This window comes from Urtica dioica, chromosome 4 (assembly GCF_054948205.1).
Source record: "Urtica dioica subsp. dioica isolate 48M chromosome 4, U.dioica_male_clone48M_v1_H2, whole genome shotgun sequence".
Taxonomy (NCBI): domain Eukaryota; kingdom Viridiplantae; phylum Streptophyta; class Magnoliopsida; order Rosales; family Urticaceae; genus Urtica; species Urtica dioica.
The window spans coordinates 23,181,472-23,253,246 of NC_142759.1; the positions used below are offsets into that span (position 1 = coordinate 23,181,472).

General features: G+C 41.5%; 2 protein-coding genes across 3 annotated transcripts; one reads left to right on the forward strand and one right to left on the reverse strand.

The window, feature by feature from the left end:
* The first annotated feature begins 10,007 nt into the window (after positions 1-10,007).
* Positions 10,008-11,050, forward strand: LOC149401284 (uncharacterized). The gene is made up of 4 exons (XM_089610652.1): positions 10,008-10,139; positions 10,224-10,340; positions 10,598-10,678; positions 10,784-11,050. The coding sequence occupies exons 1-4, from the start codon at positions 10,008-10,010 to the stop codon at positions 11,048-11,050; spliced, it is 597 nt and encodes a 198-aa protein (XP_089466778.1).
* A 4,189-nt stretch (positions 11,051-15,239) lies between these two features.
* On the reverse strand, positions 15,240-27,642 carry LOC149401285 (putative LRR receptor-like serine/threonine-protein kinase At1g53440). Of its 2 annotated transcripts, none has more exons than XM_089612358.1 (24): positions 27,482-27,642; positions 26,908-27,085; positions 26,696-26,767; positions 25,966-26,034; positions 25,817-25,888; positions 25,664-25,735; positions 25,262-25,333; positions 25,107-25,178; positions 24,957-25,028; positions 24,781-24,852; positions 24,573-24,644; positions 24,292-24,357; positions 24,121-24,186; positions 23,919-23,981; positions 23,634-23,672; positions 18,434-18,480; positions 18,003-18,349; positions 17,713-17,914; positions 17,479-17,562; positions 17,283-17,401; positions 16,961-17,171; positions 16,636-16,873; positions 16,402-16,552; positions 15,240-15,975 (listed from the first exon to the last, which is right to left on the reverse strand). In XM_089612358.1, exons 1-24 carry the CDS (start codon positions 27,582-27,584, stop codon positions 15,568-15,570), a joined length of 2,967 nt encoding a protein of 988 aa, XP_089468484.1. In that variant the 5' UTR covers positions 27,585-27,642; the 3' UTR covers positions 15,240-15,567. The 2 variants fall into 2 exon arrangements, with proteins under 2 accessions (XP_089468484.1, XP_089468483.1); XM_089612357.1 differs by having other exon boundaries at positions 17,479-17,610; positions 27,482-27,641.
* Positions 27,643-71,775: the final 44,133 nt, after the last annotated feature.

Below are 71,775 nucleotides of genomic sequence, written 5' to 3' on the forward strand. Positions count from 1 at the left end.
TTGGTAGGAAAATAGCTTGGGCATTAGGTGCGACATGTCGCACCTAATGCCTTTAGCGACGGACTTTTAGGTGCGACTTTGTCGCACCTAATAAACTATTAGGTGCGACTTTTGAGGTATTTGGTGCGACAATCGTCGCACCGGATGACTTTTTTTGTCCTAGTGTCTTTTGGCCATTGCAGCTCATTATGAGTATGAGATCTGGCAAATGGACGTAAAGACGGCATTCTTGAATGGCGCTATCTGGAAGAAGAAATCTATATGGCTCAACCAGATGGATTCATACAAAAGGGTCAGGAGCACAAGGTTTGCAAATTATTGAAGTCCGTTTAAGGACTTAAGCAAGCATCTAGATCCTGGAATCAAAAGTTTGATGAAGTTATCAAGACCTAGGGTTTCGAATAAAGTCTTTCCTAGCCTTGTGTGTACGTTGAGTCGATTGACTCGTTTCACCGCTGACGGCAATGTCAGCCGAGATTGGGAGATGTTCCAGAAGGTGATACAATACACGTTCGGGGCCAGGGGAGAGGGACGAATGGGAGGAGCAAGCTTATGGATTCTACGAGCTCAAGTTAGAATCGGTTGTCCGATATGGAAATCGATTTGTTGAAGAGATTGTGGATCGGTGCCCGATGTGCTCGAGGATAGACTCCAGCGAGGTATCTAGTATTGAGAGTTGTGTGTAGAGCTCCAATATCCGACACTGGAATCTGATTGTCCCTCGTTTGCTGTCTTGCAAATGCAGGCTGAGTTCGTCGTCGTGACGCGATGTAGTACCTGGGTACCTCACTACCGATGGTTGTTTCCGGTGGTTGTTCCGCATGATGACGAGATGGTTGATTATGATGAGGGGGATCCCGAGTAGGATCCTTTCGAACCTCCGGCTGACCCAGCTGCGTAGAAGTTTGCTTGGAGACCACGAGAGATGGTGGCATTCTTGTTTTTATGAAGGTAACGAGGGGACTAGTGTTTTATCTTCGAGTTCCTCGTTCGACTAAGCCATCAGGCTGGTATCTTTTCGGTTGGATATACTCATGGATAGGGTTGGTTGTGATGTGTACATAGTAGTTGTATGAATGCAGGTTATATATATCTTTTGACTTGATGTATCATTTTGTATGAGATCTCGTTTTGAATTACGATCGTGTATTGATATGTCCCTTTTCTCTCATTCTCGATGCTGTGAATTGTATATTGACCATGCCCCTCTTCTATGTGTAGAATTGAGAAAACATGGGCCCTAGAGAAGACCCGTCTAATGCCGAGAATGTTACAGCAGCGGATCTCACGGAGATCAGACGCGCGCTAGAGAGACAAGCTACTAATGCGACCCAGAGAGATGAGATGAATCGGAGGTTCGCGAAGCAGCTGGATGAGCAGAACCGCAATATCGCAGAGCTGTTAATGAGATTGAACGTGCCGCCTCAACAACACCCAACGCCTCTAGTCCCGGAAGAACGACGTGAGAATCCACTTCCGGTGCCTATGGATCCTCCCAAAGAGTTCAACTTTCAAATTCCTGACGTCGTTCCTCCACTGGGCAAGTCCGTGTACGAGAGGTTTCGTAAGCATAAGTGTAATGTACAAACTTTTGTAAACGTTCGATTTGTGAATTTGAATAAAATAGACAAGTTTTATTTTAAATCAAATTCTTGTTGTATATGAGACGTCCTTAAATTTTAAATATCTTGAAAAAAAGATAATATTTAAGGTTGACAAAATTTTGGAATAAGAATACTCGAGTAAACTCGATAATATTCTTATTTTTCCTACTCGGAGATTTAAAAATCTCGAGAATAAAATAAATTCCGAAACCCTTAAATATATTCAAGGTAACAGGAATTAAAGAGAATTTTCTCGGTTTATTTTTCAAAAATATTTTTAATTAATTAAGGACAAGGTTGTGAAGTTTTATCTTGGAAGGACTTATGTGCAACAAAATGAGGGACGTGATTGAAAGAAAAAAAATAAAAAGGGGTTGTTTGGATATACACGTGTCTAATGGTTCAACAGCCATTTGTCCCTCGTGTGGCTTAATGAGGAGCCACCACGTGGACATTCTTTCCTCTCATCCTCTCATTTTCCGCCACCTCACTCTCTCTCATTCTCTCTTCCTTTTCTTTCTTCTTCTTCTTCTTCTTCTTCTTCTTTCTTTCTTCCTTTCTCCTTCTCCTCTTCCCGCGCGCATACACCTGCAACAAACAAGAAAACAAAAATTGTTAGCTTAAATCATCATCATCGCCGAGCCTCACCATCACCACCCGACATCACCTCTCTTCCTCTTTCCTTCTCCTTCGCGCGCCATCATCCCACCCGAGCTCTTCCATCGCGCGCGCTCCGACCGGGATGAACAACCCCGCCGTGAACCGCCGAGACGCTGGACCGAAGAGGAACCCTCGGGAAAGGACGAGGAAGCACTGAGAGCGAGAAATTTCACGAAATCAAGACTTAGGCGGACGAACAGGAACCGGCAGAGTCGAAGGCAGCGAAGCCGGGATTTGAAGTTTTCGAGAAAAGAGTTATCGAAGTTAAAGCTCGATTAACTCATGAGTGTATTAATCGCTTGTAGCATTTAAAACTCTTGAAATTAAATCGTGAATTTCATTATGTAGTTTATTACTTTATTTAAATATATAATTTATGATTATTTATTTAAAAACGTTTAAGAATTTAATTTAATTATTCGCTTTGGAAGTTTCGGTTATTTTAATTCGGATTAGTTAATTTATTTAAGACTTATAATTATATTCTTGGATTTTATTTCGTATTATTCTTGATACGAAAGTACGCGAGTCTTAAATAAGTTTGACTTCAAGAAAAACCGGAGAATAATGAACTAAATTCTCGAATCCCTAACTGACTCGAATCTAATCCTGACAACGAACCCTATCTTTTTCAAGTGATTTTGAATCCAATAACTAACAGAATTTTAACTCTGAATTCTAGTTCTTCCGACGTTTCGACAAGTGTCAAGTATCTTGAAGAACGCGAAAAGCAAGACATCGCCGGAAGTCGTCGAGCTTTCTGTTGAAGTATTTCGGGTAAGTGAGGAGACATAAGTCAACTACTTACCATGGGGATAACCCTGTTTGTTTGTGCATTTATTTGTTAGTAAACAAGAGTACGTGAAAGCCCTAAAATGTATAAACTTGAGAATTAAGGCTTCGGCCACTCTTGCTTGAAAACTTAGCTCGGGTATGCCCGTTAGGTTCAAACACTAACTTGAACCAACCACGTTTACTATATGCATAGTTAGATTTCTTGACGAAAGAGCAGTAGACTCTTGAATTCAATCAAGAGTAAAAGAATCAAGAGTCACATCCCGATTCTTCAGTTTAAAACATAACGAGCATCAAATGGAAACAATAAATTCTCTCGGGGTTTATCCCGTTATGCTCTTCCGCATATGAGTTAAGCGTGTACTCTGCTAGCTGCAGAGTACCCAAACCTTAATTAAACTAATGTCAGTGAAACCTACAAGTCAACGACTTGTGTTTGGCGGGCCATGTCGGTCAGTGCACCGAGTAGTCAAAGCAACGAGTGAAGGTCGCGCATCGCGAGCTCGTTGCTGGATGGAGAACTCAATGGGAGCTGCATTGAGTGCCCCGGGGCGTAGTGGGTGAAGCTCGCGGTTCGCGAGCTCACTATGCCAGAGACCAACGGCGCTGATGTCATGATGAAGAAAGTATCACTAGTGGATCCCAAACAAGTATTAAAACTTAGGTCAGTTGATAACTGTTGCCACTACTACAAAACTGGGATCCTACAACGCTTAAAAACAGTTGTAGAATGATTCTACAATGCTTATTAAGCGTTGTAGAATCCAGCGTTGTAGAAGCATCTACAACGCTTAAATATCCGTTGTAGAAGCTTGGCTTCTACAACGCTTACGCATCCGTTGTAGAAGCTTCTACAACGATAGAGTTTCATTGTCCAATTTTCAAAAATTCCAAAATTTCTCACCGCGGCGATGTATATTTCTCGCCGCGGCGAGGTATTCTACAACGGATAAGACATCCGTTGTAGAACTATCTCGCCGCGGCGAAAAATATACACCGCTGTGACGAGAAATATCTGGGTTCTTTCGACCCAAATTCTCGTCGTGGTGATGTACATTTTGAGGTTGTCTTCTAGTTTTTCTTTTACCGCTACCGCTAGAACTAGTAGTAGTTGACGACATGAAATCTAAGAAACACAATTCCAACTAAATATCAAATGAAAACTCAATTCCAACGAAATATCATACAAATATGGTGTTTCAACCTAAATTATACATAATTCTCAATTCCATAAACTAACCCGGAGTGTAGATGAGGAGCATGGAGGCGTGGAAGAAAGAGAGAGTCGGAGTTGTCGCCGGAGATGCCTAGGCTTGTGTGAGTTTGACGTGGCGGTGGAGTTTGTGGGTTTTTGGTTGTGGCTTTTGGTTGGTTTGAGTTTGGGTTTTGTGGGTTTGTGGGGATGGAGAAGAATAGTGAGGGCGAAGAGAGAGTGAGGGAAGAGAAGAAGAGAGCGAGGGCGGAGAGAGAGAAGTGAGGGCGGAGAGAGAAGGAGAAGTGAAGGCGGAGAGTGTTGGAATCGATCTAGGGTTTGAGAAAAAGTTTAACGCTTCGTTAAGCGGCGAAATTTTAAAAATTTTCTTTTTAAGTAAAACTAGTTTTTACTAACCTAGACAAGAGCATATGCATGTAAATAAAAACTAATATGAGCTATGGAAGTTACTAACCTTTCTTGAAGCTTGAACCTTGTAGAAGCTTTTGGAAAGTTGCAACGCTCGTCTCCCCTCGCAGCACGTCTCTCTTTCTTTCCTCGGCACCTCGAGCAACCACGAAAGTTTCTATCACTAAATCACTCGAAAAGAAGGAATCAGTGAGTGGGCACTTTTAAACACTACGACTTAAGAACGAGTCTCAAAGTCGCAGAGCTAAAGACTAGGTCGAGTGAGGACCTAGGTGCCAAGACAAGAGAAAACCGAAAATAAACTAGAGAGAGAGAGAAGAGGACTTCGGCCAAGTTCTAGAGAGAGAGTCTCTCAAATCTCTTAAACTTGGATGAATGAATTGTGAGAAGAATGAGGCTCCTATTTATAGGAGAGGTCTCACCTTCAATAAGGTAGTTTCCTCTTCTATAGAATATCACATATTCATGAGGAAAATAACCCTTATTTCCCATTCCTCTTAGGCGCCCAAGGCAGCCTTCTAGAAGGCTAGGATTTGTTTCCTTTTTTGTTCCTTGGCTTGCCTATTGCTCTCTTGGCCGAAATTCCTATCGATGTGATTCGTGACAGTGACCTCATGGACCCAAATGAACAAAGCTTTAGCTAAACACTTGGACTCAAAAGTTCACAAACCTTTTCCAAGTTTAGCTTAATGCCAACTGACTCCACTAAAGAGCTGACACTGAAAATCTCTCGGTTCAAATGAATTTATTTTCTACTCAAGAATTCGACCTAATTATGATGAGCGGATCCACTGAATATTATCTATGTTTACCCTTCATGAATGTCATCAGCTAGTCGGGATTTACTAAATTACCATTTTACCCTTCTAGCTGTTATTTCCTCAACTCTTTTGTCGCTTGTGAATAAGTTAGAAACAATGTATTGACGAGGAGCTAACAAGTCACATTGTTTCATCCAAAAGAGTCAAGACTCAATTTGGACACTGGCCAGTTTATTTATTCACACTCCAAGGAACAAAGCATGAGGTGACATACATTGCATTTCAGCAATCTTGTACATGAATTCCATATCTATGAGAACTTCACAAAGTTACTCATGACAGACTCACAACTTAGTACTTCACCAATAGGCCTTGTTCGGAATCACATAGTGAGTCCGAACTTTGACTTTCTCAAATGAGAATACTAAGGTGTGAAATGGCATGTCTCATTTCAGGATTAAGGTAAGCATGATGCAATTCATACATAGTGACTTCGAGACATAAGAGGTTAAATGGTTTGTTCTTATACTGTCTCTAGAAGTGCACTGGTCAATTCAGTACCTTCGGAAGATACCTAGAAGAACTATAGAGTCCCCAACTCTCAATGCCTCATAACCAGACATCATAGATTCTTCTAACAATCATACTGAGGTCAATAGTCCTTTGACCCTAAGATTGCGAATATATCGTTTTAAGCAAACTACGAAGAGTTTGTTCATGCAAATCTACATTTGTCTCTTCGTAAGTTGTTAAGTTTGTTTATGGACTAAAAGACTATGGTTTTATCATAAAGCTTCAGACAAGGAAGATTGAATGAACGTTTCAACTTTATTAATGAATAAGCAATTACAAGCAAGAGTCTTCGTAAGACTATATGACATCAAATGTACATAAATAGACACTACTACTCTTCTTGTGGGCACCATTGACAACAGAGAGAGGGTGAGGGCGGAGAAGAGGAGTGAGGGTGGAGAGAGAGAGAGAGAGAGAGAGAGAGAGAGAGAGAGAGAGAGAGAGGGTGGAGAATAAGAATGAAGAACAATGAAGAAGAAGAATAATAATGAAGAAGAAAAATTGACTAAGTTTGAAATTCGGGCGGGCTTTTTGAAAAAATTTAAATTTTTAGGTTATAAAACGCTTCTACAACGCTTAGAGTAAGCGTTGTAGAACTCTCGCCGCGGCGAAGACTATTTCTCGCCGCGGCGAGACTGCTGAAAAGTAAACCCAGAATTGTCTCGCCGCGGCACAAATATCTTCTCCAAAAAAGGGTCTCTGATATCCGTTGTAGAAGGTTCTCGCCACGGCGAAGAAGGATTCTCGCCACGGCGAGGTTCATTAAATTTCACTAATCCTACAACGCTTAGATTATCCGTTGTAGAAAGTTCTCGCCGCGGCGAGAGAAACACGTCGCCGCGGCGAGGCTTATACAACGGATAGTCTAAGCGTTGTGGGAGATCTGAAATATGGTGAAATTTTACAACACTTATAATAAGTGTTATAGAAACACCAAGCTTCTACAACGCTTAGTCATAAGCGTTGTAGAAACACCAAGCTTCTACAATGCTTAGCCATAAGCATTGTAGAAACACCAAGCTTCTACAACGCTTAGCCACAAGCGTTGTAGAAGCACCCAGTTTCTACAACACTTATTTTAAGCGTTGTAGAATCTCCAGTTTCTACAACACTTAGCCGTAAGCGTTGTAGATATGGGTTGTAGAATCCAACATTTGTAGTAGTGTGCTCGAAGTCTGAAGCTGGTCTCTGGTCGGACCGGAGGTTAAAGCAAGTTAGGAGTGTATAACCTTACAGAACGGCAAGTGTTTTACGATGCATGACATTAGTCACTTTTAGGTGATAGCTGCATCCTGCATTCTTGTACGCTTGATCTGCACTAGACTGTTTTTCTTTCCTATGTTAGACTCCCGCTTACTCAGTCATTCAACTCATAGTTCTATGTCCCTTGGTAATGTAGATAAAGGAAAAATGGCAATGTAAGCAGAAGAGAGGCAGAACCGAGACTGAACGAGTATCACTTGACCTACGGGCTATGGATTTTGACTCGGGAAGTGATCTACTATGTAATATTTTGTATAATATCAACTTTTCCTAGAATAATATCCCATGTATATGAGTAAATTCGAGAGCTACTATGTACACACACACACACACACACACACACACACACACACACACACACACACACATATATATATATATATATATATATATATAAGGGTCGATATACGACTTCTAAGTTCTAAACCAAAATCAAAAAAATTTCCGAGATTTTTGGATAATCACTTTTATTTTAAATGTTTCCGCAGTTTAAATAATGTTGTATTTCGTTTATTATATGTTTAATAAATTATATATTTACCTTGAGTATTTTACTTAAATATTATTGCTTATGCGATGACATGCTCATGATACGTGATGTTGGTTCCGACGAATCGCGGCTTGCGGGCAAGGTGACGATGCTCGTGGGATATGATAAGAAGCCTCCGACGTTTGATGGCCATGTTGATCCAACTGCAGCTGAGAATTGGGTCAAGAAGATTCAGTCTTCAATTACATGCAGCTGGCTGATACAAAGAGAGTGGCTTGCGCCGTGAATCAGCTGGAAGATGAGGCTAGGGGCTGGTGGTAGGTGATGGCATCGGTTGAGGATGTCCACTCGATGACGTGGATTCGCTTCCTCAATCTATTCCGTGGGAAGTACATGAGTGAAGCTAACCTATCAAACAAGGTATGCGAGTTTATGAACCTACGAAAAGGTTCAATGTCTGTATTAGAATATACGACGAAGTTCGATGCGTTGGCAAGGTTCGCTCCTTCCTTAGTCCATACTTATCAGGGTCAGAAGATGAAATATATGCATTGTCTCAACTTGGACATCGTGAGCCAAGTGGATAGCGGTGATACTGGACATCGCACCTATGCCAATGATGTGCAGAGAGCCCTACGAATTAAAGGATGGTGCGAGGTGAATTGAACTCATGCTCCAAAGCCAGATGCTGCAATTCCATCGGAGACCCCCAATCTAAATCGGGTCGACACCCGGAAGCGAAGTAGATTTCAGTCGAGACATGAGGATATCGATAAGTCCTTACCAGGATCTACTAATTGATCTCAGTTTACTTCCTGGAATAGATCGCATGAGAGGAAGCTATTCATGAACGGATGGAGTAATAATGGACAAGAGCCATCCAATAAAAAAAGCCAAGACTTCTGCAAACGACCTGTCGTCGTAATGCATTAGGTGTGGTGGAGTACATAAGAGAGATTTCTTTGCACGTACGTTGGTGTGTTTCCGCTGTGGTCAGGAAGGTCATTTGTCTCGGGTCTGTCAGAATCTAGAGATTAACGTACCAGCACCACAAGAGCAATCGAAAGCAAATGCACGGGTCTTCACGATATGTCAGGATGAGGACCGAGCATGGACGTCCATAACCACCACCAGGAACCAGAAGAAAGGTTAGGACGACTCGGAGTTTAAGGTCATGAAGTTTTTGAAAAACACTATCTTTTGTTTCGCTCTCACTAGTGGATGCTGATAAGCGTTTTCTTGTAAGAGTTTGTTTATAGTTTTCTGTTACCTTTGGGGGAATGGAAGGTGTATAACTGTGCATGCACTGTGGGAGGTTTATGACTTTATTAGTGTTTAATAAAGTATGTTTAAGTACCACTAAACTCAAATCCTATCAGCTAAGGGGTCGAGATGAAGGCATCTCAAAAACGGTATTCCGCACCAAATATGGTCATTACGAGTTCTTAGTTATGTCGTTCAGATTGACTAGTGCGTCAGCAACGTTATGAACCTGATGAATCGAGTATTCGAGGACTTCTTAGACAAGTTCATTATCGTATTCATCAACGACATTTTAATCTACTCGAAGACTAACGAAGAGCATGAGCAGCATCTGGAACTAGCGCTAAGTAGGCCGAGGAAAAAAGAAACAATTGTTCGCAAAGTTCTCGAGGTGTGAATTATGGCTAGAACAGGTTGTGTTCCTCGGTCATGCTGCCAGTAGTGATGGTATCATGGTAGATCCTACCAAAGTAGAAGCCGTGAGGCAGTGGAGTCAGCCAAAGACGGTCATTGAAATAAAGAGTTACTTGGGTCTTGCGGGCTACTACAAGGAGTTCGTAGAAGGATTTTCTAAGCTGGCCATGCTGTTAACCCAACTAACTCGTAAAGGACAGAGGTTCCTTTGGACCGAGACGTGTGAAAAGAGCTTCCAAGAGCTGAAGAACAAGTTGACAACCACGCCAGTGCTCACCATTCCACTAGGAATTGACGGATTTGCCAATAACTGCGATGCGTCTAAGCAAGGTTTGGGCGCAGTTTTGATGCAGCACAGGAAAGTCATCGCATACACCGCACGACAGCTGAAAGATTATGAGACTCAGTATCCTACTCATGATCTAGAACTTGCGACAGTAGTGTTTGCGCTAAAGATATGGCAACATTACCTATACAGAGTTCATTGCGACATCTATACAGATCACAAGACGTTAAAGTATCTCTTCATTCAGAAGGAGTTGAACATGCGCCAACGATGTTGAATGGAACTCCTGCACGACTACAACTTTGATTTGCAATATCACCTTGGTAAGGCCAATAAGGCAGCAGATGCTCTCAGTCGCAAGTCTGTAGCGTTCTTAACAAGTAGGTTAGCCGCTCTTAGCATACGTCCAGTATTGCTCGAGCAGATCAAAGATGCTTAGTACGCAGACGAATATCTTCTTGGGAAGATGTTTAAGGCTCAAAACGGTAAATAGGGTAACTTGAAGTTGGATGAGAACGAAATTCTGAGATGCAATGGAATAGTTTATGTGCCATCCAATGAGGAAGTCAGGAAGCAGTTGATGGAAGAAGCTCATGAGACACCATATTCGGTACATCCATGTGTGACAAAGATGTATCAAAACTTGAAAAAGGTGCATTGGTAGCCAAGAATGAAGAAAGATGTAGCTGAGTTCGTCCAGAAGTGCCTAACATGTCAACAAGTTAAGGAAAATCATCATAAACCAGCTGGAATGTTCCAACCACTTGAGATTCCATAGTGGAAGTGGGAGCAAATAACGATGGATTTCGTATCGGGTTTGCCAAAAACCATAGCTGGTCACGACTCAGTTTGGGTCATTGTCGACAGGTTGCCAAGTCAGCTCATTTTCTGTCCATCAAGACTACTCACACCATGGATAAGTTCGCTAAACTCTATATAAAGGATATTGTACGTCTCCATGGAATTCCTAGCTCGATTGTTTTTTATTGTGGTGCTCGCTTCACATCCAAGTTTTGAAATAGTCTACATGAGAACTTGGGGACTTGTTTGAAGCGTAGTACTGCTTTTAAACCCCAAACCGAGGGTCAAAGCGAACGAACGATCCAAGCGTTGGAAGATATGCTTCGAGCTTATGTGTTAGACTTCCAGGTCTCGTGGAGTCGTTACCTTCCGCTAGTTGAGTTCTCGTACAACAACAACTATCAAGCGACGATCGGTATGGCGCCGTACGAAGCTTTGTATGGACGGAAGTGTCGCTCTCTAGTTCACTGGGATGAAGCTGGTGAGAGCAAATTTATTGGACCTGAAATGCTAGAGTAGACCACTGAAGCGATTAAGAAAATCCAAGCTCGAATGAAGACGTCCCAGAGTCATCAGAAGAACTACGCTGACAGGCATATGAGGCCTCTAGAGTTCGAAGCAGGAGAGAAAGTTTTTCTGAAAATCTCACCTATGCAAGGTGTGATGAGGTTTGGAAAGAAAGGAAAGCTCAGTCCGAGGTATGTTGGACCTTTTGAAATCTTTGAGCGTGTAGGTAAGACAACTTATCGCTTGGCGTTACCGCCATCCATGTCCAACCTCAATGATGCGTTTCACGTGTCCATGCTATGGAAGTACGTGTCTGACCCTTCACATATTCTACAAGAGCAAGATGTTTAGATCTCTCCTGAAGTTAGATATGAAGAGCCAACTGTTTCGATTCTTGATCGCAAGGATAAACTTTTGAGAAACAAGACCATCCCTTTGGTCAAGGTATTGTGGAAGAGGCACGCTGTAGAAGAAGACACCTGAGAGCTCGAGAGTGAGATGCAAAAGAAATACCCTGCTCTGTTCTAACTTTCGAGAACGAAACTCTTTTAAGGGGGTAGTGATTGTAAATGATAAATTTTGAATCTCTCGACTTGTAAATTCACGTTTAATAAACGAGCTTCCGTTTGTTACAATTAAAATTCTTGAATGAATTATGGTCATATAAGTTTATTGAATTAATTTTAATTATTTTAAGGTAATGAAAAATCTCAGAATAAATAAAGGATTTATCGAGTTCGTCTCGAATAATAAATTATTTTTCGAAGAAATATTCCGAAATTTAATTTAAGAAATAAATTCTCAAGGACGAGAATTATTTCCGAGAAACCTTAAATATATTTAAATTAATCGAGAACGAATGAGAAAATTCTCGGTTTAATCATATAATTAAAATCCGACCGGTCACAGATTTAATTAAATAATTATGTGATGAAGGATATAATTGTAACAATATTCAGGACTCATTTGAAATGTATTTCGAAAGTGGAGTCAGTTTGAGATAGAGAATGAAAGGAGGGATTTAATGAATAAATTCCGAAAACTTAATCATATATGTAGTTTTTTTTCTTCTTCATTCTCTTCTCCTTATCTTCTTCTTTCTTCTTCTCCCCCTTGCGAGTCTGCAAGAGGAACAAGAAAAGAAAAAAAAAAAAAAACCAAACAACCAAGCTCAACAACATCCGGCCATCATCACCATCACCCATCTTCATCTTCACCCTTGTTCTTCTTTCTTCCCCGTGCGCCACCAAGACCGCGCCTCCAGCTTGTGCGCGCGCTCCGACTGAGATGAGCCACAGCCGGTGCGAGCCACCGAGACGCCGAACCAAGGGAAAAACGCCGGGAAGAGAACAAGGAAGCACCGGGGTCAAGTAATTTCACGAATCAAGGTGAGGAAACCTTTTCCCCCGAATGGATTTTTGGAAATTAGGGTTCTTAGTTTGGAATTGGGGCTTTTGATTTCTGAGCTTGATTCGTGGAATTGAAGTGATATTGGACTTGTTTTGGTGCTCATTTAGGTTGAGAATTGGATTGGTTGTGTTAAGTTCTTGAGTTTGGTCGGAATTTTGAAAAACAATTTGTTGTGAATAGCCTCTGTAAATTGACGTGGGCAGGTCAATACGAGTTAAGTTTGGATTTGTTGATATTTTTCCTGGATAATAGACGTTATGAGGTTTCTGAAACATCCAAGAACGTGTAATTCCGTTAAGAATTGAGTGAGATATAAATTTTTGAAATTTGTAGTTCATAGCTGGAAAACTGGGAATACCGAATTGATGAACTGTTTTTGTGGGATGTTTTTTAGTTGGTTTTATTGAAAAGTTTAATGATTTTGTGACAAGTTTAATGACTTTGTGACATGTTGGTTCGTTGTTTAGGTCGGGAATTTCTCGGATCTCGAAGTGAGACTGAGAATCTAGTTTTTAGGATTCGAGTCGGGAATCGGTATTATGTTTTGACTCGATGCTCATTTTTCTGGATTTCACAGCTTATTCATAGATTGGATCAAGACGAGTGAGAGACGGAGGAATCGAGCGTATCGAAGCCAAGACATAGCGAGTTTCCGTCGAGCTATTCTGGGCAAATGTGGAGACATAGGTCAACTACTTACCTAGGATAACCCCGTTTTACGTGCATCTTATGTGTTAGTAAACAAGAGTAAGTGAAAACCTTAAAACAAACACACTAATAAGATTAAGGCTTCGGCCATCTTTCTTGAAAATGTAGACTCGGGTTTTGCCCGTGAGGTTCAAACGCTAACTTGAACTAGCCACGATGTTATCTTGTTTTTTTAGATCCCTCTGTTAACCGTAGTGGATAGGTTAGATCAAGGGTGACGGGAGAGCATAAATCAAACTATTGGATTCGAACCAAGGGTGGAAGTACCGGGAGTCACATCCCGAGTCTTCTTCCTAAAGCACTTAACGATCACGAAAGAGAAACATTAATTCTTTTGGGGTTTATCCCGAGATGCTCTCTTGTAGTAGTATAGATGTATACTCTGCGTGCTGCAGGGTATCCGAACCTTAATTGAACGGTTGTCGGTGGTACCCACAAGTCAACGACTTGTGTATGTGGCAGACCAAGGTAGTCTGTATGGCGCTGAGTACTCAAAACTGGGAAGAACTCAACAATACGGGAAGACGCCTCGAGCGAACCCGATGGTAAAGGGCAGTCGCCTCAAGCGAACCCAATGATAATGAGCAGTCGCCATGAGCGAACCCGATGGTAATGGACAGTCGCCTAGAGTGAACTCATTCAGCAATGAGCAGCCACCTCGAGTGATCTTGTTGTCATGCCAAGGCGGCACACATGCGCCGACGTTAGATGAAGATGGTACCACTAGTGGATCCCAGACAGTTTTAAAACACCCAAGCCACCGTAAGATCGTTGCTCGAGGTCTGATGCTGATTTCCTGTCGTTCTAGAGATCGTAGCAGGAGAGGATGCACGATCTGGTGGAGCGGCAAGTATGTAGGTAGAGTGTGCTCACGCGTCAGTCATGCTCTAGTCTGAGAATCTAGCTGCATCTAGCGCTCATTCTGCATTCTTGTATGCTTGTTTACACGTCACATGGCATTTAGTTTATTTTCTTTCCTAGATAGACTCCTACTTACTGAGTCACCCGACTCATAATTTTATGACCCTTGGTCATGTAGATAAGGGGAAGCTCGTGAGCAAGAGGCGGAGTTGTAGACCGAGACCGAGCGCGTATCGCCTTGACCTATAGGCTATGGGGTAACCAGAGATTCATTAATTATGTAAAAACGTTCCGGAACGTATATGTATAGGAGTCGCTATAAGACTCTAAGTTGTAAAAGCGAAAAATCACCCCGGGTTTTCGCAACTCTTATGTGATATTTTGTTTAATGTATGTGTTTATATTAAGAGTTATATACAGATTTGAGTTGATCAGTCGCGGTTCGTTGGCGAGCTGTCGCTCACGGGTCGTGACACGTTTGTTGACATATATGTGAACAAATCGTCAAACAAGCCCAGATTTGTTGACATACATGTCAACGATTTTCGTTTCGTTTGTTTGTTAATATACATGTCAACAAATCGTTTCGTTTGTTGACAAATATATCAACGAGATATGTTATTTTTTTTAATCATTGACAAATTTATACTAGATGCATTAAAAATATCATATACAATATACAAGTACGATGAAGGCTCGCTGCTCGGGCTTTCTGTCAACAAATCATGTCATTTGTTGACATATATATCAATAAATTATGTCATTTGTTAACATGTCAACAAATTGTGCCATTTGTTGACATATATGTCAACAAATCGTCAAACAAACCCAGATTTATTGACACATACGAGAATCAGAGAAAAAAAATTTAGAAAAAAAGTATATAAAAAAAGAAGAGGGTAAAAAATGGATACAAAATACTCTCTTTTCACTAATAGAATTGTCAAAATTAGCATTTTAGTTGAGAATAATAAATGGGTCATCAACGACTAACAGATTCGGCCTTTTCCTTTAAAATACTTACTTGGGCGACCCGTCAGATGGAGGGCTGTGATGAAATATGTTTTAACCTTGAGCGCTCTCTCTCTCTCTATATATATATATTTATATATATATAAGTAAAATAGTCTATTTATACAATTTATCAGTTATTAGAACAATATACAAACATTATTCTAACGTACGTAACCGAAAACTGATGGATTTAAGTCCTAACAAAATCATATAAATTGACCACTTTAGACCAAAATAATAATGACAATGTCACAGAGGCTTGGACAGCGGACACTTGGAGATTTAAACCAAAAACGTTTATACAACTGCAACATTATTAACCGTCCTGCGGTTCTATAGTGTGATACAATGAATGCATAATATTTTTCTGTTGTTAAATAAATATATAACAATAACAGTGAATGATATTCGATGAATAATAATTGACGAGATTGCGCGAAAGGGTCACGGGTGCCACGTTTCCACAAGATAAGGGCCATTGTGCCAAAAAAGAAATAAGAGACCGCCTTCCAAACTCGTAAAGTAAATATATCTACTTATTCAAGGTGCTTCGCTGATGCAGAGGAAGAACTTTCATGGCGACCATCTTTGCTCTGGTTAGAAACCGATGAATCGTTCCATGGCGCGTCCATGGACATGACTACTTGTTCGCTGTCGTTCGAGTACGATGAGAAGTCAGTTTGGCTTTCAAACGCCAGCTTCTCAAACGCTTTGAGCCTCACCATGCTGTCCGTCGAGCTGCGTTTGATTTCCGGTGCTTTGATTGGAGCTTTGCCTTCGAGCATGGCGACCACAGAGGACATGGATGGTCGGAGAGAGGGAGACTGGTTGGTGCACAAGAGAGCCAAGTTTAGCATAGCCATGGCCTCTTTCTTTGAGTAGTTTGACCCAAGCCTTGGGTCCACGAGTTCTAAGAGCTCCCCTTGTTCTTGCTTGACACAAGCCTTTAGATACAATTTCATACATAACAGAAACAAACAGTTAGCACCTCTGAAATATGACTTGAGCTAAAAGTTACACGGGTGCCAATAGGTAAAGCTGAACCGAGAAATTTAAGATGTTTTGGATTCCCAATTATGTGTTAGAAATTAATGACATTTATCCAGTATACAGTATATATAAAATAAACAAACAGAACACAAGGCAGTAGAGAGAAGTTCACTATATCAAAAAAATATGTTACAATTAAAGAGTATTCGAAAACTAGTAGAAACACCTAAGAGAAAGTGACAAAACTCAAGGCGGAAATACGAAAAATATAGTTTGAATATCATATTTTATCGCACCGCGGGTATTTCAGGCCTGTTGGCCGAAACCCGTTTAGGTCACAAAAACCGTTACACTGAGCTAAGGTGTGCGATATAACTTACCCAATCAAGAAGATATACAAACTCCTCTTTTGGCCTGTAATTAGTGTTGCTCTTCCCACTGGCGATCTCTAAAGCTACAACTCCGAAGCTGTAAACATCTGCCTTGTCAGTAAGGTAACCTCTTGTTGCGTATTCGGGGGCCATGTAACCACTGCAGAGAAATACATTACACGATATTGCCATGTAATTATCTTCAGAACTAGGCAACTAAAATATACAGGAAAGAAAATGTACATCGTTCCAGCAATTCGTGTACTGATGTGGGTATTCTCTTCCTCGTCAAGTTTGGCCAAACCAAAATCCGAAATCTTGGCATTTAGATCCTTGTCAAGAAGAACATTAGTTGCTTTTATATCTCTGTGAACAATTTTCAAAGCTGACTCCTCATGGAGGTACACTAATCCTTTCGCTATCCCCAAACATATATTTTGTCTGGTTGACCAGTCTAGATGCATTTGGTGTTCCTCGGGTCCTATTAAACCAGACGGCGAGTGAGAGAAGACAATTTTTATCCAAACCTAGAAACTACGAAATTGAATTAAAGATGTTCAAAAAGTACCAAAAAGTGCACGGGCAAGACTATTGTTTTCCAGGTATTCATACACGAGTAGCAATTGCTTTCCTTCGATACAGCAACCATGCAGTCTTACGAGATTAGTGTGCTGCAATGCCGATATCATGCCTATCTCATTCAAGAATTCACGGTTTCCCTGCTTTGATTTGGCCGAGAGCTGCTTGACTGCAATTACCAAGCCATTTGGAAGCACACCCTAAAAAAATTCAAACAGCTTATATCAATATCAAACAGTGATACCGATTATTTTTTTTCCTAAACGGAAGTGTTTACATGTATTACCAATACTCGTAAACTTTTTGGATACCTTGAAGACTGGTCCAAACCCTCCTTCGCCAATCTTATTTGCAGAGTCAAAGTTACCAGTGGCAGATTTAATCTGTCTCAATGAAAAGTATCCAGTCTGAAGCTCTAATCCACGTAGTTCTACAAGAGTATTAGTTTAAATCAATAAAAATAAAAAATCGCACATGCGAAGCAGTGGAAGTGTAAATTATTCCTACCTTCATCTTCAAGGTCTTTCCTGCCTAAATATCCCATCATTCGAAGCGCAAATAATGCCAGTGTGACCAAAACACATGACAGCACTGCAATGCCAATAATAGTTCCAGCAGATAAGCCTCTCCAGTCCTTATCTGCAAATATATATATATATATATATATATATATATATATATATATATATATATATTGAGATACTGGAGAAAAGTGAAGCCAAAGATAGGAGGCGAAATTACTTGCTGTCATGCTAATAGCCGATATAAGAGGTCCATATACGCCACCATCGAAAGGAATTACTGTAGTCCCTTTTCCAGCCCAGTATAAGTGGATCTCTAGAGTTCCACCATCAACAATAATATCGCTAAATGTCTCATTATAGCCTTTGTTAACACCGCCAGCCTTCTCCACAATATTGAAATCCTTTGCACGTAACTTTCCCTGTTCGTTCAAACATTTACTTTCTTGCGATAGAAAATTTCGCTCTTCAAAAGTTGACATTTATAGGGGGTCAAAATTAGATACTCACTTGGATTGATATATCGAAAATGCGCCTGCCAAGACTGCTATATGTCTGATCGTCGGTGAACATTATTTCAGCAAAGTGTAGCGTCACTTTATAGCTGCCTTGTCTCAGGCAACGCCCATAATACTTGAGTGATATTGGGGCAATGCGAGCTGTTTGGAAGATTCTGAGAGACGGTTGGTCGGAAGACTGAATGTATGGTCCTTTTGAACTTGTGGACTCCCTATAAGACCCAGTAAGACTATAAGCCCATCTGTCTGATGAAGAAAAGTACGATGGCCCACCAGCGGTTCTGTCTTCTTGATAGTCATCAACTCTTTCACCTCCACAGTTGATGAACAAAGAATCAACTGCAAGTACGACGGGGAATAAATTAGCATATATGTCAATTGGACTAGATGATCCATTATAATTGAATTTAAAAATCTTCTTACACCGTTGTCCCGATAGGCAAGGAAGGTCCCTCTTGAAGCACCATGAGCTGCTTACAGGATTTGAATTTTGGTCATAAGATATGTATGAAAATGTATATACATTTATGTAACATACAATACACGAGATACTACCACATACATGCACGAATTGATGTTCCGACTTATGAAACTTATATTTGAAGTGGGATTGGTATGTGTAGAAAGATAATTCCAACAATTGGGGTAATGTATAACAAAATTATGCGGTGTGTCCTACCACTAAACAGACCTAAAAATTTTACGATCGAATCACAGAAGAGAAAGCTCGAAGAGATGAAATAGAGAAAAAGAAAACTAGAAAAACTGTTTCATTGATTGAGAATTGGGGACGAAGACCCAATTTAAGCGTACAAGAGTAAAGAGAAAATTACATAAAAGACCTTAATTGTTTAAGTGAAGGGAAAAAAGGTAAAACAATAAAACCTAATAATCTTATAACAAACGTTTAAAAGATTACTTAGGACTAACGAAACAAACTAAACCAAATACAAAAACTAAAACCCAGAATCCTAATACTCCCCCTCAAGGTGGACGAAAGAGATCCTTGAGTGACAGCTTGGACATGATAAGTCGCAGAGCTGGAGAAGGAAGCGGTTTTGTAAATGCATCGGCCAGTTGGTTTTGTGTGCGAACTGGTAACAGCTTGATGTTTCCACGCTGCACATGATCTCGGACAAAATAGAGGTCAATCTTTATGTGTTTTGTCTGTTCATGGAACGCAGGATTCGATGCAATGTCAACCGCTGCTTGGTTGCAGAAAAGAAATATTGTACCGCTCTGAGTGGCATGGAAGTCACGTATCAATTGCTACAACCATATAAGTTCACTGGTGATTGATGCCATGGCTCGATATTCTGCCTCAGCTGAAGACCGCGAGATTGTACTCTGCTTCTTGGATCGCCAAGCAATGAGTGAGTCACCAATGAAGATGCAAAATCCCGTAATAGATCTTCGAGTATCCGTTCAAGTTCCCCAATCAACATCAGAGAATCCCTTGATCTGTGTTGAAGAATCCGCCGCATAAAAAATGCCTTGTCCACGAGCACCCTTGATGTACCTTAGTAAGTGATGAACTGCCTGCAAGTGTGTATCGCGAGGAGCTTGTAAGAATTGACTCAAGGCATGAACTGAATATGTAATATTAGGCCTAAAAATGGTCAAATATAACAAGCGACCAATAAGACTCCTATAATGAGTAACATCAGCCAACAGAACCCCATCTTCAGAATTCAAAGTAACTCTGGGGTTCATAGGAGTAGTGACAGGTTTAGAGTCAAGGAATCCATAGTCTTCCAAAAACTGCAAGGCATATTGTCTTTGACTGATGACAATGCCTAAGGCAGACCTTGCCACTTCAATACCAAGGAAATACTAGAGGACCTAAGTCCCTCAGTTTGAACTTGGAATGAATAAACTGTTTGACCAGGGCAATTTCATCTAGATTTGGACCTGCCACAATGATATCACCAACATATAAAAGAATGGCAACAAACTTAGTTCCATCACCACGTGTAAAAAGGGAGTAGTCAGACTTGGATTTAGAGGCTTGTTTAAGCCCATAAATCGACTTGTGAAGTTTACAAACACGTTTAGGCCCATCATTCCTTTGCTCCCCCTGTTTATCATAACCCAAAGGTAAGTCCATGTATACTTCCTCAAATAATTCACCATTTAAAAAGGCATTGTTGATGTCCAACTGAACAAGAAAGCAATTTTGAGAAGCTGACAAGGCTAAGAGTACTTTGACAGTAATAAGTTTTGCCACCGGAGAGAATGTGTCAATAAAATAAACTCCTTCTCTCTGGTTATAACCTTTAGCTACCAAACGTGCTTTGTGACGAGCTAGTGACCCGTCTGAGTTGAATTTATTGGTATAAACCCACAGGCAACCAATAGATTTCTTGCCCTGTGGCAGAGGAACAATGGACCAGGTGTAGTTTTCCTCCATACCTGCTAATTCATCAGCCATTGCCTGTCTCCAATGTGGATATTTACAGGCTTGATGATAATATTGAGGCTGATAATGAGCAGAAACAGATAGGATAAAGTTTTGAAAATGCTCAGATAAACCATCACAAGCGCGAAAATTTGAGATATGATGTGGTGAAGGAAGTTGTACAACTGATTTGGAACTTGTGAGATTACAATGGTAGTCTTTGAGGCGTGTGGGAGGTGCACGTGGACGTCCAGATTTTCTAATAATGGCCTCATTTGTGATAGGGGACTCAGATGTAGATGGCATTGTGTCATCTGGATCATCATGTAGTTCTTGATCTTCTGAGGAATGTGGTGTTGGAATGTCCTGTGCAGGTTGTTGTATTTCCTTCATATGTATTTGATCATTAGAATTAATATCTGTATGATCAAGGTTTGGCATAGGTAGAACAATGTCAGGGAAAGGGTCAATAGAATTAAACTTAGACTGAATAGTATGAAATCGAAAAATTTGTAACCCTTAACCTCGGGGGTATAACCAATGAACACGCATTTCCGTGCACGTGGTTGGAATTTTGTGCGATGTGCCTGCAAAGTTGAAGCAAAAGCTAGACATCCAAACACCCGTAAAAAATCATAATCCACTGGTTTATGAAACAAAAGCTCATAAGCACATTTTTTAGACAAAAGAGGTGTAGGAGTTCTATTTATCAAATAGACAGCAGTCATCACACATTCATACCAGTAAACAATGGGAATTTGAGATTGAAAGTATAAGGAACGAGCGACATTTAATAAGTGCTGGTGTTTCCTCTCAATCACTGAATTTTGTTGATGTGTTTCAACACAGGAAAACTGATGTAAAACACCCAGCTTTGAGAAAAAGTCAGAAAAGACTAATTCTTTGGCATTATCAGATCTGAAATGCTTGATAGTACAAGAAAAATGATTAGTAACCATAGCACAAAATCTAGGGAGAATCTTGTGAACATTAGATTTATTTCTGATGAGAAACACCCAGCAAAATCTGCTCTAATCATCTACAAGAGTTGAGAAAAAATCTGAAACCTGTGTGTGAAGTAACTGAGTTTGGTCTCCAGATATCAAAGTCCACAAGATCAAAGATATTTTTAGAGAGATTAATATTGCTATGAAAAGGTAATCTACGTTGCTTAGCAAGAGGGCAAATGTAACAAGGAACATTCTTATTGCAGGAAATGTAAGACAGCCTATGTTTTAAAGATTCAAATCTTTTAAAAGATAGATGTCCAAGCCTATTGTGCCAAGTCTGAGAAGTGACGTTGTTGATCTGAGAGTCTGAGTCATCTGAGAGCACATACAAGCCTTCATGTGTCTCACCCCTGCCAATCGTCTTCCTCTTCAAGGCGTCTTGGATTTCAAATAAATCATGTGAGAATGATATAACAATAGAGGGATCTTGTGTCAACCAGTGAACAGATATCAAATTAAACTTGAAATCATATACCAATAAGGCATCTTTCAGCACAAGATCTCTACTGATATGAATGTCACCACAGTAAAAAAACAGGAATGACTGTATGATTAGGTAAGGTGACAGTAGAATTATGTAGAGCTTTCATGCTCTGAAAGAGACTTATTGGAACAAATGTGACGAGTAGCTCCTGAATCAAGAATCCATCTAGTGCTAAAATTAGAGACACGACCTGATCTTTATTATAAAGGCATGAACCTGTGTGGAAGGTTGTCATGTTGATGTTTGTATGGCCTTCAAGTCCTATTGGAGCAGCGAATTGATTTGACAGCATGTTGATGATCTGGTGAATCTGGTCATTGGTAAGGCTTGGTGTTGATCTTGTCTTGGAGTCTTGATTGTTGAGAGATCCTTCAGCAACATTCGCTTGGTTCTTTGACTTAGGCTTATATCCGGTTGGATAACCATGTAATTTGTAACATTTGTCAATTGCATGACCTGACATCTTGCAGTGAGTGCACATCGGACGATCCTTCTTGTTGAGCTTCTTTTGGTCATTCACAGCCATTGCCATGGGATTGGATTGATCTTGGCCTGATGAGGAGTCGGAGCTCACTGACCTTTGCTTTTCATCCTGACAAACCATCGAGAAAACCATTTTGATCGGCGGTAAAGGATCCATGAGAAGGATCTGACCACGCACAGTGCTGAAGGAGTCGTTGAGTCCCATCAAGAACTTCATCACATACTCGCTGGTCATGAAGTTGCTGAGTTCTTTCGATCCTCCACAAGAACAGGTACACGGCGGCTTGTAATTGCTCAACTCTTCCCAAAGGATCTTCAATTTGGTGTAGTACACTCCCACTGTCATTTGATCTTGTACCAAGTTCATGATCTCTCGACGCAGCTCAAAGATTCTTGGACCATTGCTTTGCTCATACCTCTCTTGTAGATCTTTCCAAATGTCCATCGCTGAATCTCCATAGGTCACACTCGAGGAGATTTCCTTTGCACACGAATTTAGGATCCAGGCGATCACAATGTTATTGTTCCTTCTCCAGGAGTTGAGACGAGCCAGATCAGAATCATCAGGTTTCGAAATTGAGCCATCGATAAAACCTAGCTTATTCTTGATCTGCAGACCCATCTTCATCGATCGACTCCATGAATGAAAATTCTCACCATTCATTTGTTGCGTCACCAAGATCATTCCTGGCGAATCAGTATGATGCAAGAAAAAAGGATCAATCGCTTCATCGATTGAGGCCTTTCGAGATATGACTCCAATCACGGATCTTTCTCCGCTAAAAGCTTCTTCACTCGACATTTTGAGAAAGATGAAGAAGGAAAAGGAGAGAGAAAGAAAAGATTAGTTTCTATGGTGATTTGATCAGAACGCGATTTGCGGACTATGCTCTGATACCATTTTACGATCGAATCGCAGAAGAGAAAGCTCAAAGAGATGAAATAGAGAAAAATAAAACTAGAAAAACTCTTTCATTGATTGAGAATTGGGGACGAAGACCCAATTTAAGCGTACAAGAGTAAAGAGAAAATGACATAAAAGACCTTACTTGATTGTTTAAGTGAAGGGCAAAAAGGTAAAACAATAAAACCTAATAATCTTATAACAAGCGTTTAAAAGATTACTTAGGACTAAAGAAACAAACTAGACCAAAACTAAACCAAATACAAAAACTAAAACCCAGAATCCTAATAAAAACAACTCGATAATCAAGACTACACAGAAGCAAGTAATAATGAGACACTTACCTTGCATTAGGAGAAGATGGGTAGCTTGAAACTAGATTCCTGTTACACACACACACCCCGCAAATGTTAAAAAGCATAGGTGCCAATCCAGTCTATGGACACTTGGAAAAATTTGTTCATAAATAATCTTACAGATATATATTTTTTTTGAAACAAGAATCTTATATTAACAGGCTAAAAGTGCCAATTTACAAAAAGAGAGAGCAAAACGCTCTCCAGACCAATTCATAACCTCCCACAACAAACCAAGAGGTCGGTCAGAAAAAGGTACCAAAAAAATCTTACAGATATTTCATCTCATCACAAATGACTTCGGGCGTCCCACTAAAGTTGTTGTGAGATAAATCCCTGCAAGTAGAGGATTGAGTGAGCTTAGTATTAAATGTCTTAGTTAAGAGTCAATGAAAGATAGATGAAGGAGATCTGAAACTCGATCCTATTCATATGAAGTTGAGTCCATAGTCGTGTGACAGAGAAGTAAACTAACTGTGGCCTTTTTTCTGTGTACATCCAACTCGGTACTTCTCCAGTCAGGGAATTGCTGGTCAAAAACCTATACCCACGTATTGCACTTTTTTCAACAAACAGGTACTTGGCAAGCACACACAGATAAGTAGATAAATAAAAATAAAACGGAGCTTCTGCTTGATAATCTCACAAGTTACTCAGTCCCCATCTTTGATTCCATGGAATTACACCAGTCAAGTTATTAAAGCTTAGGTCTCTGCAATGAAGTCAACAAAAATTATAGTATCAGATGTATATATTGTATATACAGTTTATGTATTATGCTACAGAAACTGGTGGTTCTTAGGAAGACAAAGGATAAAAAAATCAAGTTTTTTAAACATAAGAGAATGGAAACCCATAAACATGAAGTAGGAAAAGAAAAATCTTGGAACAGTTAATTTTCTTGTCATAATGGGCACAAGCACTTACAATGTTCTTAACTCACTAATGTTCTTCAAGTAGCCTGGAATTTCTCCATTGATTGAGCAGTTCCTCAACACCCTGCACACACACACACACACACACACACACACACAAAAGGTGATACCAAGGACTTGTTTAGTTGAGAGAGCCACAACAGAAGTATTGTATAGGATTGTAGATATTGTTTCAGGAATTCAAGTCATACTAAACTCACAATGTTTGCAAGTTTTTCAAGTTCCTCAGATCAGGGAAGGCTATAGCTGACGACTTTATATCAGATATCCTCCTAATAAAAACTCAAGCCAATCAGTTTACATACTGCATTAACTTGTTATCACTTGGATCATTAAACTGAGCATGACACAACTAGATACAAAACGATTTCCTCACAATTCTTTTAAGTTGGTCAAAAGAGATAAATTGGTAGGAATTGGGCCTTCCATGGATGTCCCTTGCATATTCCTGCAATGAGTTACTCAGCACAAAAAAAAAAAAAAAAAAAACACACACAATGATTTTGAAGTACTCAGCAGCGCCTACAGTTCCTCAATTTTGGTCCACTTCCCAATAAAATCAGGTATTCTTCCTGAAATTCCATTCCCGTCTATCATACTGCAGTCAGGAAATGAGGACGGTGAATCTTTGAATTCAAAATAAACAAACCTCGTAAGTATTGTACTTTATATATAACTTACAACTGGGTTAAGTTCTTTAAATTTCCGAACGTTTCCGGTAATGTTCCTGTAAAATTATTTGACGAGAGAACACTGTCCGATCGAGAAAACTGTTATCAGTCAATCACCCTCAAGGCATAGCTAGCAATAAGCACCATAGATATCTCTTGAGACCCAGGTACTGATTTTTCAACATGATAAGGTTAGCAGTTGCATATGGAAAATGGTCTGAAATGAGTGTCACATAAAGCCTATGGGTTTTTATACGCTGTAATATGTTGTTAAGGCATACAATTTTACGCTATAGCAATAGGATTACGCAATGATGATCAGCTATTTTATTGTTTTTTCTTGTAAACTTCTCAAATTAGTTTCAACAACAAAAAAGAAATTTGGTAAAAAAAACAAGAAGTCGGGTCTTACAGTTTCTCTAAATTATTTAAATCCCCGAGTGCTTCAGGAAGGTCTCCATCCATCTGATTTTGATCCAGTACCCTGCAAAATAAAAAAAAAAGATCAATCTTCTTCAAACTACAAAAGAAATTTGATTTTTGACTGATTACTCACGTGACTTACAGCTCAGTCAGCGATGAAATGCTGGCGATCTCAGCAGGAATCGAACCACTGAGTCGGTTTGACATGAGGGACCTAGGGCACCGAAAGATTCAGATTTTAATATCGAACCAGGAATTCGAATGAATCGACACAAGTGGTATTGGACTTACAAATTTCGCAACGGAAGACGAGAAAAGCTCGGAGGAATTCGTCCATGGATGTAGTTGCGAGCAAGATCACTGTTAATCGAAATCGAACAAGAACGAAAATAAAAGAAAGTATAAATGGGTGATTCTAAAGATACTTGAAGGATTAGAACATAAAAGAAAAACTTATTGGCCAAAAAAGGCGCCAAAATAAGACTGCGTTTGGTGGGACGGGAAAGCTTTTCCACACATATATGGGGACGAATTCTCTTGAGGGAGACGACATATATTGAAACTTTAAAAACTTGTAAACGACAAAACATTAACAGTTCAAATGCAAACTGTATGAAATTAGCAAAATATCACCCCAAAAACAAAAACACAAAACCTTCAATTTGAGCCAAATGACATATTACGCATGTGTTTTATACTGATAAATTTACATAAATATTTTTAAAATAGCTAAAATAAACATCAATTTTTTAATTAACAGAAATGAATGTTGTATACCGATGTCACCGGCTACAATCTCATCATAAATAATCACATTATTTGTACTAAAACACCTTTTACAGGTTGTTCACGGGCTTCATGTAATTCAGTAAATACAAGTTTTCTCGAAGTATCTTAATTCATAGTGTACAAAACTAAATGTGACAATATAAATTCCAATGTATATTTAACTTCCTCACACAGCTATTAATATTTATGGTTATATAGCTACCAAAGTTCTAGATAGCGATAGTTTACTCACAGCTCTTCCAAATGCGTAAGATTTCCGAATTCTTCTGGCAGGGAACCCGTTAAGTTGAGACTCTTCAAGAAGCTGCAATACCCTTATATTACATACATTTGTAGTGCAATCCATATATGTATTAATGTATACATATATATATATATATATATATATATATATATATATGTATGTATAATTTATCACTGAGAATTATTTTGAGGAAAACCTACATTCGGTCCACGTGGCAAACCGTGTCATTATTATAAGTACAATTGCATGTGACATTATGCGTAATTCTGTCGTCCACTATTGTGTTATTGAAGTCGCCATTTCTACATGAAGCTTCACTGAGGGGTTTCCAAAAACGGTTCAATTGTAGTTTCTTCGAAATCACTTGAAGAGTTTGAACTGCACGCCACAAATTAATGAAAAGTTGTTAATCAAGCAAATAACTAATATATAGATACATATGTGTCTGCGCGCGTGTAAAATAATTAATCTATATGACCACACATAAACATTTTTATTTTCTCTTTCGCTAAAAACATAGAGAAAGAGGAAAAATTTAAACATCATTTTATTTAATTCTTCGAATTTTTCTAATTTTACTTAATTACTGCCCTCTAATTTTCATATGAAATAAAAGGCATCTGCCTTTCATTTTCTTGTCAAATTATTTAGCGCCTGAACCAACTAGTTGACAAAAATATTAACACCGTTCTTAAAAAGATTAACAAGACTACTTAATTATAAATATGACGACTGTCTGATAATTAATTAACAGACCAAGTGCTCTTAACTAACCTTCTTCTTGAGGCAGAAGTTCAGCGTTTGATCCCAGAAAACTTAAACCCAGACATCCATAAACGATAATTACAGGAACAATATGTATATTCCTGAAAACCATTATTTTGTTCAGAGAGAGAGAGAGAGAGAGAGAGAGAGAGAGAGAGAGAGAGAGATGTATGCTAAATTAAAGATAAGAAGAATAATACTATAAAACTGAAAATTAGACCAATATTAAATTAGGAAACTAACACACTTAAACTTTCGGAAGTGTTGTTTGACCAACTTTCATTTAATATTAGGTAAATAGATACAGACTCGATTTATTTACATATTTTTATTTTCCTTTTTGTTATTGCAATTAAGCTTTTCGAACGTGAAAATAATGATTTATGGTTATTTACCAAAAATTTATTAGAGGTTGACTAAATAAAAAACCATATATGTAAATAAAACTATATATTTAATTGTATATATATGTGTGTATATATTGTTAAAACAATTAGGCCAATAGTCCAATATGTTTTTAAAAAACAGTCAAATTTTATTTAATTAAGAAAATAGTCCAACACACCGAAGTAAATTAAATTAATTGTTTTAGTTCATTTAATTTGCTTCGACTTGATGAGTTATTTTCTTAATAAAATAAATTTTTAACTAAAATTTTAACAGAAATTGAGAGATTAAATAATTGTAACAAATTTTTCTATATTCTTGTACAAGGCTTCAAGTCTTCGACTAAAAGTAAATTGGAATTGTATGCATTATTTGGTGTCAAAAGTCCACAAGCAATGAATAACAATCCGTAAAGAACGTCATATCTAAAAGCTAAACACATGAAACATTCAAAGAACATAAAAGAAAAGGTTCACAGTACTCATATAAGTTTATTGACATTAGAAAGGCCAACGAAAAATATGTTAAACCCAGCATTATAAACGAGATTAGAATTTTCCGATGTAATATGAGTATATTTATAAAATAATTGGCTACATAAGTCACCTAAGCTATAGGAATTGTAAATTAGCCAACATTTGATAAATACTTTGTAAATAGCCAACTTGCATATGTGGCAGTCTATTAACTACCTAAAATATATGTTTGACTTTGTTAAATAAGTCTTTTATTAATCTGCTAATAAGTTTACTTGGCTATTTACAAGAAATTAACTAAAGGTGGACTATATCTCAATCCACTATATCCGTGTGGCTATATAGCTTAATAACCCTATATTTATATTACACGCCAACTTGTTAAACATGTTGTAAAAATTTGGTCGTACATACTTGTATTTGTGAAGATTCCACGGTACTCTGTGTTGACTACACCACAGAAAAGGCCTATATATAATAACGACACTTAATAGAGGAAATTACTTGGTGCTATCGAATTTTTTTTCATTTTAGGGGAAGATGTGCATATGATCAGAATAGACCTCTTTTTGTTCGGTGTTCTTGTCTCCTTGATATTACATGTGCCGTTCTCGAAAGATGAGTGGTCGTAAATATGACCCCTACGTAAATATGGCCCCTACCATGTTGGTCCGCGAACTCCATCGTTGACTTGGTGTGTAAGAAATTATTTTCTCGGGAGGACAAGTGGCCGAGATCAATAATCTAGCATTTTTCTCTATTCTCTTTAGAGTGATCAGTTTTAATTTAATAATAGTATTTACCTCCTCAGAGTAAAATGAGAGTACGCCGACATCAATTGTATGATGGCTTCTGTTAATGCGATTTCTCGGATAACATTCACGAGACACGCGTCGGGGTGCGAGCTTGCGACGTGTCTCGATCTTGTGTTGTTGGGGTTACGTTTCCTCGGGTCTCGAAAGAGTGGTGAAGGTTTGCTTCCTCTTGAGAGTCTTTTGGATAGGTGATTATATTCTTCTCGCCTTCTCTTCGTTATCTTTTCTTCGTCTTGAATCTTTCTTCTCTTCTTTCCGTCTTCGTCTTTGTGTTTTTCTTGATTTTTTCTCCGTCTTCGTCTTTATCTTTTTCTTGATATTTTTCCGTCTTTTTGGCGTATTAAGTACTTTGAGAGCATTTGAAACTTTGTGGTTCTTTTTCTCTTGAATTTGGTGTTTGGAAATAAATCTTTTGCTTTTGTATTGGGTTTTTTCTAGAGAGAGAGAGATGGAAAGGAAGAGATAGAAGTTGTAGTTTTTTTTTATTTCCTTAGACTTGGTTTTTCTCTTCTTCATCATGGATGGTATTTATAGGGAGAGTTAGTTGTCTCAAATTGTGAATTCACACTCGTGGGAGCATTATGGGCTCTGAGACGTTAGGGGCTCTGCCTTCAGAGTGGTTTGCGGTTCAGCCTACAGAGCCGTTTTGCGGCTCAGCGCTCAGAGCCGCTTGTGAGAACATTGAGGGTTCAGAGCCGTTAGGGGCTCTGCCTTCAGAGTGGTTTGTGGCTCAGCCTCCAGGGCCGTTTTGCGGCTCAGCATTCAGAGCCGCTTGTGAGAACATTGGGGGCTCAGAGCCGTTAGAGGCTCTGCCTTCAAAGACGTTTGTGGCTCAGCCTCCAGGGCCGTTTTGCGGCTCAGCATTCAGAGCCGCTTGTGAGAACAATAGGGGCTCGGAGACGCTAGTGGCTTTGCCTTCAAAGCCGTTTTGCGGCTCAGCCTTCAGAACCGCTTGAGTCATTGGGCATTTTTCTTGTCGTTTTTGCTCTAGGGACGTTGTTTTTATCTTGTGAAAAATGACAGCATAACATTAACTCCCCAGTTTCTTGTGCGACTCGTCGCGCGAGAAAATTAACTGTCTTGAATACTATTTTGAGCTCCTTTTGCTGGTGGCTTCCCCGGGCCTTTACCCCCTTTTTATATATATATATATATATATATATATATATATATATATATATATATATATATATTTGTATGTATGCATATATACTCATTTACATATATTTTCTGAAATAGATATTTGTTTTTTTTTTTTTGGTGTAGATGCACGTGAGTGACTTTTACTCTTCTGGTACTTCTTTTTCCCACTTCTTATTTCTTTCTCCCTTTTTTTTAATGGTCTCTTTCTTGTCTTCTTTAACTCGTTTCTTTCAAAAACAAGGAAACATAAAGGAAAAACCATATCTCCCATTGATGTCGTCCAACCAACAAGGGGCAACGGGCCCACCAGCCCCGACAATGTTGGCCTTCCAAATCAACGTGATTTCCCCGAGCCTTTACTTCTTTCTACAGAAACTTATTTCACCATCGATGAAATTTCTAATGCTCTTGACTTTGAAGAGAATATTGAGAAACTTTCTCTTTCTCTAAGTAAAGACAGGGACTTTAAGGATTATTTATTTGACAGTCTTGATATGAGCGGAAACGAGCCGGCGATCGTTCCTTCGGTCGAGGGTGCAGCGTTGTCTTCAAGTAGCGGTGACCGCTTGCTGGTCTCGGGTGTTCCTGACGGTGGGGCCTGGTGCGACGAGGGAGTTCCGGGTCTAGGCTTAGGACCGCGGGAGTCGCCTCGGTCTAAGGCTTCGGCCTCGGGGCCTCCTTGTTGTGGTGATTCGCGTCTTCCAGATCTCGCCAGCGGGGTCGCGTTGCGAGGGCCGAGGACCGTCGACTCGGGCGGTGGCGGAGTTAGTTGGGACGTCGTTGGTCGGTGTGAGGAAGGTCGAGTGGTCGTGGCTCCCGGTGTGGAGCAGGTTGCGGGTGGGGGCTCGGCGTGCGTGGGTGGCTCCGTTCCTCGCGATTTTCTGGTGATCGGTGCTCTGCAAGGTGGTTCGCAAGTTGGCGGGGCTCCGTCGAATGAGCTAGGAGATTCAGCGAGGTCACCGGTCGGAGCCGTCGACTCGACGGGCTCCGGCTTTGGTTCTTTGACACGTAGAAGTGTGGTTCTTCGAGACCATGGTGCAAGAGCCTTGGCGGCATCCAAGAGTGCGGCGTCCGCAAACGAGGTTGACGAGGGCGAGGCCAACGAGGCGGCGTGTTTTGACTCTGATTTTGACGAGGCGGAGGTCCTGGTATCTCTAAGCCGTCCCGTCTGTGGTACCGCGTCTCCCGCGGTTTCAGCGAGCATCGGGTCCTCTTTGGCGACAAAACTACAAGGAGTCGAGGCGCTCAGTGATGCCCATGGACCATGGGTTGTGGACTCGTCCTCCCGTTCGGCGCCGAAGGGTCCGAGCATTGTCAAAGATGTAGACGCCTTTTCCCTCGGGGTGGGCTCTGTTGATGGTTTAGGTGCGGCTGCCCCTTGCGGTGGTGTGGGCGTGGTGATATGCGATGATGATTTGGTCAAAGATTTGATTCTGATTGAGGATATCCTGGCGACCGAAGCGTATGCGAAGCGGTCGAAGGCTCACGTCGTAGGACTCGGCCCTGAAGGACCGTTCTCCGGTCTTGATGTGATGAGTGTGACGACTCTACGGCGGATCGAGATCTTTCGGAAGCGGTTTGGGATTCCGCCGGGTATTTCCATCATCGTACCTTCGGTCACTGATGTCCCAAGCCAGCCCCCGCCCGGTTACACCGCCGTCCACGTTGATAGCTTGAAATACGGTCTTCGATTTCCTGTGCATCCTCTTATCCAATCGTTCCTTGAGAGGACTGAGTTGGTCCCGGGGCAACTAACCCCAAAGAGTTACTTGATCATGATTGCTTGCTATGTCCTTTGGTCTCGGAAGAAGCATAGAGAGATGTCCATTGTTGATTTTCTCGGGTTCATGACTTTGGCTCGGAACCCCCGCACCAAAGGGTCATTTTTCTTTCGGAATAGGAACAAGAATGGGCAAGCGCTCGAGGACCTTCGGGATAGGGACATGGGTTGGCCGGACGAGTGGTTTTACACTCGTCTTAATTATTTTGGAAAATTCTCTGGCTCCTTTTGCGAGAATCCGGTCCGGACCGTCGTGCCTCTCGACCTCTTCATCGATGAGTCTTCTCACTCCGAGCGTCTCATGGCTCAATATCGGGACGAAGGCTTGTGGGCGAGGATCGGTTGACATCCTTATAGGTCACCAAGCAAGACTCCGGGGTCTCCGGTGTTGTCACCTCTATCGACATCGACGAGGGCTTCGATTGGGCTTCATTCGACGGTATCGGCTCCGCCGATTTCTCACCCCCTCGTGATGGACCGAGATGGTATTTTTGCCTTTGGCTGGAGTCTAGGCGGCCTAGATATTTTTATTTTTTTTTTGTTTCTATTTTTGGTGTGCTTCATTCTGTCTTCATGAATGCATCTATTTACTCAGCCTTTTTTTTTAAGGTACCATGGCTGACAAGACGAGGGGCGCTCGTGAGCGGAGAGCTTCGCCCAGAGGGGAGCTTCCCATCCCCTCCTTCTAGCGCCAAAATATTAATGCGATTTCTCGGATAACATTCACGGGACACGCGTCGGGGTGCGAGCTTGCGACGTGTCTCGATCTTGTGTTGTTGGGGTTACGTTTCCTCGGGTCTCGAAAGAGTGGTGAAGGTTTGCTTCCTCTTGAGAGTCTTTCGGATAGGTGATTATATTCTTCTCGTCTTCTCTTCGTTATCTTTTCTTCGTCTTGACTCTTTCTTCTCTTCTTTCCGTCTTCGTCTTTGTGTTTTTCTTGATTTTTTCTCCATCTTCGTCTTTATCTTTTTCTTGATATTTTTCCGTCTTTTTGGCGTATTAAGTACTTTGAGAGCATTTGAAACTTTGTGGTTCTTTTTCTCTTGAATTTGGTGTTTGGAAATAAATCTTTTGCTTTTGTATTGGGTTTTTTCTAGAGAGAGAGAGATGGAAAGGAAGAGATAGAAGTTGTAGTTTTTTTTTATTTCCTTAGACTTGGTTTTTCTCTTCTTCATCATGGATGGTATTTATAGGGAGAGTTAGTTGTCTCAAATTGTGAATTCACACTCGTGGGAGCATTATGGGCTCTGAGACGTTAGGGGCTCTGCCTTCAGAGTGGTTTGCGGTTCAGCCTCCAGAGCCGTTTTGCGGCTCAGCGCTCAGAGCCGCTTGTGAGAACATTGAGGGCTCAGAGCCGTTAGGGGCTCTGCCTTCAGAGTGGTTTGTGGCTCAGCCTCCAGGGCCGTTTTGCGGCTCAGCATTCAGAGCCGCTTGTGAGAACATTGGGGGCTCAGAGCCGTTAGAGGCTCTGCCTTCAAAGACGTTTGTGGCTCAGCCTCCAGGGCCGTTTTGCGGCTCAGCATTCAGAGCCGCTTGTGAGAACAATAGGGGCTCGGAGACGCTAGTGGCTTTGCCTTCAAAGCCATTTTGCGGCTCAGCCTTCAGAGCCGCTTGAGTCATTGGGCATTTTTCTTGTCGTTTTTGCTCTAGGGACGTTGTTTTTATCTTGTGAAAAATGACAGCATAACATTAACTCCCCAGTTTCTTGTGCGACTCGTCGCGCGAGAAAATTAACTGTCTTGAATACTATTTTGAGCTCCTTTTGCTGGTGGCTTCCCCGGGCCTGTACCCCCTTTTTATATATATATATATATATATATATATATATATATATATATATATATTTGTATGTATGCATATATACTCATTTACATATATTTTCTGAAATAGATATTTGTTTTTTTTTTTTTTTGGTGTAGATGCACGTGAGTGACTTTTACTCTTCTGGTACTTCTTTTTCCGACTTCTTATTTCTTTCTCCCTTTTTTTTAATGGTCTCTTTCTTGTCTTCTTTAACTCGTTTCTTTCAAAAACAAGGAAACATAAAGGAAAAACCATATCTCCCATTGATGTCGTCCAACCAACAAGGGGTCAACGGGCCCACCAGCCCCGACAATGTTGGCCCTCCAAATCAACGTGATTTCCCCGAGCCTTTACTTCTTTCTCCAGAAAGTTATTTCACCATCGATGAAATTTCTAATGCTCTTGACTTTGAAGAGAATATTGAGAAACTTTCTCTTTCTCTAAGTAAAGACAGGGACTTTAAGGATTATTTATTTGACAGTCTTGATATGAGCGGAAACGAGCCGGCGATCGTTCCTTCGGTCGAGGGTGCAGCGTTGTCTTCAAGTAGCGGTGACCGCTTGCTGGTCTCGGGTGTTCCTGACGGTGGGGCCTGGTGCGACGAGGGAGTTCCGGGTCTAGGCTTAGGACCGCGGGAGTCGCCTCGGTCTAAGGCTTCGGCCTCGGGGCCTCCTTGTTGTGGTGATTCGCGTCTTCCAGATCTCGCCAGCGGGGTCGCGTTGCGAGGGCCGAGGACCGTCGACTCGGGCAGTGGCGGAGTTAGTTGGGACGTCGTTGGTCGGTGTGAGGAAGGTCGAGTGGTCGTGGCTCCCGGTGTGGAGCAGGTTGCGGGTGGGGGCTCGGCGTGCGTGGGTGGCTCCGTTCCTCGCGATTTTCTGGTGATCGGTGCTCTGCAAGGTGGTTCGCAAGTTGGCGGGGCTCCGTCGAATGAGCTAGGGGATTCAGCGAGGTCACCGGTCGGAGCCGTCGACTCGACGGGCTCCGGCTTTGGTTCTTTGACACGTAGAAGTGTGGTTCTTCGAGACCATGGTGCAAGAGCCTTGGCGGCATCCAAGAGTGCGGCGTCCGCAAACGAGGTTGACGAGGGCGAGGCCAACGAGGCGGCGTGTTTTGACTCTGATTTTGACGAGGCGGAGGTCCTGGTATCTCTAAGCCGTCCCGTCTGTGGTACCGCGTCTCCCGCGGTTTCAGCGAGCATCGGGTCCTCTTTGGCGACAAAACTACAAGGAGTCGAGGCGCTCAGTGATGCCCATGGACCATGGGTTGTGGACTCGTCCTCCCGTTCGGCGCCGAAGGGTCCGAGCATTGTCAAAGATGTAGACGCCTTTTCCCTCGGGGTGGGCTCTGTTGATGGTTTAGGTGCGGCTGCCCCTTGCGGTGGTGTGGGCGTGGTGATATGCGATGATGATTTGGTCAAAGATTTGATTCTGATTGAGGATATCCTGGCGACCGAAGCGTATGCGAAGCGGTCGAAGGCTCACGTCGTAGGACTCGGCCCTGAAGGACCGTTCTCCGGTCTTGATGTGATGAGTGTGACGACTCTACGGCGGATCGAGATCTTTCGGAAGCGGTTTGGGATTCCGCCGGGTATTTCCATCATCGTACCTTCGGTCACTGATGTCCCAAGCCAGCCCCCGCCCGGTTACACCGCCGTCCACGTTGATAGCTTGAAATACGGTCTTCGATTTCCTGTGCATCCTCTTATCCAATCGTTCCTTGAGAGGACTGAGTTGGTCCCGGGGCAACTAACCCCAAAGAGTTACTTGATCATGATTGCTTGCTATGTCCTTTGGTCTCGGAAGAAGCATAGAGAGATGTCCATTGTTGATTTTCTCGGGTTCATGACTTTGGCTCGGAACCCCCGCACCAAAGGGTCATTTTTCTTTCGGAATAGGAACAAGAATGGGCAAGCGCTCGAGGACCTTCGGGATAGGGACATGGGTTGGCCGGACGAGTGGTTTTACACTCGTCTTAATTATTTTGGAAAATTCTCTGGCTCCTTTTGCGAGAATCCGGTCCGGACCGTCGTGCCTCTCGACCTCTTCATCGATGAGTCTTCTCACTCCGAGCGTCTCATGGCTCAATATCGGGACGAAGGCTTGTGGGCGAGGATCGGTTGACATCCTTATAGGTCACCAAGCAAGACTCCGGGGTCTCCGGTGTTGTCACCTCTATCGACATCGACGAGGGCTTCGATTGGGCTTCATTCGACGGTATCGGCTCCGCCGATTTCTCACCCCCTCGTGATGGACCGAGATGGTATTTTTGCCTTTGGCTGGAGTCTAGGCGGCCTAGATATTTTTATTTTTTTTTTGTTTCTATTTTTGGTGTGCTTCATTCTGTCTTCATGAATGCATCTATTTACTCAGCCTTTTTTTTTAAGGTACCATGGCTGACAAGACGAGGGGCGCTCGTGAGCGGAGAGCTTCGCCCAGAGGGGAGCTTCCCATCCCCTCCTTCTAGCGCCAAAATATTAATGCGATTTCTCGGATAACATTCACGGGACACGCGTCGGGGTGCGAGCTTGCGACGTGTCTCGATCTTGTGTTGTTGGGGTTACGTTTCCTCGGGTCTCGAAAGAGTGGTGAAGGTTTGCTTCCTCTTGAGAGTCTTTCGGATAGGTGATTATATTCTTCTCGTCTTCTCTTCGTTATCTTTTCTTCGTCTTGACTCTTTCTTCTCTTCTTTCCGTCTTCGTCTTTGTGTTTTTCTTGATTTTTTCTCCATCTTCGTCTTTATCTTTTTCTTGATATTTTTCCGTCTTTTTGGCGTATTAAGTACTTTGAGAGCATTTGAAACTTTGTGGTTCTTTTTCTCTTGAATTTGGTGTTTGGAAATAAATCTTTTGCTTTTGTATTGGGTTTTTTCTAGAGAGAGAGAGATGGAAAGGAAGAGATAGAAGTTGTAGTTTTTTTTTATTTCCTTAGACTTGGTTTTTCTCTTCTTCATCATGGATGGTATTTATAGGGAGAGTTAGTTGTCTCAAATTGTGAATTCACACTCGTGGGAGCATTATGGGCTCTGAGACGTTAGGGGCTCTGCCTTCAGAGTGGTTTGCGGTTCAGCCTCCAGAGCCGTTTTGCGGCTCAGCGCTCAGAGCCGCTTGTGAGAACATTGAGGGCTCAGAGCCGTTAGGGGCTCTGCCTTCAGAGTGGTTTGTGGCTCAGCCTCCAGGGCCGTTTTGCGGCTCAGCATTCAGAGCCGCTTGTGAGAACATTGGGGGCTCAGAGCCGTTAGAGGCTCTGCCTTCAAAGACGTTTGTGGCTCAGCCTCCAGGGCCGTTTTGCGGCTCAGCATTCAGAGCCGCTTGTGAGAACAATAGGGGCTCGGAGACGCTAGTGGCTTTGCCTTCAAAGCCGTTTTGCGGCTCAGCCTTCAGAGCCGCTTGAGTCATTGGGCATTTTTCTTGTCGTTTTTGCTCTAGGGACGTTGTTTTTATCTTGTGAAAAATGACAGCATAACATTAACTCCCCAGTTTCTTGTGCGACTCGTCGCGCGAGAAAATTAACTGTCTTGAATACTATTTTGAGCTCCTTTTGCTGGTGGCTTCCCCGGGCCTGTACCCCCTTTTTATATATATATATATATATATATATATATATATATATATATATATATATATATATATATATATATATATATTTGTATGTATGCATATATACTCATTTACATATATTTTCTGAAATAGATATTTGTTTTTTTTTTTTGGTGTAGATGCACGTGAGTGACTTTTACTCTTCTGGTACTTCTTTTTCCCACTTCTTATTTCTTTCTCCCTTTTTTTTAATGGTCTCTTTCTTGTCTTCTTTAACTCGTTTCTTTCAAAAACAAGGAAACATAAAGGAAAAACCATATCTCCCATTGATGTCGTCCAACCAACAAGGGGTCAACGGGCCCACCAGCCCCGACAATGTTGGCCCTCCAAATCAACGTGATTTCCCCGAGCCTTTACTTCTTTCTCCAGAAAGTTATTTCACCATCGATGAAATTTCTAATGCTCTTGACTTTGAAGAGAATATTGAGAAACTTTCTCTTTCTCTAAGTAAAGACAGGGACTTTAAGGATTATTTATTTGACAGTCTTGATATGAGCGGAAACGAGCCGGCGATCGTTCCTTCGGTCGAGGGTGCAGCGTTGTCTTCAAGTAGCGGTGACCGCTTGCTGGTCTCGGGTGTTCCTGACGGTGGGGCCTGGTGCGACGAGGGAGTTCCGGGTCTAGGCTTAGGACCGCGGGAGTCGCCTCGGTCTAAGGCTTCGGCCTCGGGGCCTCCTTGTTGTGGTGATTCGCGTCTTCCAGATCTCGCCAGCGGGGTCGCGTTGCGAGGGCCGAGGACCGTCGACTCGGGCGGTGGCGGAGTTAGTTGGGACGTCGTTGGTCGGTGTGAGGAAGGTCGAGTGGTCGTGGCTCCCGGTGTGGAGCAAGTTGCGGGTGGGGGCTCGGCGTGCGTGGGTGGCTCCGTTCCTCGCGATTTTCTGGTGATCGGTGCTCTGCAAGGTGGTTCGCAAGTTGGCGGGGCTCCGTCGAATGAGCTAGGGGATTCAGCGAGGTCACCGGTCGGAGCCGTCGACTCGACGGGCTCCGGCTTTGGTTCTTTGACACGTAGAAGTGTGGTTCTTCGAGACCATGGTGCAAGAGCCTTGGCGGCATCCAAGAGTGCGGCGTCCGCAAACGAGGTTGACGAGGGCGAGGCCAACGAGGCGGCGTGTTTTGACTCTGATTTTGACGAGGCGGAGGTCCTGGTATCTCTAAGCCGTCCCGTCTGTGGTACCGCGTCTCCCGCGGTTTCAGCGAGCATCGGGTCCTCTTTGGCGACAAAACTACAAGGAGTCGAGGCGCTCAGTGATGCCCATGGACCATGGGTTGTGGACTCGTCCTCCCGTTCGGCGCCGAAGGGTCCGAGCATTGTCAAAGATGTAGACGCCTTTTCCCTCGGGGTGGGCTCTGTTGATGGTTTAGGTGCGGCTGCCCCTTGCGGTGGTGTGGGCGTGGTGATATGCGATGATGATTTGGTCAAAGATTTGATTCTGATTGAGGATATCCTGGCGACCGAAGCGTATGCGAAGCGGTCGAAGGCTCACGTCGTAGGACTCGGCCCTGAAGGACCGTTCTCCGGTCTTGATGTGATGAGTGTGACGACTCTACGGCGGATCGAGATCTTTCGGAAGCGGTTTGGGATTCCGCCGGGTATTTCCATCATCGTACCTTCGGTCACTGATGTCCCAAGCCAGCCCCCGCCCGGTTACACCGCCGTCCACGTTGATAGCTTGAAATACGGTCTTCGATTTCCTGTGCATCCTCTTATCCAATCGTTCCTTGAGAGGACTGAGTTGGTCCCGGGGCAACTAACCCCAAAGAGTTACTTGATCATGATTGCTTGCTATGTCCTTTGGTCTCGGAAGAAGCATAGAGAGATGTCCATTGTTGATTTTCTCGGGTTCATGACTTTGGCTCGGAACCCCCGCACCAAAGGGTCATTTTTCTTTCGGAATAGGAACAAGAATGGGCAAGCGCTCGAGGACCTTCGGGATAGGGACATGGGTTGGCCGGACGAGTGGTTTTACACTCGTCTTAATTATTTTGGAAAATTCTCTGGCTCCTTTTGCGAGAATCCGGTCCGGACCGTCGTGCCTCTCGACCTCTTCATCGATGAGTCTTCTCACTCCGAGCGTCTCATGGCTCAATATCGGGACGAAGGCTTGTGGGCGAGGATCGGTTGACATCCTTATAGGTCACCAAGCAAGACTCCGGGGTCTCCGGTGTTGTCACCTCTATCGACATCGACGAGGGCTTCGATTGGGCTTCATTCGACGGTATCGGCTCCGCCGATTTCTCACCCCCTCGTGATGGACCGAGATGGTATTTTTGCCTTTGGCTGGAGTCTAGGCGGCCTAGATATTTTTATTTTTTTTTTGTTTCTATTTTTGGTGTGCTTCATTCTGTCTTCATGAATGCATCTATTTACTCAGCCTTTTTTTTTAAGGTACCATGGCTGACAAGACGAGGGGCGCTCGTGAGCGGAGAGCTTCGCCCAGAGGGGAGCTTCCCATCCCCTCCTTCTAGCGCCAAAATATTAATGCGATTTCTCGGATAACATTCACGGAACACGCGTCGGGGTGCGAGCTTGCGACGTGTCTCGATCTTGTGTTGTTGGGGTTACGTTTCCTCGGGTCTCGAAAGAGTGGTGAAGGTTTGCTTCCTCTTGAGAGTCTTTCGGATAGGTGATTATATTCTTCTCGTCTTCTCTTCGTTATCTTTTCTTCGTCTTGACTCTTTCTTCTCTTCTTTCCGTCTTCGTCTTTGTGTTTTTCTTGATTTTTTCTCCATCTTCGTCTTTATCTTTTTCTTGATATTTTTCCGTCTTTTTGGCGTATTAAGTACTTTGAGAGCATTTGAAACTTTGTGGTTCTTTTTCTCTTGAATTTGGTGTTTGGAAATAAATCTTTTGCTTTTGTATTGGGTTTTTTCTAGAGAGAGAGAGATGGAAAGGAAGAGATAGAAGTTGTAGTTTTTTTTTATTTCCTTAGACTTGGTTTTTCTCTTCTTCATCATGGATGGTATTTATAGGGAGAGTTAGTTGTCTCAAATTGTGAATTCACACTCGTGGGAGCATTATGGGCTCTGAGACGTTAGGGGCTCTGCCTTCAGAGTGGTTTGCGGTTCAGCCTCCAGAGCCGTTTTGCGGCTCAGCGCTCAGAGCCGCTTGTGAGAACATTGAGGGCTCAGAGCCGTTAGGGGCTCTGCCTTCAGAGTGGTTTGTGGCTCAGCCTCCAGGGCCGTTTTGCGGCTCAGCATTCAGAGCCGCTTGTGAGAACATTGGGGGCTCAGAGCCGTTAGAGGCTCTGCCTTCAAAGACGTTTGTGGCTCAGCCTCCAGGGCCGTTTTGCGGCTCAGCATTCAGAGCCGCTTGTGAGAACAATAGGGGCTCGGAGACGCTAGTGGCTTTGCCTTCAAAGCCGTTTTGCGGCTCAGCCTTCAGAGCCGCTTGAGTCATTGGGCATTTTTCTTGTCGTTTTTGCTCTAGGGACGTTGTTTTTATCTTGTGAAAAATGACAGCATAACATTAACTCCCCAGTTTCTTGTGCGACTCGTCGCGCGAGAAAATTAACTGTCTTGAATACTATTTTGAGCTCCTTTTGCTGGTGGCTTCCCCGGGCCTGTACCCCCTTTTTATATATATATATATATATATATATATATATATATATATATATATATTTGTATGTATGCATATATACTCATTTACATATATTTTCTGAAATAGATATTTGTTTTTTTTTTTTGGTGTAGATGCACGTGAGTGACTTTTACTCTTCTGGTACTTCTTTTTCCCACTTCTTATTTCTTTCTCCCTTTTTTTTAATGGTCTCTTTCTTGTCTTCTTTAACTCGTTTCTTTCAAAAACAAGGAAACATAAAGGAAAAACCATATCTCCCATTGATGTCGTCCAACCAACAAGGGGTCAACGGGCCCACCAGCCCCGACAATGTTGGCCCTCCAAATCAACGTGATTTCCCCGAGCCTTTACTTCTTTCTCCAGAAAGTTATTTCACCATCGATGAAATTTCTAATGCTCTTGACTTTGAAGAGAATATTGAGAAACTTTCTCTTTCTCTACGTAAAGACAGGGACTTTAAGGATTATTTATTTGACAGTCTTGATATGAGCGGAAACGAGCCGGCGATCGTTCCTTCGGTCGAGGGTGCAGCGTTGTCTTCAAGTAGCGGTGACCGCTTGCTGGTCTCGGGTGTTCCTGACGGTGGGGCCTGGTGCGACGAGGGAGTTCCGGGTCTAGGCTTAGGACCGCGGGAGTCGCCTCGGTCTAAGGCTTCGGCCTCGGGGCCTCCTTGTTGTGGTGATTCGCGTCTTCCAGATCTCGCCAGCGGGGTCGCGTTGCGAGGGCCGAGGACCGTCGACTCGGGCGGTGGCGGAGTTAGTTGGGACGTCGTAGGTCGGTGTGAGGAAGGTCGAGTGGTCGTGGCTCCCGGTGTGGAGCAGGTTGCGGGTGGGGGCTCGGCGTGCGTGGGTGGCTCCGTTCCTCGCGATTTTCTGGTGATCGGTGCTCTGCAAGGTGGTTTGCAAGTTGGCGGGGCTCCGTCGAATGAGCTAGGGGATTCAGCGAGGTCACCGGTCGGAGCCGTCGACTCGACGGGCTCCGGCTTTGGTTCTTTGACACGTAGAAGTGTGGTTCTTCGAGACCATGGTGCAAGAGCCTTGGCGGCATCCAAGAGTGCGGCGTCCGCAAACGAGGTTGACGAGGGCGAGGCAAACGAGGCGGCGTGTTTTGACTCTGATTTTGACGAGGCGGAGGTCCTGGTATCTCTAAGCCGTCCCGTCTGTGGTACCGCGTCTCCCGCGGTTTCAGCGAGCATCGGGTCCTCTTTGGCGACAAAACTACAAGGAGTCGCGGCGCTCGGTGATGCCCATGGACCATGGGTTGTGGACTCGTCCTCCCGTTCGGCGCCGAAGGGTCCGAGCATTGTCAAAGATGTAGACGCCTTTTCCCTCGGGGTGGGCTCTGTTGATGGTTTAGGTGCGGCTGCCCCTTGCGGTGGTGTGGGCGTGGTGATATGCGATGATGATTTGGTCAAAGATTTGATTATGATTGAGGATATCCTGGCGACCGAAGCGTATGCGAAGCGGTCGAAGGCTCACGTCGTAGGACTCGGCCCTGAAGGACCGTTCTCCGGTCTTGATGTGATGAGTGTGACGACTCTACGGCGGATCGAGATTTTTCGGAAGCGGTTTGGGATTCCGCCGGGTATTTCCATCATCGTACCTTCGGTCACTGATGTCCCAAGCCAGCCCCAGCCCGGTTAATAGGAACAAGAATGGGCAAGCGCTCGAGGACCTTCGGGATAGGGACATGGGTTGGCCGGACGAGTGGTTTTACACTCGTCTTAATTATTTTGCAAAATTCTCTGGCTCCTTTTGCGAGAATCCGGTCCGGACCGTCGTGCCTCTCGACCTCTTCATCGATGAGTCTTCTCACTCCGAGCGTCTCATGGCTCAATATCGGGACGAAGGCTTGTGGGCGAGGATCGGTTGACATCCTTATAGGTCACCAAGCAAGACTCCGGCGTCTCCGGTGTTGTCACCTCTATCGACATCGACGAGGGCTTCGATTGGGCTTCATTCGACGGTATCGGCTCCGCCGATTTCTCACCCCCTCGTGATGGACCGAGATGGTATTTTTGCCTTTGGCTGGAGTCTAGGCGGCCTAGATATTTTTATTTTTTTTTTGTTTCTATTTTTGGTGTGCTTCATTCTGTCTTCATGAATGCATCTATTTACTCAGCCTTTTTTTTAAGGTACCATGGCTGACAAGACGAGGGGCGCTCGTGAGCGGAGAGCTTCGCCCAGAGGGGAGCTTCCCATCCCCTCCTTCTAGCGCCAAAATATTAATGCGATTTCTCGGATAACATTCACGGGACACGCGTCGGGGTGCGAGCTTGCGACGTGTCTCGATCTTGTGTTGTTGGGGTTACGTTTCCTCGGGTCTCGAAAGAGTGGTGAAGGTTTGCTTCCTCTTGAGAGTCTTTCGGATAGGTGATTATATTCTTCTCGTCTTCTCTTCGTTATCTTTTCTTCGTCTTGACTCTTTCTTCTCTTCTTTCCGTCTTCGTCTTTGTGTTTTTCTTGATTTTTTCTCCGTCTTCGTCTTTATCTTTTTCTTGATATTTTTCCGTCTTTTTGGCGTATTAAGTACTTTGAGAGCATTTGAAACTTTGTGGTTCTTTTTCTCTTGAATTTGGTGTTTGGAAATAAATCTTTTGCTTTTGTATTGGGTTTTTTTCTAGAGAGAGAGATGGAAAGTGTAGTCAATGGTGCCCACAAGAAGAGTTGTAGTCTTTATTTTGTACATTTGATGTAATAAAGTCTCATGAAGACTCTTGCTTGTAATTGCCTATCTATTCATTAATAAAGTTGAAACGTTCATTCATTCTTTCTTTGTTTGAAGCTTTATGATAAAACCTTAGTCTTTTAGTCCATAAACAAACTTAACAACTTACGAAGAGACAAATGTAGATTTGCATGAACAAACTCTTCGTAGTTTGCTTAAAACGATATATTCGCAATCTTAGGGTCAAAGGACTATTGACCTCAGTATGATTGTTAGAAGAATCTATGATGTCTAGTTATGAGGCATTGAGAGTTGGGGACTCTATAGTTCTTCTAGGTATCTTCCGAAGGTACTGAATTGACCAGTGCACTTCTAGAGACAAGATAAGAACAAACCATTTAACCTCTTATGTCTCGAAGTCACTATGTATGAATTGCATCATGCTTACCTTAATCCTGAAATGAGACATGCCATTTCACACCTTAGTATTCTCATTTGAGAAAGTCAAAGTTCGGACTCACTATGTGATTCCGAACAAGGCCTATTGGTGAAGTACTAAGTTGTGAGTCTGTCATGAGTAACTTTGTGAAGTTCTCATAGATATGGAATTCATGTACAAGATTGCTGAAATGCAATGTATGTCACCTCATGCTTTGTTCCTTGGAGTGTGAATAAATGAACTGGCCAGTGTCCAAATTGAGTTCTGACTCTTTTGGATGAAACAATGTGACTTGTTAGCTCCTCGTCAATACATTGTTTCTAACTTATTCACAAGCGACAAAGGAGTTGAGGAAATAACAGCTAGAAGGGTAAAATGGTAATTTAGTAAATCCCGACTAGCTGATGACATTCATGAAGGGTAAACATAGATAATATTCAGTGGATCCGCTCATTATAATTAGGTCGAATTCTTGAGTAGAAAACAAATTCATTTGAACCGAGAGATTTTCAGTGTCAGCTCTTTAGTGGAGTCAGTTGGCATTAAGCTAAACTTGGAAAAGGTTTGTGAACTTTTGAGTCCAAGTGTTTAGCTCAAGCTTTGTTCATTTTGGTCCATGAGGTCACTGTCACGAATCACATCGATAGGAATAGTTAAACTGGAAGCTAAGTCAAAACAAGAACGAAAATAGTCAAAAGGGTATTTTTGTCTTTTGAGACATATGATGAAATGAACGTCAATAAATTTTTTGACAAGTTCATTTGATGACTTAATGTCACTCGGCCATAACTTGATTATTGGGCCTTGTGAATTAATTTCATTTCATAAGAATTTTATTGAAAATTCTTAATGGGCTTTTCTCATGTTGTCATGAACAAATGAAGAAGCTTCTAGAAGCTCCTTCTAGATGAGAATAGGCGCCCATAATACCCAAGGAAAGAGAGTTTATTTTGTGCATAAATGTATCAAGATACTTGCCAAAAGAAAAAGAGGAAACAAATTTCCTCCAAGAGGAAAGTGGGAATCGGCCAAGTGAAAGACAAGGCAAGGCCTTGAACAAAATAGGAAACAAATCAAGGCTTCTAGAAGCCTTGTGTTGGCCGAGTGTCTCAAAGGGAAAAAGAGGAAATTGCTCATGAATATGTGATATTCTATAGAAGAGGAAACTACCTTATTGAAGGTGAGACCTCTCCTATAAATAGGAGCCTCATTTCCTCACTTTTCATTCATCCAAGTTTAAGAGATTTGAGAGACTCTCTCTCTAGAACTTGTGGCCGAAAATCCTCTCTCTCTCTCTAGTTTATTTTCGATTTTTTCTTGTCTTGGCACCTAGGTCCTCACTCGACCTAGTGTTTAGCTCTGCGACTTCGAGACTCGTTCTTAAGTCGTAGCGTTTAAAAGTGCCCACTCACTGATTCCTTCTTTTCGAGTGATTTAGTGATAGAAACTTTCGTGGTTGCTCGAGGTGCCGAGGAAAGAAAGAGAGACGTGCTGCGAGGGGAGACGAGCGTTGCGAACTTTCCAAAAGCTTCTTCAAAGTTCAAGCTTCAAGAAAGGTTAGTAAACTCTTAGCTCATATTGATTTTTAATTACATGTACTTGCTTCTTTGTCTAGGTTAGTAAAAACTGTTTTTACTTGAAAAGAAATTTTTTAAAATTCCGCCGCTTCCCGAAGCGTTTAATCTTTTTCTTAAACCCTAGATCAATTCCAACAAATGGTATCAGAGCTATGGTCAAAGATATGCATGTACATGTTTTTAAAATTATGAGCTTGAAAATCGTTTTCGAAAGTTTACTAATTTTGTGACAAGTTAGAATTGTTATCTTAGATTTTTTTTAATTTATTGCTCTTGCCTTTAAATTAAAAACCATGTTGTTTTTCTATGATTTTGGGATGTTTTTAAAACACATTAGAATCAGTTCTAAAAGTTTTTAATTTTTTATATTGAAAAACGTGTTTTAAAGGTTTGAGAAATTTCGAGTAAAATTTTGTGACTAGTTTTGATATCTTGCTAGTTTCTTATTTTTACTTGAATCGTTTTATGCATGTTGTTATTTCTTTTATTCTATGTTATTACCCTTCTAATAAAACACAAATAAAAGCTTTAAACATCATCTTAAAACGTTCCGTTACACTCGATTCTTTATCGCACCTAAAAAGGACCAAGCTTTAATTTATTTTTTTTCTTCGAGCTGGAGTATACCCGCATTAAAAGTGGCATAACTCTCTGCTCAGAAATCTAAATTTAATGATTATTGAATCACATTAAAGCTCTGTCTGTCCTCTGTCCAATGCCACCAGTTTCGGCTCAAAAGAACATCGGAGCCGCCAGATATGGTGATTTTACTCCGAGGTGCGCGGCTGTCTGAAACTCCAGTTTTTTAGAAATCCGGATTTTCAAACCCCACTACCATAAGTTATAGAACTCTAATGAGAAAATTTTCTTGAGCAAAAATGTTTTTCATATGATTATAAACATTATGTGTAAGATTAAAATGTTTTTATTTTTGAAAGTTTAATTGAAATTGAATTTTTACAAAACTAGTTTGATTTTTGAAAAACCGTTTTCACTTTCAAACTTGAAAATATTTTGTCATCCAAATCAAATAAATTTTCAAAATGTTTTCAAAACTATATCTATATCACATATGTTCAAAATCTATATGCTCTTGAAAATTTGAGTGGGAGTTCTCCTTGTAGACAAGCCGAAAAATAAAAAATGTGTGTAATCTCAAACTTTCAAGTGTTCGAGTGAGTTGAAGTTCACACTTCCCTCACGCACTTTCCCGAAATAGAAAATAGGAAAAGATCGAGTATGTACCTTGTGCCTTTATGCACTAATACTGCTCTGAACATGTCGATCTAGGATTCTCTTCTAGTTGTCCGCTCTGTCGCTCTCTAACTAGGAAATCTGTTTCCGAACTTATAAGAGTCGATGAACCAACTCCAAAAACTAAGTGGGAGGGTTATATTCGTTGTTTGTAACCCACGATCCCCAACACTAATGAAAGATGCAATAACGTGGGACTAAGAGCCGCTCTTGCGACCCTCACTTAAATGTGAGTACTCCAAGGCGTTATTGCTTCGATCATTGCTCAATGAGCTACGTCCGAGAGTGATGCAATGATGACAAGGCCTCCCCTTGGGGGATTGTTTTTCAAAGCTGATCTTTTGGACTAAGTGGTTGCTTACACACTTAGGCTCAATCCCTAGTAATCCTCCCTTGAGGCTCTGCGAAAGGATGTGAGTGATCAAACCATTTTAAAAGGTGGCTAGTCAAAATAGATGTATTGACATCTTGGCTTAGCATTAATGATGTGTCATTTACTTATAAAAGGAGATTTTTTGCGGCCTTCTCTTGAGGGAGTAAATTATCGTTTGGTTTATAACACCTTTGAATTTTATAAAAGTCTTAATAAAACTTAAATCCTAAACCAAAGACTAATCATAAACTTGTTTAAACTTTTATAGGCAATATGTCTCTCAACCCTCTCTCTACAATTCTTTCCTCGAATAAACTCGAAGGCGACAATTACGTCGACTGGAAACGTAACCTCGACATAGTCCTTACTGTCGACAAGCACAAATGGGTTCTCACCACCCCCTGTCCTCAAACGAATGAAGATTCGACGCAAGAGGAGAAAGACGCCCTGGCGGCCTGGCTTCGATCCGATGAGATTGCGAGATGCTATATTTTGGCATCGATGAACAATGTGTTGCAACAACAACATCGTGATTACGAAACTGCCACCGATATGCTCTACAATCTCCATGAGATGTTTGGAGGGCAAGGACGTCAAGCTAGGCAACAAGCGGTTCGACAATTCATGAACTGTCGTATGAAGGCTGGAACTCCCGTTAGAGATCATATGATGCTGATCATTAGCTATCTCAACGAGATGGAGATCCTTGGATCTGAGATTGATGGGGAGAATAAAATAGATATGATCTTGGAAACTCTCCCCGAAACCTTTGATACCTTCAAGTTGAATTATTCCATGAACAAGCTAGAGTACACTGTTACCGAGCTCATGAAGGAACTTCAAACCGCTGAGGTACTCACTAAGAAAAAGAGGGCTCAAGGAGAAGTACATGCTACTGCCTCCACCTCTGGATCTAAGAAGAGACCTCGCAATGCTGAGAAGAAGAACCAACCTAAGGTTCAAACGAAGAAGAAGGCGCCAAAGGCTCCGAAGGTGGACAAGTCTAAAGACAAGTGCCACCACTGCAACGAGCCTGGTCACTGGCGTAGGAACTGTCCCGCCTACCTCAAAACCAAAGCAAAAGCTATTGTACTTGTTACTGAAGCCTGTTTAGTAGCTGATAATGTATCATCGTGGATTATTGACTCCGCTGCTACTAACCATATTTGCTGCTCCTTGACTGGTTTTAGGAAAAGCAAAAGCTTAGAGGATAGCGACTTCTGCTTCAAGTGGGGTGATGAGAGCGTGGTGTCTGCGAAGGCTGTGGGATCCGTGACGCTATCTTTTGAAGATCAAACTTTAAATTTGAATAATGTTTATTATGTTCCTTCCTTTGGGAAAAACCTAGTATCTGTTGCTCAACTTTTCGAGCAAGATTATTATTTAAAGTTTATAAAGAATGGAATTCGTATTTCTTTTTCTAATTCTTTTGTCACTGATGCATGTATGAAGAATGGTCTTTTTTACATCTATCCCACTCAACCTTCTCTTTTAGACACCGAAATAGATAACGATCTAATTAGGGAGCCAAAGAGGATCAAACTTTCTGAATCCTCCGATCTAACAAAATCAACATACCTCTGGCACTTAAGACTTGGTCATATCAGTCTAGATAGGATTAAGAGACTTGTGAGGGATGGTCCACTCCAAGCCTCTGCAATAGGTTCACTACCTACTTGTGAATCCTGCATAGAAGGAAAAATGACTAAGCGACCTTTCTCCGATAAGGGTTGAAGAGCCACTGAGTTGCTGGAACTAATACATTCTGATGTATGTGGACCGCTCAACCAACAGGCACGTGGAGGATACGAATACTTCGTTACCTTCACTGATGATTACTCAAGATATGGGTTTGTCTATTTGCTTAAACACAAATCCGAGACCTTTAACGTATTTAAGGTCTTTAGGGCTTTAGTGGAAAAGCAAACTGGCAAAGTGATCAAAACCCTTCGATCTGATCGAGGTGGTGAGTATATGTCTGGAGAGTTCGATGACTTTCTTAAAGAATAAGGTATCTCTTCTCAGCTTACCGCACCTGGCACACCTCAACAAAACGGAGTGTCAAAGAGAAGAAACCGAACTCTTATGGAGATGGTTAGATCAATGATGAGTTACTCATCACTCCCGCTTTCCTTTTGGGGATATGCCCTCGAAACAGCCGCTTACATTCTGAACCAAGTTCCGTCTAAAACGGTTCCTGGTACTCCTTATGAACGATGGACTGGCCGTAAAGTAAATCTTGGCCGCATCCGAATTTGGGGTTGCCCTGCACACGTGCTGAGGCAAAAGACTGGCAAGTTGGCTAGTAGGTCAGAATTATGCCTGTTTGTAGGATATCCGAAGGAAACCAAAGGTTTTACTTTCTATAGTCCCGAGGACGATAAGACTTTCGTTAGCACGAATGCTCGTTTCCTCGAGGAGGACTTTATGAAAGATGCAAAACCTAGAAGCAAAATTGTGCTTGAAGAAAAGTTGGGTGAGGAAGCTTCTGCCTCATCTGTAAGAACTGTTCTTACCCCAACTGAAACACAACCTAGCTCATCAGAATCTCGTCAAGTAGTACTTAGACGTAGTGGGAGGGCTACTCAAAAGCCTGACAGGTACATGTCTTATGGAGACTCTCTTGTAGCCGTCTCCGACATGGATGACCCTGTTTCCTATAGCCAAGCGATGGCTTGTTCTGAATCAAACCTTTGGCTTGACGCCATGAAAGTTGAAATGCACTCGATGTATGTCAACATTGTCTGGAAACTTGTAGACCTTCCTGAAGGGATTAAACCCGTAGGGTGTAAGTGGATATACAAGAAGAAAAGGGGTCCTGATGGGAACGTTGAGACGTTCAAAGCACGACTTGTGGCGAAGGGTTATACCCAACAAGAAGGGATTGACTATGAAGAAACCTTCTCGCCAGTCGCGATGCTTAAATCCATCCGCATACTCCTATCCATAGCTGCAGCTCTCGACTATGAGATCTGGCAAATGGATGTCAAGACAGCCTTTCTGAATGGCAATCTTGACGAGCGCATTTACATGGCTCAACCAGACAATTTCGTGGATAAAGGTCAAGAGACCAAGGTTTGTGAGTTGCTTAAGTCCATTTATGGATTAAAGCAAGCATCTAGGTCATGGAATATTAGATTCGATGAAACTGTAAAAAGCTTCGGCTTTGAGTTAGCGCTTATGGCTTCTAGGTTCCTTTGAGTTAGCGACAGCCCCACTATTATCACAATAAAGGGTCATGGGCTGTCGCTAACTCAAAGGAACCTAGAAGCCATAAGCGCTAACTCAAAGCCGAAGCTTTTTACAGTTTCATCGAATCTAATATTCCATGACCTAGATGCATGCTTTAATCCATAAATGGACTTAAGCAACTCACAAACCTTGGTCTCTTGACCTTTATCCATGAAACCGTCTAGTTGAGCCATGTAAATGCGCTCGTCAAGATTGCCATTCAGAAAGGCTGTCTTGACATCCATTTGCCAGATCTCATAGTCGAGAGCTGCAGCTATGGATAGGAGTATACGGATGGATTTAAGCATCGCGACTGGCGAGAAGGTTTCTTTATAGTCAATCCCTTCTTGTTGGGTATAACCATTCGCCACAAGTCGTGCTTTGAACGTCTCGACGTTCCCATCAGGACCCCTTTTCTTCTTGTATATCCACTTACACCCTACGGGTTTAATCCCTTCAGGAAGGTCTACAAGTTTCCAGACATTGTTGACATACATCGAGTGCATTTCAACTTTCATGGCGTCAAGCCAAAGGTTTGATTCAGAACAAGCCATCGCTTGGCTATAGGAAACAGGATCATCCATGTCAGAGACGGCTATAAGAGAGTCTCCATAAGACATGTACCTGTCAGGCTTTTGAGTAGCCCTCCCACTACGTCGAAGTACTACTTGACGAGATTCTGATGAGTTAGGTTGTGTTTCATTTGGGGTAAGAACAGTTCTTACAGATGAGGTAGAAGCTTCCTCACCCAACTTTTCCTCAAGCACAATTTTGCTTCTAAGTTTTGCATCTTTCATAAAGTCCTCCTCGAGGAAACGAGCATTCGTGCTAACGAAAGTCTTATCGTCCTCGGGACTATAGAAAATGAAACCTTTGGTTTCCTTTGGATATCCTACAAACAGGCACAATTCTGACCTACTAGCCAACTTGCTAGTCTTTTGCCTTAGCACATGTGCAGAGCAACCCCGAATTCGGATGTGGCCCAAACTTACTTTACGGCCAGTCCATCTTTCATAAGGAGTACCAGGAACCGTTTTAGATGGAACTTGGTTCAGAATGTAAGCGGCTGTTTCGAGGGCATATCCCCAAAAGGAAAGCGGGAGTGACGAGTAACTCATCATCGATCTAACCATCTCTATAAGAGTTCGGTTTCTTCTCTCTGACACTCCGTTTTGTTGAGGTGTGCCAGGTGCGGTAAGCTGAGAAGCGATACCTTCTTCTTTAAGAAAGTCATCGAACTCTCCAGACATATACTCACCACCTCGATCAGATCGAAGGGTTTTGATCACTTTGCCAGTTTGCTTTTCCACTAATACCCTAAAGACCTTAAATACGTTAAAGGTCTCGGATTTGTGTTTAAGCAAATAGACAAACCCATATCTTGAGTAATCATCAGTGAAGGTAACGAAGTATTCGTATCCTCCACGTGCCTGTTGGCTGAGCGGACCACATACATCAGAATGTATTAGTTCCAGCAACTCAGTGGCTCTTCGACCTTTATCAGAGAAAGGTCGCTTAGTCATTTTTCCTTCTATGCAGGATTCACAAGTAGGTAGTGAACCTATTGCAGAGGCTTGGAGTGGACCATCCCTCACAAGTCTCTTAATCCTTTCTAGACTGATATGACCAAGTCTTAAGTGCCATAAATGTGTTGATTTTGTTAGATCGGAGGATTCAGAAAGTTTGATCCTCTTTGGCTCCCTAATTAGATCATTATCTATTTCGGTGTCCAAAAGAGAAGGTTGAGTGGGATAGATGTAGAAAAGAGCATTCTTCGTACATGCATCAGTGACAAAAGAATTATCAGGAAACGAAATACGAATTCCATTCTTAATGAACTTTAAACAATAATCTTGCTCACGAAGACGAGCAACGGATATTAAGTTCTTCCCAAAGGTAGGAACAAAATAAACATTATTCAAGTTTAAAGTGCGGTCTTCAAAAGACAGCGTCACGGATCCCACAGCCTTTCCAGACACCAGGCTCCCATCACCCCATTTGAAACAGAACTCGCCTTCCTCTAAGCTTTTGGTTTTCTTGAAACCATTCAAGGAACAACAAATATGGTTAGTAGCAGCGGAGTCAATAATCCACGATGATACATTATCAGCTACTAAGCATGCTTCGGTAACTAGTACAATACTATGTTCCTTTGCCTTGAGATAGGCGGGACAGTTCTTTTTATCGGCCTTGTAAGGTCTCTTCACAGTTCCAGAGGCGGAGGCTTTTTGCTCAGTAGCATGTGCCTCTCCTTGATTCCTCTTTCTCTTAGTGAAACCTACAGCAGTGTGAAGTTCCTCCATAAGCTTGGTAACAGTGTACTCTAGCTTGTTAATGGAGTAGTTCATCTCGAAGGTATCAAGAGATGCGGGGAGAGTTTCTAAGATCACATCTATGACATTCTTCCCATCAATCTCAGATCCTAGGATTTCCATTTTACTCAGATGACTAATGATCAATATCATAAAGTCTCCAACAGGAGTCCTAGCCTGCATATGACAGTTCATAAACTGTCGGACTGCTTGTAGCCTTGTTTGATGCCTTTGCCCTCCAAACATCTCAAGGAGATTGTAGAGCATGTCAGCGGCAGTCTCGAAGTCACGATGTTGCTCTTTCAGCATATTGTTCATAGATGCCAAGATATAGCACCTCACAATCTCATCGGATCGAAGCCAGGCCGCTAAGGCGTCATTGTCCTCTTGAGTTGAATCATCATTCGTCAGAGGAGGACATGGGGTGGTGAGTACCCATTTGTGCTTGTTAACGGTAGGTATTATGTCGAGGTTACGTTTCGAGTCTATGTAGTTTTCGTTTTCGAGTTTGTTCGAGGAAAGAATGAAAGAGAGAGAGTTGGGAGACATATTGCCTATAAAAGTTGAAACAAGTTTATGATTAGTCTTTGGTTTAGGATTTAAGTTTGTTTAAGACTTTATAAAATCCAAAGGTGTTATGAACGAAATGACACTTTACTCCTTCGAGGGAAGGCCGCAACGAGTCTCCTTTCATAAGTAAATGACTCATCATTAATGCATAGCCAAGATGTCAATACATCAATTTTGACTAGCCACCTTGTAAATTGGTTTGATCACTCACATCCTTTCGCAGGGCCTCGAGGGAGGATTACTAGGGATTGAGTCTAAGTGTGTAACCAACCACTTAGTCCAAAAGATTGACTTTGAAAAACAATCCGCCGAGGGGAGGTCTTGTCATCATCGTCTCACTCTCGGACGTAGCTCATTGAGCAATGATCAGAGCAAAGCGCCCTTGAGTACTCTCATTTAAGAGATGGCCACGAGGGTGACTCTTAGTCCGGCGACACTTGCACTATTCATTAGTGTTGGGGATCGTGGGTTACAAACAACAAGTATAACCCTCCCACTTAGTTTTTGGAGTTGGTTCATCGACTCTTATAATTTCGGAAACAGATTTCCTAGTTAGAGAGCGACAGAGCGGACAACTAGAAGAGAATCCTAGATCGACATGTTCAGAGCAGTATTAGTGCATAAAGGCACAAGGTACATACTCGATCTTTTCCTATTTTCTATTTCGGGAAAGTGCGTGAGGGAAGTGTGAACTTCAACTCACTCGAACACTTGAAAGTTTGAGATTACACATCTTTTTATTTTTCGGCTTGTCTACAAGGAGACCTCCAACTCAAATTTTCAAGAGCATATAGATTTTGAACATATGTGATATAGATATAGTTTTGAAAACATTTTGAAAATTTATTTGATTTGGATGACAAAATATTTTCAAGTTTGAAAGTGAAAAACGGTTTTTCAAAATTCAAACTAGTTTTGTAAAAATTCAATTTCAATTAAACTTTCAAAAATCAAAACATTTTAATCTTACACATCATGTTTATAATCATATGAAAAACATTTTTGCTCAAGAAAATTTTCTCATTAGAGTTCTATAACTCATGGTAGTGGGGTTTGAAAATCCGGATTTCTAATAAAAAACTGGAGTTTCAGACAGACGCGCACCTCGGAGTAAAATCGCCATATCTGGCGGCTCCGATGTCCTTTTGAGCCGAAACTGGTGGCATTGGACAGAGGACAGACAGAGCTTTAATTTGATTCAAGAATCATTAAATTTCGATTTCTGAGCAGAGAGTTATACCACTTTTAATGCGGGTTTACTCCAGCTCGAAGAAAAAGAAATAAATTATAGCTTGGTCCTATTTAGGTGCGAAAAAGAATCAAGTGTAACGGAACGTTTTAAGATGTTGTTTAAAGATTTTATTTGTGTTTTATTAGCAGGGTAATAACATAGAATAAAAGAAATAACAACAAGCATAAAACGAATACGGTAAATAAAAGAAACTAGAAAGACAAAGTAACTAGTCACAAAATTTACCGAAATTTCTCAAACCTTTAAAACACGTTTTTCAATATAAAAAATTAAAAACTTTTAGAACTGATTCTAATGTGTTTTAAAAACATCCCAAACTCATAGAAAATCAACATGCTTTTTAATTTAAAGACATGAGCAATAAATTAAAAAAAATCTAAGATAACAATTCTAACTTGTCACAAAATTAGTAAACTTTCGAAAACGATTTTCAAGCTCATAATTTTAAAAACATGTACATACTAATCTTTGACCATAGCTCTGATACCATTTGTTGGAATCGATCTAGGGTTTGAGAAAATAATTAACGCTTCGGTAAGCGGCGGAATTTTAAAAATTTTCTTTTACAAGTAAAAACAGTTTTTACTAACCTAGACAAGTGCAAGTACATGTAATTAAAAACCAATATGAGCTAAGAAGTTTACTAACCTTTCTTGAAGCTTGAACTTTGAAGAAGCTTTTGGAAAGTTCGCAACGCTCGTCTCCCCTCGCAGCACGTCTCTCTTTCTTTCCTCGACACCTCGAGCAACCACGAAAGTTTCTATCACTAAATCACTCGAAAAGAAGGAATCAGTGAGTGGGCACTTTTAAACGCTACGACTTAAGAACTAGTCTCGAAGTCGCAGAGCTAAACACTAGGTCGAGTGAGGACCTAGGTGCCAAAACAAGAAAAATCGAAAATAAACTAGAAAGAGAGAGAGAGAGGATTTCGGCCACAATGTCTAGAGAGAGAGTCTCTCAATCTCTAACTTGTGTGGGATGAATGGAATGAGAGGAATGAGGGTCCTATTTATAGGAGGAGGGTTGGCCTTGGAAGAAAGTAGTTTCTTCTTATTTTCCAAGCCTTTTTGAGCAATCTTTTATTGCCCAAATCCCCTAAATGGGCGCCTACATCAAACACATCCCCAAGGGATTAGTTTCCTCTTTTATTCCATGCCTTGCCTTTGACTTTCTCTTGGCTTGTTTGGCCGAACATCTACTTTCCTCATAGAGGAGATTTGTTTCCCCTTTTTCTTTTGGCAAGTATCTTGATACATTTATGCACAAAATAATCTCTCTTTTCCTTGGGTACTTGGGCGCCTATCCTCATCTAGAAGGAGCTTCTAGAAGCTTCTTCATTTGTTCATAACAATATGAGAAAAACCCATTAAGAATTTTCAATAAAATTCTTATGAAACGAAATTAATTCACAAGGCCCAATGATCAAGTCATGGCCGAGTGACATTAAGTCATCAAATGAACTTGTCAAAAAATTTATTGACATTCATTTCGTCCTTTGTCTCAAAAGATAAAAATACCCTTTTGACTATTTTCGTTCTTGTTTTGACTTAGCTTCCAGTTTAACTATTCCTATCGATGTGATTCGTGATAGTGACCTCATGGACCCAAGTGAACAAAGCTTTAGCTAAACACTTGGACTCAAACGTTCACAAACCTTTTCCAAGTTTAGCTTAATGCCAACTGACTCCACTAAAGAGCTGACACTGAAAATCTCTCGGTTCAAATGAATTTATTTTCTACTCAAGAATTCGACCTAATTATGATGAGCGGATCCACTGAATATTATCTATGTTTACCCTTCATGAATATCATCAGCTAGTCGGGATTTACTAAATTACCATTTTACCCTTCTAGCTGTTATTTCCTCAACTCCTTTGTCGCTTGTGAATAAGTTAGAAAAAATGTATTGACGAGGAGCTAACAAGTCACATTGTTTCATCCAAAAAAGTTAGGACTCAATTTGGACACTGGCCAGTTCATTTATTCACACTCCAAGGAACAAAGCATGAGGTGACATACATTGCATTTCAGCAATCTTGTACATGAATTCCATATCTATGAGAACTTCACAAAGTTACTCATGACAGACTCACAACTTAGTACTTCACCAATAGGCCTTGTTCGGAATCACATAGTGAGTCCGAACTTTGACTTTCTCAAATGAGAATACTAAGGTGTGAAATGGCATGTCTCATTTCAGGATTAAGGTAAGCATGATGCAATTCATACATAGTGACTTCGAGACATAAGAGGTTAAATGGTTTGTTCTTATCTTGTCTCTAGAAGTGCACTGGTCAATTCAGTACCTTCGGAAGATACCTAGAAGAACTATAGAGTCCCCAACTCTCAATGCCTCATAACCAGACATCATAGATTCTTCTAACAATCATACTGAGGTCAATAGTCCTTTGACCCTAAGATTGCGAATATATCGTTTTAAGCAAACTACGAAGAGTTTGTTCATGCAAATCTACATTTGTCTCTTCGTAAGTTGTTGAGTTTGTTTATGGACTAAAAGACTAAGGTTTTATCATAAAGCTTCAAACAAAGAAGATTGAATTAACGTTTCAACTTTTTATTAATGAATAAGCAATTACAAGCAAGAGTCTTCGTAAGACTATATGACATCAAATGTACATAAATAGACACTACTACTCTTCTTGTGGGCACCATTGACAACAGTTATACCCAACAAGAAGGGATTGACTATGAAGAAACCTTCTCGCCAGTCGCGATGCTTAAATCCATCCGCATACTCCTATCCATAGCTGCAGCTCTCGACTATGAGATCTGGCAAATGGATGTCAAGACAGCCTTTCTGAATGGTAAACTTGACGAGCGCATTTACATGGCTCAACCAGATGGTTTCGTGGATAAAGGTCAAGAGACCAAGGTTTGTGAGTTGCTTAAATCCATTTATGGACTAAAGCAAGCATCTAGGTCATGGAATATTAGATTCGATGAAACTGTAAAGAGATTTGGCTTTGAACAGTCAATAGATGAGCCTTGTGTTTACAAGTTAATACACAAAGGTAAAGTTGTGTTTCTGGTACTATATGTCGATGATATACTACTCATTGGTAATGACGTGGGTAAGTTATCTGAGGTTAAGGTCTGGTTAGCAAAGCAATTCGATATGACGGATCTAGGAGAAGCCGCGTACATTCTGGGGATCCAAATCTTTCGAGATAGGAAAAACCGGACCCTGTCGCTCTCTCAAGCATCTTATATTGATAAGGTGATGGATCGCTTCTCGATGCAAGACTGCATGAGGGGTCAAACACCCTTTAGGCATGGAGTTTCACTCTCTAAGGACCAGTCTCCCAAGACTGCACAAGAGATTGAAGACATGAGGAAGATTCCTTACGCCTCTGCCGTAGGAAGCCTCATGTATTCTATGCTTTGCACTAGACCTGATATATGTTTCGCTGTTGGCGTAGTTAGCCGTTTCCAATCCAACCCTGGACCCGAGCACTGGATTGCTGTTAAGCATGTTCTTAAGTATCTTCGAAGAACTAGGAACTTGATGCTTACATACTCAGGTACTGACCTGACTATGACGGGATATACCGACTCCGATTTTCAAGCGGATAAGGATTCCAGGAAATCCACTTCGGGATCTGTGTTCATCCTTAATGGTGGAGCTGTTGTGTGGAGAGTATTAAGCAATCTTGCATTGCTGACTCCACAATGGAAGCAGAATATGTGGCTGCTTGTGAAGCATCCAAAGAGGCTGTATGGCTTAGAAAATTCCTTAAGTATTTGGAAATTGTTCCAAACGTCGACGAGCCCATGACCCTTTATTGTGATATTAGTGGGGCTGTCGCTAACTCAAAGGAACCTAGAAGCCATAAGCGCTCTAAGCATATTGAGAGGAAATACCATTTGATTCGAGAGATCGTGCAGCGCGGAGACGTGGAAGTGAAGAAGATCTCAACGGTGGACAACCTCGCAGATCCATTCACCAAGGCCCTAGCGACAACCTAACTTTCTAAACGCCGTCTCCATATGATTCTCTCTCTCGCAAATAAATAAATGAAATTATATTTCTCTCTCTCGTTTGAATTTATATAGAATTTCATTCCTCTCTCGTCTCAGATAAACGAGAAGATTTTCTCTATACTCCCTCGGTTCACATTTCAAGTGAGATTTCAAGATTTCAAAGGAAATAATATCAAGGAATTTCTCGAAGGAACGAGGAAATAATCGAGAATGAGAAATTAAGAATATTAAGGTCGATAAGGTTTTAGAATATTTTCACGAATGTAAGAAGGATTGTGAAAGTGAAAATATATTTTAACGACCTAGCTGATTTCAACGTGAAAGGAATCCGGTAGGAAATTAGTGAAGTAGATTCCTCGTTATATTTTTTTTCATCTCTCGAACGAATTATGGTCCAATGAGTTTATCAAGTGATTTAAATATATTAAGGTAATGAGAAATCTCGGAATGAGTAAAGGAATTATCGAGTTTATCTCGAATAATAAATTAATTCCGAGAAAATATTCCGGAAATTAATTTAAGAAAGACATTCTCAAGAATGAGAATTAATTCCGAGAAACCTTAAATATATTTTAATTAATCGAGAACGAATGAGAAAATTCTCGGTTCGAATCATATAGTTATAATCCGTTCGGTTATGGATTTAATTAAATAATTATAAGAAACGGACGTGGTTGTAACAATTTTTTTAGGGACCCATTTGAAAGAAAACAAGGAAAAAATGGGTCAAATTATAAAAGATAGGATAAGGTTGAGCTTGCCACGTCATCATTTACTAGAATCCTCTTCAATGTGATTTGTATCACTTGGCCGAGTGAGAGAATCGGCAACCAGGAAAAAAGAAAAGAAAGAAGAAGAAGAAGGATACCGAGCGGGAGTGAGAGAGAGAGAGAGGGAGAGAGAGAGAGAGAGAGAGCCGAAAGAGAGACTGAGAAAGAGTGCGAGACGGAGTTGAGCTCGCGAAGAGAAAGCTCGGCCGACAGCCACCGAGACCGAGACCCGAAGTCACTGGACGCGCGCGCGGGCTGAGAAGGAGCGAGCGCCGCCGCGAGCACGCTGTGGCCGGCCGACCCGGAAGCGAGCTCCGGGAGAGAGAAGATACACCCCGGAGAGTCCAAATCCACGAAAAAATTGGGTAAGAAATCACAACCCAAAATTAATTTCGTGATGTTAGGGTTTCATGAAATTGATTTAGGGGTTTTGCTTCTAAGCGTGGTTTGGTGATCTTGAGTTGTTTTTCCGGAGTGGTTGTTGCTTAATGATGATATTGATGTGATGAGTTTTGGATTTTTGTTGTTTTTTCTCATGAGTTTGATTTTGGCCGAATGGGGTTTTTGTTCTAAATGCCTCTTGCTTGTGGCTGTGTAATGTTTTGAGATTCTGGTTTGAGGTGAATTTGTTTTGTTGATGTTGTTATATCGAGGCTGTGATGAATTTTAGAACGTTGACGAGTTTTGTTTTGGTTTAGTTTGGCCGTGTGTGTGTGGGTATTTGTATGTGTGTTTTCGGCTGAAAGTTCTGTTATGGGTTGTAAAATGGGTATCGTTGCTAAGCTTGGGTGATGCAATTATGAGTCTCGGGGATGATGAGTTGACGGTTAGAATTGAAATGTGGATTTTGTGACAAGTTACTTGGTTTGTTGACAAATTTGGGAATTTTGTGACGAGTTGAGAATTGTGTTAGTTGTTCGCTTCGGGTTCTAAGTTTTCGAGTATTGAGTTGGATTTTGTGAATTGACTCGAGGTTCGTTTTCTGAATTTCACAGCTCAGTCACAGATCAGGTCGGGACGAGCGAGAACCGACAGAGTCGAAGGCAACGAAGCCGTAATTTGGAATTTTCGAGAAAAGAGTTATCGTAGTTAAAGCTCGATAAACTCGTGAGTTTTTTAAATCGCTTATAGCGTTTAAATACTCTTGGATTTGGTTATGTGATGTATTTTCTGTATTTAAATAAATAATTTATGATTATTTATTTAACGTTAAAGAAGTCAATTTAATTCGCTTTGGAAATTCTCGGTTTGTATGATTTTTCGGATTATGCGTTTAATTTATTTAAGACTCGATCAATGATTTGGATTTTATTTCGTACTTGTTCTCTGGTACGAATTTGTACGAGTCTTGAATAAGTTTAAATTCCGAAAAGCCGGGAAATAAGTGAATTAAATTCTCGAACCCCTGAATCGACTCGCAGTGAATCCTGATAACAAACGTTAAGCTTGATATCACCTCCTGAATCATTGACTAATGAGATTTCAATTTCGGGTTTTAGTTTCTCGACGCTTCGGAACGTGTTAGCGCTTCAGAACGTGTAGAGTCTCGGAAAGCGTGTAAAGCAAGAAAACTCCGGAATTCACCAAGTTCTCCGACGAACTATTCCGGGTAAGTGGGATTTAAGTTTGAGGCGCCAAAAGGGGAATGGTGCCTAGTAGAATAATTGTTTATGTTTATTCGTTTAATCCTAAAACAAAGAGAAACCCTCAGTTAGACAAGATGACCGAATAAGGCTTCGGCCACTAACTAATAAGATAATAAAATGGTAGGGTTAAACGATTAGCAAGTTAAGAACCTTGAAGCCTTTAAAGCTATGTTAAGCTTCTGTAATAGGTTTTTAACCCTTTGTCCTGATGAGGAGGACAACAGGAGGAGGAAAGACGGTGTTCTCCGGATTCAATCCCGAGAGAAACTGCTCTAGGAGAAGGTCCAGCCTCACAGCTGTCGACAACTCCTTCTAAAATACGTAAAGAGCCATACAATAAAACTAATAATGTTAATGATGGGCTTTATCCCGATAAGATTTCCTCCTGTAATAGGATAGGCAGGTAGGCTGTAGACAGCTCCTGTAAAACATAACGAACTCTTGTCGGCAATGTAGCGAGTGGCATTCCTGAAGGCCCTTTAATGGGAAGTCGATGGGTGGCTTCAGGTAAGTCGATGAGTGGCTTACCTGTCCTGAGGGAAATATGAACCCTGAACTAATCAGGGATTGGTGAGGGTTAGCTCCCCTCTACCATACGCGCGTCAAGGCCCTCCTACATGTGCTAGTGGATCCCAGACATTAAAACTTCGGCTTTCCGAGAGCTAGGCTCGAGTTTTCGGAATAGCTTACTCATCTCTCATGAGCGGCTGCGGACTGAAGTGTCGATTGGGCCCAGTCCACTGATGTAAGGCGCCGGGATGCGTGAGATGGATGAGATTCTGAGGGAACCGGAGAATGCCGGATTCCTGAATGAATGAATGAACTTCGATAAGAAATTGTTCGTGTTAGCCAGTTAGATATTTCCTTGATGCTGAATGATCGTTATTCTGCTGAATCTGCTACCTGTTGTTGTCATTTGCATTCGTCATCAGCATCTATTGTCTGTATTCATCATCTGCATTCGTGCATCTCATGTAGCACTAGGTTAGATATCCTGCTTACTGAGTCGGTGTGAATCACCCCACAATACCCCCTCCCTGTAGATGAAGGAAGCTCAGGCGAAGCGGAAGTGCTAGTCAATGTAGATCTCATGACGACCTGCGGCAAGGACAGATACATGTAGGAAAGACATGTAAGGTTTTATTTTCTTTAAAACCAGCTCGAACTCTGTTTCTAGTTCATTTGATATTAAGTAAGTATTTTATTAAAGTTTTGTAAAATGTAAACACGCGCTGAAGGCCTAGGCCGTGTTTACGAGTAGCGGTCATAAGTAGTTGTAAAGCATTTTAAAAAGAAAAGAAAAATTTTACCGTATTTTTCTACAAACTACTCATGACTTCAATGCTACTCTTTTCAAAAAATGTGGTTTATAAATAATGAATGAGTTGATAGTATATGAGTATAGGTAAAGGTCGCGGTCCGAGGGCGACGGGTGTCCTGCTGGTCGTGACAAAGTTTTTGGTATCAGAGCCCAGGTTTAGTCGTTTCTGTAGACTGTGAGATCTATCGGTTGACTGAGTATTTCGTTTACGGCTTGAGCATCTACAGTATTAACCATGTTTTAAATGGTTATTCCGGGAGCTATGGGTCGACAAAACGTGATAGCGTAAGAAGGTCTTCTTGTTACGAATGAAGTGATCTCTTAGCTTGACCTTCCATATCTTCAGGACTAGTAATTGTGGTCTCGTACCCCTTCGTCTTTGATCGTCGGCTTATGAACCGATGGTCGCTTGGTTAGTTAGAGTACGGCGAAGTGTTCCTAAGGCTTCTAGATGAAGCAAGGAGCCCAAGTTCACGATAAGTGAACGCTGGACGCGAGTAATTCATCAACGAAGGAGGTACGCAATCATCCTTAAACCATCATCGTATGCTAGTGATCTATTTCCGTTTCATTAGACTCGTGCATGTAAATTGACGAGCATAGAGCTCTGTGGAGCCGTGATGGGCTTGAATAGGTCTTGGGCAGAGTATCCCAAATGATAAGTCAATGTGTTCTACGATGTTTCACCCTGGATAAGAGGGAGCGCAAGGCAAGATGCCTAACCCATGATGCTGAGAATCAGTTATGAAGTGTGGAATGTGGATCGAGGAGTATCTCGAGAGCTGTTGAAGCAGTTTAACGTTTAAGTCTAGAGAGAGACATATGCCTACGTGGACTGTGAGCAGATCCTCGTAGAAGGGGTATCGGTTGATGCATGATGTTGCATGCCTTTGTACTCATGAGTAGTACTGACGTACCCTGATATGCGATGACAAAGTAACTCCACTCCCCATTCCTAGTCACTCTTGGCTGATTGATGATCTCTTCTCCGAGTAAGAGGAACAAGATCTGGTGTAGAGCCCTTGACCAATGACGGAAGATCACTTTGAAGATGACATGATCGCCTAATGATTTTGGATGATAATATAAACAATTTTGAGTATATGGTTACTTAGTTAAGAAAAAGTCTTGACTAGCTGTGAACAGACTAGTCGATAGCCAAGGAACTTATGAAGGATCCTTGTGAGATAAATGGTTATGCTTGCCGAAGCGAGTTAAAGAGACCATCCTGCAGGATTGTACATACTCTGAGTGATGTGTAAGGGTATGTGTTATCGCTCCAATGTACATTAGTATCACTTGGTGTGATCAAATTTCAAATAAACAGGTTGACGGAAGTGTGACCCTCGATGCTCGAGTAACTGAAGTCGAGCGATCGTTAGAGAGCTCAAATGTCATGATGAGAAGAGGGGCAACAAACTCGCTGGATGGTGCGATCGCTCAATCTGGATTGGTAGTTTGGCCAAGTCCAAGGACCAGCTGTCGAAAATAAGTCGTATGAGCTCTTCACCTAATTTTGGGATTAAAGGCGAAGAAGCCGCACTACCGTTTTCCTAAGGTGACCTTTGAGTGGAAGAGACAGTGGACATGCAATTCTGGAAGCAGAGTCTTCAGTGTTTAACATAAGTCATGATCCACCAGTTGTTGAGAATTAGAGTGAAAATATTCAGCCGCTATTGGCTATATGTAGCTAGAATGCACATAACATGTCGCATGTTGTTTACTAGTGGGTCTAAAGGACCTATAAGCTAGTAAAATTTTCATGGCAATGCATGATACCAAGATGACAATAATGAGAGCCATTTTGTTAACAAAAGGTGTTCAAGTGAAGTTGGTACAACAAGGAAGATCCACGAGCACATAGATCCATGCAATGAAAAGATGCGAGATCAATGAACTAGTTCAATCATCTTCAGCTCTGGTTTCAACTTATCAAGCAAGGGAAATCAAGCATATGCATAAGTTGGTTATCACGTCGGTGAAGCAAGTAGAGGCAAGACCAGACTCTGGATCTACGCCCTTGTAGTTCAGAGGGCATGGTGGATTAATGTTTGACAAGGAGACTTGGAAGTCGCAGTCATTGTGATGTTACCACCGTTTGCTAGCATAAACAAAGGAAGAATTACTTCCAGCAACGCTTTGATCGTTGAGGCCAAAAGGAATTTAGCACTAGGTCTCAACCAAGGAGTGGTAAGATGACTCAATAAAAGAACGTGAAGTTTTATGGAATAGGCGAACACTCAAGGAAGGGTGGCATGAATTTGAGTAACAAGCATGTGTAGTTTGAGGATTAAACCCTTTGTGTAACAAGTTTAGTCTAGAAAGAGATCTTCTGAGTTTACATTAAAGTTGAGAACGTACTTGTCTATGTCCAAGGTTGACACTTAGCGACTCATCTAGGTAAGCCTAGACAAGTCGATATGACGTAATACTCATAATGGACTAACAAGTGTAGGCATTTCATAGTTGTAAACCCTAACATGGACAAGGGTGAGTTACGTGCTCTCGGAAGTAAGCCATATTACTTTCATGGGTGGCTCTGAAGATTGTTCCCTTTGATAGTTTTAAAATAAGGGAGTGCTATGGATTAACGCTTTTGAGTCCCTAACGAACGTAAGCGATATCATCAAGATAGATCGAGCCAATACATATCTGTGTCATAAGTGACTTTTTGGAAGTATCCTTGGACAACGTGATACGAATTCCACATGATAAAAAAAAAAAAAATTAAGATGCGTATGGAGCTAACTCATCGAGATATGCCATATAGCGAGATATGTATCAAACCACCTTAACATAGTTCAAAGAACTCAAAGAGGTATCCGGAAGGGTTGATGGATAAGAGTTTTTCTTACGCTCAAGGTGTTTTATACGTTAACCAAGCCAACAGAACCCTGAGATTTGTAATGACAAGGATGTCATAAACCAAGTGACGATTAAGAACGAATATGTATCATGTTTGGACAATAGTCTATCCAACCAGCTAGTGAGAACGACAGTCTTCTCAAAGACCAAGCTACGATCAAGGTACTAGTAGCTAAGATTCAAGGTGGAGATACCTTGACGACAACTGATTGGAAGCAATTTGGGCATCGTGAGTTATTTTCATGTCTTTTGGATTACTCATGTCTCTATCACGTTTAAGAATTCGATGAACCAAGTGTGTGAGGAATTTCTAGATAAACTCATGATCGTCCTTGTGGACGATATCTTCATATACTCGGGAGACTAGAGCGAGGTATGAACAACATGTAAAGGTCAATTTTAGTGGAATTCAAGAGAAATGACCCTAGGCCAGACTCTCAAAGTGTGAGTCTTGGCTTGAAGAGATAATCCTTTGAGTGATGTCCTCATTGAAAGAATGAGGTATAGATGACACAACAAGGACTGAAGCAATTAAGGGAAATGATCGCATACCATGATAAGAATACGCGAGCAAGTTGGGACGAACATAGAGATGTGTGGACATTACCAGAAGGTAATGAGTGTCTAATGTCAACTCCATTTCTTGCATTTCCCCCGAAGAAATTAAGATTTGATGATGATAATTTGTTGAGGCAAGGACGTTGAGTGAGGTTAGAGAACGCAACTATGGTTGATAAGGAAAAGTTTAGTACGTGTTAGTACTGCACTGACCCTTCTCATAAAGATTAAAGAAGGGCGTTATGTTGGCGTGCATTTGTTTGATAAGAGGTTTGACGCCCATGGTAAGTGAAGGGGCGAGTTCCAACTGTACAACAATGGAATTGTAATGTGTAACGGAGAGGTTCATGTACCTGCTGATGATAATCTCTGCAGCCAATCGCTACCAGGGACTCATGGAACTCCTTATTTTATCTTTCCAGGAATGAGAATGATGTGCTAAGACCCAGAAAAGAGGTATATTGGTGGCTGAATACGAAGAGAAATGTGGCAGTATGCGTCTAGAAGTCAGCAAGATAAGGCTGAACATCGAAAACCCATAGGGTTATGGTAACCCTGGACGTCCCACAAAGAAGGTGGGATGAGATCATGATGGATCTCATGTTGGGTTTCCCCAGGACGGTGATGCAGTCTGGGTAATTGTAGACGAATTGACAAAGAAATGCCATTTTCTTTCCATAGGAACCACCTATTCCGTTGATAAGTAAGCTGGATTTTATCTATCAACGAGGAAGTACGCCTGTATGGAGTTCCTTTGCCTATCATTTCTGATCAAGATATTTGATTTGCTTAGAGGTTATGGAAAAATAATCATAAGCTATGTAAGTAAGCGTTAAGGACCTCTCGAAAAAAAAAATTCGGGACAAAAAGCTCCCAAATGATTCACTAACGTATGAAGTGATGAAATTTGAGAAAAGGTAAGTTAAGCTGCGAGATGTATAGGATCCTTTGAGGTCCTGGAGCAAGTTGTAGCAGTGATTGTCTGCTAGTACTGCGTATGTAACCACTTTTATGTGCATGAAACTCTCAAGCTGAGGAAGCATGTAGAAATCTCTCCTGACCTTCTCTCGACCAAGAAGTAAATTTCTGAGAAAGGTGTGGAAGGAGGGTCGATAGTGGCAACTCTCGATAGAAAGAAAAGCTGTGAGAAGCAGAATCGTCCCCTTAGTAGGAGTGCAATGAGAATGGCACAAGTAAGAGAAAGCGATATGGGAACTTAGGAAGAAGTATCCGTCGTTTTCCTAAGTTTCGAGGACGAAACTTTTCTAAGGGGGTAGGGGTTGTGAGACCCGCACAACCTAACTTTCTAAACGCCGTCTCCATATGATTCTCTCTCTCGCAAATAAATAAATGAAATTATATTTCTCTCTCTCGTTTGAATTTATATAGAATTTCATTCCTCTCTCGTCTCAGATAAACGAGAAGATTTTCTCTATACTCCCTCGGTTCACATTTCAAGTGAGATTTCAAGATTTCAAAGGAAATAATATCAAGGAATTTCTCGAAGGAACGAGGAAATAATCGAGAATGAGAAATTAAGAATATTAAGGTCGATAAGGTTTTAGAATATTTTCACGAATGTAAGAAGGATTGTGAAAGTGAAAATATATTTTAACGACCTAGCTGATTTCAACGTGAAAGGAATCCGGAAGGAAATTAGTGAAGTAGATTCCTCGTTATATTTTTTTTCGTCTCTCGAACGAATTATGGTCCAATGAGTTTATCAAGTGATTTAAATATATTAAGGTAATGAGAAATCTCGGAATGAGTAAAGGAATTATCGAGTTTATCTCGAATAATAAATTAATTCCGAGAAAATATTCCGGAAATTAATTTAAGAAAGACATTCTCAAGAATGAGAATTAATTCCGAGAAACCTTAAATATATTTTAATTAATCGAGAACGAATGAGAAAATTCTCGGTTCGAATCATATAGTTATAATCCGTTCGGTTATGGATTTAATTAAATAATTATAAGAAACGGACGTGGTTGTAACAATTTTTTTAGGGACCCATTTGAAAGAAAACAAGGAAAAAATGGGTCAAATTATAAAAGATAGGATAAGGTTGAGCTTGCCACGTCATCATTTACTAGAATCCTCTTCAATGTGATTTGTATCACTTGGCCGAGTGAGAGAATCGGCAACCAGGAAAAAAGAAAAGAAAGAAGAAGAAGAAGGATACCGAGCGGGAGTGAGAGAGAGAGAGAGGGAGAGAGAGAGAGAGAGAGAGCCGAAAGAGAGACTGAGAAAGAGTGCGAGACGGAGTTGAGCTCGCGAAGAGAAAGCTCGGCCGACAGCCACCGAGACCGAGACCCGAAGTCACTGGACGCGCGCGCGGGCTGAGAAGGAGCGAGCGCCGCCGCGAGCACGCTGTGGCCGGCCGACCCGGAAGCGAGCTCCGGGAGAGAGAAGATACACCCCGGAGAGTCCAAATCCACGAAAAAATTGGGTAAGAAATCACAACCCAAAATTAATTTCGTGATGTTAGGGTTTCATGAAATTGATTTAGGGGTTTTGCTTCTAAGCGTGGTTTGGTGATCTTGAGTTGTTTTTCCGGAGTGGTTGTTGCTTAATGATGATATTGATGTGATGAGTTTTGGATTTTTGTTGTTTTTTCTCATGAGTTTGATTTTGGCCGAATGGGGTTTTTGTTCTAAATGCCTCTTGCTTGTGGCTGTGTAATGTTTTGAGATTCTGGTTTGAGGTGAATTTGTTTTGTTGATGTTGTTATATCGAGGCTGTGATGAATTTTAGAACGTTGACGAGTTTTGTTTTGGTTTAGTTTGGCCGTGTGTGTGTGGGTATTTGTATGTGTGTTTTCGGCTGAAAGTTCTGTTATGGGTTGTAAAATGGGTATCGTTGCTAAGCTTGGGTGATGCAATTATGAGTCTCGGGGATGATGAGTTGACGGTTAGAATTGAAATGTGGATTTTGTGACAAGTTACTTGGTTTGTTGACAAATTTGGGAATTTTGTGACGAGTTGAGAATTGTGTTAGTTGTTCGCTTCGGGTTCTAAGTTTTCGAGTATTGAGTTGGATTTTGTGAATTGACTCGAGGTTCGTTTTCTGAATTTCACAGCTCAGTCACAGATCAGGTCGGGACGAGCGAGAACCGACAGAGTCGAAGGCAACGAAGCCGTAATTTGGAATTTTCGAGAAAAGAGTTATCGTAGTTAAAGCTCGATAAACTCGTGAGTTTTTTAAATCGCTTATAGCGTTTAAATACTCTTGGATTTGGTTATGTGATGTATTTTCTGTATTTAAATAAATAATTTATGATTATTTATTTAACGTTAAAGAAGTCAATTTAATTCGCTTTGGAAATTCTCGGTTTGTATGATTTTTCGGATTATGCGTTTAATTTATTTAAGACTCGATCAATGATTTGGATTTTATTTCGTACTTGTTCTCTGGTACGAATTTGTACGAGTCTTGAATAAGTTTAAATTCCGAAAAGCCGGGAAATAAGTGAATTAAATTCTCGAACCCCTGAATCGACTCGCAGTGAATCCTGATAACAAACGTTAAGCTTGATATCACCTCCTGAATCATTGACTAATGAGATTTCAATTTCGGGTTTTAGTTTCTCGACGCTTCGGAACGTGTTAGCGCTTCAGAACGTGTAGAGTCTCGGAAAGCGTGTAAAGCAAGAAAACTCCGGAATTCACCAAGTTCTCCGACGAACTATTCCGGGTAAGTGGGATTTAAGTTTGAGGCGCCAAAAGGGGAATGGTGCCTAGTAGAATAATTGTTTATGTTTATTCGTTTAATCCTAAAACAAAGAGAAACCCTCAGTTAGACAAGATGACCGAATAAGGCTTCGGCCACTAACTAATAAGATAATAAAATGGTAGGGTTAAACGATTAGCAAGTTAAGAACCTTGAAGCCTTTAAAGCTATGTTAAGCTTCTGTAATAGGTTTTTAACCCTTTGTCCTGATGAGGAGGACAACAGGAGGAGGAAAGACGGTGTTCTCCGGATTCAATCCCGAGAGAAACTGCTCTAGGAGAAGGTCCAGCCTCACAGCTGTCGGCAACTCCTTCTAAAATACGTAAAGAGCCATACAATAAAACTAATAATGTTAATGATGGGCTTTATCCCGATAAGATCTCCTCCTGTAATAGGATAGGCAAGTAGGCTGTAGACAGCTCCTGTAAAACATAACGAACTCTTGTCGGCAATGTAGCGAGTGGCATTCCTGAAGGCCCTTTAATGGGAAGTCGATGGGTGGCTTCAGGTAAGTCGATGAGTGGCTTACCTGTCCTGAGGGAAATATGAACCCTGAACTAATCAGGGATTGGTGAGGGTTAGCTCCCCTCTACCATACGCGCGTCAAGGCCCTCCTACATGTGCTAGTGGATCCCAGACATTAAAACTTCGGCTTTCCGAGAGCTAGGCTCGAGTTTTCGGAATAGCTTACTCATCTCTCATGAGCGGCTGCGAACTGAAGTGTCGATTGGGCCCAGTCCACTGATGTAAGGCGCCGGGATGCGTGAGATGGATGAGATTCTGAGGGAACCGGAGAATGCCGGATTCCTGAATGAATGAATGAACTTCGATAAGAAATTGTTCGTGTTAGCCAGTTAGATATTTCCTTGATGCTGAATGATCGTTATTCTGCTGAATCTGCTACCTGCTGTTGTCATTTGCATTCGTCATCAGCATCTATTGTCTGTATTCATCATCTGCATTCGTGCATCTCATATAGCAATAGGTTAGATATCCTGCTTACTGAGTCGGTGTGACTCACCCCACAATACCCCCTCCCTGTAGATGAAGGAAGCTCAGGCGAAGCGGAAGTGCTAGTCAATGTAGATCTCTTGACGACCTGCGGCAAGGACAGATACATGTAGGAAAGACATGTAAGGTTTTATTTTCTTTAAAACCAGCTCGAACTCTGTTTCTAGTTCATTTGATATTAAGTAAGTATTTTATTAAAGTTTTGTAAAATGTAAACACGCGCTGAAGGCCTAGGCCGTGTTTACGAGTAGCGGTCATAAGTAGTTGTAAAGCATTTTAAAAAGAAAAGAAAAATTTTACCGTATTTTTCTACAAACTACTCATGACTTCAATGCTACTCTTTTCAAAAAATGTGGTTTATAAATAATGAATGAGTTGATAGTATATGAGTATAGGTAAAGGTCGCGGTCCGAGGGCGACGGGTGTCCTGCGGGTCGTGACACATAATACCCAAGGAAAGAGAGTTTATTTTGTGCATAAATGTATCAAGATACTTGCCAAAAGAAAAAGAGGAAACAAATTTCCTCCAAGAGGAAAGTGGGAATCGGCCAAGTGAGAGACAAGGCAAGGCCTTGAACAAAATAGGAAACAAATCAAGGCTTCTAGAAGCCTTGTGTTGGCCGAGTGTCTCAAAGGGAAAAAGAGGAAATTGCTCATGAATATGTGATATTCTATAGAAGAGGAAACTACCTTATTGAAGGTGAGACCTCTCCTATAAATAGGAGCCTCATTTCCTCACTTTTCATTCATCCAAGTTTAAGAGATTTGAGAGACTCTCTCTCTAGAACTTGTGGCCGAAAATCCTCTCTCTCTCTCTAGTTTATTTTCGATTTTTTCTTGTCTTGGCACCTAGGTCCTCACTCGACCTAGTGTTTAGCTCTGCGACTTCGAGACTCGTTCTTAAGTCGTAGCGTTTAAAAGTGCCCACTCACTGATTCCTTCTTTTCGAGTGATTTAGTGATAGAAACTTTCGTGGTTGCTCGAGGTGCCGAGGAAAGAAAGAGAGACGTGCTGCGAGGGGAGACGAGCGTTGCGAACTTTCCAAAAGCTTCTTCAAAGTTCAAGCTTCAAGAAAGGTTAGTAAACTCTTAGCTCATATTGATTTTTAATTACATGTACTTGCTTCTTTGTCTAGGTTAGTAAA

What these genes read in the sequence shown, in the direction of transcription:
- LOC149401284 (XM_089610652.1), top strand. Translation starts at nt 10,008, where the DNA reads ATGGAACTCCTGCACGACTACAACTTTGATTTGCAATATCACCTTGGT. An exon ending in CCGCTCTTAGCATACGTCCA is followed by an intron (nt 10,140 to 10,223) that starts GTATTGCTCGAG and finishes AACGGTAAATAG; the next exon opens with GGTAACTTGAAGTTGGATGA. An exon ending in AACTCTATATAAAGGATATT is followed by an intron (nt 10,679 to 10,783) that starts GTACGTCTCCAT and finishes ACTTGTTTGAAG; the next exon opens with CGTAGTACTGCTTTTAAACC.
- LOC149401285 (XM_089612357.1), bottom strand. Translation starts at nt 27,584, where the DNA reads ATGGTTTTCAGGAATATACATATTGTTCCTGTAATTATCGTTTATGGA. An exon ending in TGTGATGAGATGAAATATCT is followed by an intron (nt 23,673 to 23,918) that starts GTAAGATTTTTT and finishes TGTGTGTAACAG; the next exon opens with GAATCTAGTTTCAAGCTACC. An exon ending in GAAAGACCTTGAAGATGAAG is followed by an intron (nt 17,402 to 17,478) that starts GTAGGAATAATT and finishes ATACTCTTGTAG; the next exon opens with AACTACGTGGATTAGAGCTT.